This window comes from Pongo pygmaeus, chromosome 6 (genome assembly GCF_028885625.2).
Source record: "Pongo pygmaeus isolate AG05252 chromosome 6, NHGRI_mPonPyg2-v2.0_pri, whole genome shotgun sequence".
NCBI classification, from domain to species: domain Eukaryota; kingdom Metazoa; phylum Chordata; class Mammalia; order Primates; family Hominidae; genus Pongo; species Pongo pygmaeus.
Genome location: NC_072379.2, coordinates 32,103,284 through 32,175,372, shown reverse-complemented (window position 1 = coordinate 32,175,372; position 72,089 = coordinate 32,103,284). Strand labels below are relative to the sequence as shown.

The following is a 72,089-nucleotide window of genomic DNA, read 5'->3' as shown; positions in this document are numbered from 1 at the left end:
TCATTTAACATAATCCCAGACTTCTTGGAGGCTTTTTTCATATTTTCTTATTCTTTTTTCTTTGTCTTTGTTGGATCAGGTTAATTCACTTGTTCAATTCTATTACTGAGACTTTCCAGAGCATTTTGCATTTCTATAAGTGTGTTCATTGTTTCCTGAAGTTTTGAATGTTTTTTATTTATGCTATCTGTTTCTTTGAATATTTCTCCCTTCAATTCTTGTATTTTTTTTTTTTCTAATTTCCTTTCATTGGGCTTCACCTTTCTCTGGTGTCTCCCTGATAAGCTTAATAACTAACTTCCTGAATTTTTTTTCGGGTAAATCAGGGATTTCTTCTTGGTTTGGATCCACTGCTGGTGAGCTAATGTGATTTTTTGGAGGTGTTAAAGAAACTTCTTTTGTCATATTACCAGAGTTTGTTTTCTGGTTCTTTCTCATTTGAGTAGGTTCTGTCAGAGGGAAGGTCTAGGGCTGAAGGCTGTTGTTCAGATTCTTTTGTCTTACAGTTCCCTTGATGTAGTACTTGCCTCCCTTTTCCTATGGATGTGGCTTCCTGAGAGCCGAGCTGTAGTGATTGTTATCTCTCTTCTGGGTCTAGCCACCCAGCAAGTCTATCCAGCTCCAGGCCGGTACTGGGGGTTGTCTGCACAGAGTCCTGTGATGTGAACCATCTATGAGTCTCTCAGCATGGATACCAGCACCTGTTCCGGTGGAGGTGGCAGGGGGGTAAAATGGCCTCTAAGCTTTGGTGGTTTAATTCACTACTTTTGTGCTGGTTGGCCTCCTGCCAGAAGGTGGCGCTTTCCGGAAAGCATAAGCTGTGGTGATATGGGGAGGAACAGGTGATCAGCAGGGCCCTAGAACTCCCAAGATTATATGCCCTTTGTCTTCAGTTACCAGGGTGGGTAGGGAAGGATCATCAGGCAGGAGCAGGGTTAAGGCATGTCTGAGCTCTAACTCTCTTTGGGTGGGGCTTGCTACAGCTGCTGTCCGGGATGTGGGTGAGGTTCTCAGGTCACTGGAGTTATGCGCCTTGGAGGATTATGGCTGCCTCTACCGTGTCATGCAGGTTGTTCAGGGAAGTGGGGGACAGCTGGCAGTCACAGGCCTCACCTAGCTTTCACACAATCCAAAGGGTCGGTCTCACTCCCACCATGCTCCCCACAACAGCACCAAATCTGTTTCCAGGAAATGGGCGAGCAGGACTGAGAACTTGCCGAGGCCACCCACCTCCCAGCTGTGGCTTTCTTTCTTCCCCCACCTGTAGAGTCTGCACACCGGACTCACACCCTCACCCAAGTTCCAGCCAGTTCAAATTGTTACAATCAGTTCAAATTGTTACAAAGTTCAGCTGGAAATTCTCTTCTCCCTATGGTCTTTTCCCAGAGTCTCTGGCTGTCCTCACAAAGGACTCCTGTGAGGCCAGGCAAAAATGGCTGGCTAGGGATCCCAGCGAGCTCCCAGGGCTTTTCCCACTGCTTCCTCTACTCCTATATTTCACTCAGCTCTCTAAATTGACTCAGCTTCAGGTAAGGTCAGAATCTTCTCCCATAATCTAGGCAGTCAGTTTCCCCAGTGGGGGTCTATGTTCCAGGGCGGACGATCTCCCCTTCCTCCTTCCACAGTTTGGGCACTCACAGTATTTGGAGTGTCTCCCAGGTCCTGCAGAAACAATCCGCTTCCTTCAGGGGATCTGTGGTTCCTCTCAGGTTTCCTCATGTATTCCTGCAGTTGTTCTGGAGCAAAAGTTCATGATGGGAGCCTCCACACAGTGCTCTGTCCATCCAAGTCGGAGCTGCAATCTAGTCCTGCCTCCTGTATGCCATGATCTGCCAGAAGCCCTGCTTTGATCCTTTAGTGGTGTCATGTTTCCCTGTTTATTTATGATCCCTCATGTCTTTGTGCTATTTCCTGTATTTACAACTCTATTTTCAACTGTATTTACACCTCTTCCAGTATTTACAACTGAATTTGGCAGAGAAAACCCTCTAGTAGTCAGCCAATCCAGAGATTCCTGGCAGGCTGATTAGTGAGGCCTATGGTTGAGCTTGCTGCAGAAGATAGCCCTTGAATAAGTTTTCCTGACTCCTGGGTGGAGGGAAAGGAGGGCTTGGCCTGAGGGCAGACCTCGATCCTGAGTCTGTGGGTGCAGGCCTAGGTCCTGAGTCCATGAAGAAGTATCTGGTGCCAGAGTTCTCTGTGGTGGGCCTGGTACCTGGAACTGCAAAGGAAGTTCTGAACCCTAAGTCTGTGGGAGAGGAGTAGGGCCTGGATCTGTGGAACCAACCAGCCTGAAGCCTGGATCTATGAGAATTGACCTGGAGCTGGGGCAGTCCTTGAGTCTAGACTGGGGGCCAGCACGGTACAGGGTGTGCCTGAAGCATGGTTCTTTAGGGACTAGCCTGATGCTAGGGCAAGCCTAGAGCTTTGGTCTACAGGCACAGGCCTGGAACTTGGATCCACGGAGGCTGGCCTGGTGCCAGGGCCTACAGTGAAGCTGGGGGCTCACTTCATTATCCTTCTCAATCACAGAGGGATCTCTGTGCTGTGGCCTTGTGGTCTTAGGGGAGAGGTGACATGAATAATGTGAAACTGTGCTTCCTACCCTCTTCAGCGTGTCTCTTCTCATTTCTGTGCTCCACCCAGGTGCTGTAGTCACTCACAGGAATTCTTTTGCTCTGATGAAGATATTTTTATGCATAGATGGCTTTTCAAAATGATGTTACTTTGACGGGACAAGTGCAAGAAACTCCTGTTTCACCATCTTGCTTACATCACTCTTTGTGTATTTTTAAGTAAACAGATTTAGATTTACAGAAAAAATGCAGTTAGTGCAGAGAACTCATATATATACCCCACACCTAGTTATCTTACTATTAACATCTTACGTTAGTATAATTATTTGGTTATACTTCATAAACAAATGTTGATAAATTATCTTTCGGTAGAGTTTATATTTTATTCAGATTTCCTTGGTTTTTACCTAATTTTATTTTTCTTTCAGGATCCAATTCAGTATACTACAATGCATTTATTCATCATATTTTCTTAGGTTGTAATTTTTCACACTTTCCTTATTTTTTGTGACCTTCACAGTTTTGAATACTAATGTCAGGCAATTGTAAAATATCTCTCAGTAGACATTCATATGATAATTTTCTCATAATTAGACTTAGGTTGTGGACTTAGTGGAAGAAGACTGCAGAAGTATGAAAACATTCTCATCACACCATATCAAAGACCTATGCATGTATGGAATCAAATACATTTATTTTATGCTTAGGGTTATAACACAATACTACTTTGCTTAATTTTTGTTAAATTTTTTCAGTTTTGACAATTGAGAATTATTTCAGTTGGCACCTGCGTCTCTTTGGCATGTCTTCATCATTCTTACTGTTTTAAGCACTTCTTCGCTCTCTGCAGGTACTACAAGATGCTCCAGGCTTAACTTGTGTATTTTTTGCTCCAGTCCTAGAATTTCTCCAAGAGGCCCTTATTAATTTTATTGAAGAATGGTATTAGAAACTAACTTCTGAGAGATAACTGTGCACGTTGCTACAGTGTTACTTTTGCATCTAGGATTTCTCAACTGCAAAGACACATAAGTGTATACCAACAATTTCTACACACATATATATACTTATTTCTATGTGCAACCAACTGTTTTTATACTAATTTAAACAAATTCATTGGATGCCTCCAACTGTAATACATTATCACATGGATCATTCTAGCTTTCTCTCTTGCTTATTTGTAATCTTCCACTCTAATAGCGAGAAACCTATCTTCCAACCATCTTCTATCCATTTATTTGTTTAATTCCAGTATATATGCAGTGGTTTCAGAATTACTAACTCCCATGGAAACAACTTTTTCAAGTCTTTAGTTGAAAATAGTCCTTATGCATATTTCCTTTCCTTTTAATCATACAGACTACTTATTTCTAAATTAACTTAGTTCAGCACCTATTCCTCACCCCATTCAGTGAAGTTGTTTCCAATATTTGCAGTAAAGTTAGAATCTTTCTTCATATTCTGCATTCCATCCTGGGATCACTAAACTCATAATTAAATTTTTTAAATTTCCATAACCAAAGTTCAGTCTTTATGCTGTAAAGTTGGTTTTCAAAGGTATATTATTTTATGTATCCACCATTACAGTGTAATACAGAATAGTTTCACCACCCTAAATAATTTTTTTTTTTTTGAGCTAGAGTCTTGCTCCATTGCCCAGGCTGGAGTGTAGTGGCACAATCTCATGTCATTGCAACCTTTGTCTTCTGGTTTGGTTGATTCTCCTGCCTCAGCCCCCCGAGTAGCTAGGATTACAGGTGTGTGCCACGAGGCCCAGCTAATTTTTTTGTATTTTTAGTAGAGATAGGGTTTCACCATGTTGGCCGGGCTGGTCTTGAACTCATGACCTCAGGTGATTCACCCACCTTGGCTTCCCAAAGTGCTAAGATTACACGTGTGAGCCACCATGCCTGGCCCCTAAAACAATTCTCATGTTCACTTATTCCACCTTCCCACCCGCTTTGAACAACAGCAACCACTGTTATGTTTACAAAAAGTCATATAACTGAAATCATACAGTATGTACCCATATCAGGCTGACTTTTTATTTAATAATAGGCATTTAATATTCCTCCATGTTGTTGTTGAATTAATAAGTCATCCTTTTTTTCCACTGAGGAATATGCAATTTTCTGTCTGCTGCAGTTTGTTTATCCATTCAGCTATTAAAGGATATTTTAGTTGCTTCCAGCTACTATGAATAAAGTTTCTAATAGCACTTTTGCATACTGGTTTTGTGTGGGCATGCATTTTCAAATAAATTGGGTAAATACCTAAGAACACAGTTACTGGATCATAAGAAAGACAATATTTTAGCTCTAATACGCACTGTCAAACTGTCTTCCAATGGGCCTGTACCATATTGCAGTTCCAGAAGCAATGGATGAGGTTTTCTGTTTCCCTGCATCCACACCAGCAATTGGTATTGTCAGGTTTTTGGATTTTAGCCATTCTAATAGGTTTAGCAGTATCTCATTATTGTTTTAGTTTACATTTCCCAAATGGCAAATGTTTAGTATCTTTTCACATGCTTATTTGCAATATGTATACCTTCTTTAGTGTGAGTTGTCTGTTCAGATAAGAGTTTTCTGTATCTTTTGGATACAAGCTCTTTATTAAATATGTGTTTCTCAAATAGTGTCTCTCAGTCTGAAGCTTGCCTATCTATTCTCTTAACAATGTCTTTTACAGGAAAATTTTTTTTTATTTTAATAAAGTGTAAAAACTTTTTTTCTTTTATGAATTGTGCTTTTGGTATTGTATCTGAAAATTAATTCTAAAACCCAAGATCTCATTAATTTTCTTATGTTTTCTTCTAGAAGTTTTATAGTTTTGAATTTTACATTTATGTATATTACTCTTTTGAGATAATTTTTGTGAATAGTGTAATGCATATTTCTAGGTACATTATTGATCATATGGAGTTCTATATTGATCATATGAAGTTGAGAAAGAAACATTTGTTGAAAATACTATCCATTCTTAATTAGGTTGTGTTTGTGCCTTTGTCTCTTCATGTATTTTTAATCACAGATGTGAAAAATATTCTAAAGCTTTTTGATGTAAGAATAATAGATTTAGACCAGGTTTATTATTAAATAAGCAATTGTTCTTCTCACCAATGGTCTTGGCATTGAACAAAAGTACACACAGTTTCTAGGTATTCATTTTTTGTTGTGTTGTGTTCACTACTCCTCAGGGACAGATTTTTTTTTTCTGACAGACACTAAACTAAAGGAAAAATATTGAGCAAAGTAACTCAAATTATGAAAAAACAGAGCTAATAGTCTGTAATGAAAAATATAATATTAATAAGCAATTACCACAGAGTATGACAAGTTTTATAAAGAAATGCAGGTGATTGGAAGCACAGAATAGGTGTACTATAGCATAGAGTGATCAGAAAGAGTTTTTTGAAGTGATATTCAAGTGTTATCTTTATGTTGATTCAGAGTGATCCAGGTGAAAACTAGAAATGGGAGAGGTGGAGGTAGAAACATTGTTCTGGGAGAGAAACATCTTTTTTACTGACAAAGCATAGATTCTTTTTTACCAGATTAAAAAAAAAAGATAAAATTAAATGTGTCAATGGCAAGAGGTAAAGCTAAAGAGCTAGGCAGGAATGGCACCCCAAAATGTTACAGCAATTATTCCAGTGATGATGTTGAAAGAGAGACAATATTTAATTTGCAGTTTTGGAAGCTCCTTATTACTGCAGGGTGGAAAAGATATGAAGTAAAGCAACAGTAAAGATAGAAAATCACATTCAAAGATTGTGTGGTAATCTAGGTAGCCTGGTGATGATGTTAAGAGTTGAAATTCAAATAGTAATAACAGGATAAATCAACAAGACTTGTTGATTCATTGGAAATTGGGGAAAAAAAAGAAAAAAGCAAGATGACTTGAAGCTCTCTTAATTGCAGAATGATTGCAATATAGTGCCATTGCTGTGTTAGTAAACAGCAAAATAAGTACAGATTTGGGAAGATCACAAGATAAGTCCTGGCCATGTTGAGTTCGACGTGCCTGGGAAATATTAAAGTGAATATTTTCAATAGTCAGATGGTCCTAGATCTCAGAAGAGAAGTTTTGAATTAAAGATATAGGCCTGGAAATTCTCAATGATGTAACTGAAATTGAAATAGCTAAGATTGTTAAGGCTTGGGTAAAGAATGAAAAGAATATAGCATAGGACATAGTTCTTAGAAGTACTAGCATAGAATGAAGGGTTGAAACAGAGGGCCTTGGAAAAAGGTACTGGGGACAGCCAAGGAAATAGGAAGAGAAATAGAAGACTGTGATGTTTAAAAATCAAGAGAAAATAAAGTTTTAGATGCATGAGTTGACCATCAGAGTTAAATTATGTTGAGAGGTCCAACTAGATGAGACATGAAAAATGTCCACTGATTTATTCTGCAAGAACGTTTTTAGTCACCTTGGTGAAATAAGTTTCAGTGCATTTCTGTTGGCTCAACCCAGATTACACTGGATTAAGTCATGAATGGAAAATGGATATATTATAAAAGAGAAAGCCATCTGAGAACCAGCCTAAATCTGTCCGATAAGGACCATCTGGGGAATAAGGTGACACCAACAGAGTCTGTGTGGAGTGAGCCACAGAGCAACAGAACAGCTGGAAATCACCCCCTGGGGAACCTGCATCAGCTGCCTCGAGTCGTGTGACCATCGTCACGTTGGTCCTTTGCCCTCTCCCATCCCCGGGCTTGCTGTCTGGAATGTAGATGTGGCCACATTGAACCATAAAGATGAGGACCACATTCAGCCTGTCTCAGACTTCAAAGAGCAGAATGTCAGAAAAGCCTTGAATCTCTGACCTCCAGACATTGTTTGTGTGACAGGTAGATGAAGTTCAATCCTGCTTAAGGTGTTATTTGGGGGGTTTCGTCACTCTGAACATAATTTAATTCTTACTAAAAAACCTGCTGCCTTAACAATGCTAGCTTCACTCCTGCAGGTAAGTTGGTGTGTTTGGTGACAGAAAGCTGAAGGAGCTTTCCTCCCATAGCCTCTATTGAATATTTAGAGCAGCAATAGTGGGTGTCTTTTTATCACAAAAGGAGAGCTCTTGAGGCTGAAGGAAGGGGTAGCTGGCAATAGTGTGAAATAGTAACTGTGGAGAGTGTGGAGTGAACCAAGTAAGGGATTAATAGATGTATAATTATTACCTTGAAAATAATAGAGTTAATAGATTTATAATTATTGCTATGAAAATAATAGAGTTACAAGCAACACCAAGGGCCCATTTGAGACTACTGAGAATGAATGTTTCATGATATCAGTTTAATGGTAATGGTTTTGAATTTCTTGTTTTTTTAATTAAAGAAAACCGCAGAAAACATAAATGCCCAGATCAACAAATCAACACAGAGATCACCCATAGAACAAGTTCCCAAGTCAAGAAATAGAATATGATGAGACCCGCTGGGCCTCTGCCCACATGACACCCCTTTCACTTTTCCAGTATTTATTTCTATTACCATAGTATAGCTCTACCTGGTTTTAAGACTTTATTGAATGGTACCATAGAGTATGTGCTCTTCTGCATCTAACCTCCTGTGTTCGACACATTTATGAGATTTATCAATTTTGTTGTCTATACTTGTTGGTTTTCTTTAATGTCTGATATTTAATTATATGAATATGCCACAACTTCTTAAGCTGTAGATAGACATTAGGGGTATTTACAGTTTTGACCTCTTAAAGGTAACTATGATGGATTATGCCAGGTAATTATTGTGATATTATTGCATAAGTTTATTAGTGTACAGATACACAAATTCCTATTGCATATATACCTAGGAATGGAATTAGAGTTCATAGTGTAAGTACATCTTACACTTAGCGGACATGTTAAGCTGTGTTCCAAAGTGCTAGTACTAATTTGGTGGTATTCCCATCACATTGCATGAGCCTTCCTATATTGCTTCACATATTCCTTCACAGGTCAATACTTGAAATAATACTTGAAAATAACAATCTTCTAAATTTGGAGATTCTCATGGGAGCATACTATCTCACTGTGCTTTCATTTACATTCGAGTTGCTGCTAAAGAGATGAAATGTCTTCATGTATTTATTCACTTTTTAGATATTCTCTTTTGTGAAGTGAGTGTAAAGTGTTTTGCTGATTTTGAAAAATAGTATGCCTTTTCTTATTGATCTATGGAAATTTTTAATATATTCTGAATATGAGCTTTCCCATTCTACTCTACATCTTTCATTCTTAATTAATAGTGTCTTTTGGTGAACAGAACTTAATTTTAATGGAGTTCAATTTGTCCATTTTTTCCTTTATGGGTGGTATTTTTAACCCCATTTAAGCAATACTTCCCTATACCAAAATCAAGAGTATTTACCTCTATATTATTGTCTAGGAACTTTAATGTTTTGGTGTTCTAACTTCGATCATATTAAACCTAGATTTTTCCTGAACAGAGTTTGAAGTTAGGAATCATATTTTCCTTTGTTTCCATGCAGCCATCCAAATGACCGACCATCATTTATAGAAAATATCTTCCTTTGATTATTTACCTCAAATCTCAGCTTTATCATATATAAAAGTCCATATATACATATTCAGATGCCTAAATTCTCTCCTTTAATATCATTTATTCATTTCTCTAACCTCGTGCTAATACGACAATGTCCTAACAATTCTTTATATTGTCTTGATATCTAGTAGATCAAGCCTTCATAGCTGCTATAGTCTGAATATTTGTGTCCTCTACAAAATTCATATGTTACAAAATCTAATCCCCAATGCGATGGCATTTGGAGGTGGGGCTTTTAGAAGATGATTGGGTTATGAAAGTGAACACCTCATGAATGGAATTGGTGTCCTTATAAAAGAAACCCCAGACAGCTCTTTCACCATGTATATTCAGGTAAAGACACAGTGAGAAGACAATAATCTATAAACCGGGAAATGCACCCTCACCATCTGCCAGCGCCTTCGTCTTGGATTTCCCAGCCTCCAGAATTATGGGGAATAAATTTCTGTTATTTATAAGCCACCCAGCCTTATAGTATTCTGTTGTAGCAGCCCAAATTGACTATGGCAATTTCTCTTCTTTAAAAAAAAAAAAATCTTTGCTATTCTTTATCCTCAAAAATTTCCAGAAGAAATGTAAAATTGCTTGTCAATCACCACAAATTACCTTGTGAGATTTTTATTAGATTGCATAAATACATAAACTCATGTGTCTTCCAGTCAATGAAGATGAAAATACCCTCATTTTATTTAGATATTCTTACATTTCTCTCAACATATTAATAGTTTTCTATATAGAAATCCTGCACTTTTTCATTAGATTTATTCACAGGTGTTTGATAATTTTATTCTCTTGTAAATTTTATCTTTTTAAACTATTTTAATAGTCAATCTTTGTTGCTAGAATATGGAAACACAATTGATTTGATACATTGACCTTATATGCAACAATTTTTTCTAAATTTACGTATAAATTCTGACAATTTATCTTTAGATTTTGAATTTTCTACATATATAGTCATATCAACTGCAAATATTGTCAGTTTTATTTCAACCTTTTTGATTCTTATATATTTTATTCATTATTCTTGATTTAATGTGCTGTTAGCTAGTACCTCCAATACAATGTTGAATGGTTCTGAAGGTTGTGGACATTTTTTCTAAGTCCCAAACTCAGAGGCACACATCAATATTTTGCTGTTAAATATATTTGATTTTGATATGTAATAGATGTCCTTCTTAATATTAAGAAAGTTCTCATATTTTTGTGTTAAGAAATTTTTAAAATAATAATCACAAATTGATATTTAATTTTATTACATTTTCGTTAATTTCTTCAGTGGTCACTAAATGAGATCCAAGATTTACCATGCTAGCATTAGAAGTTGAAAGTGGTTCTAAGCATTTGCTTGGCTCGAAAACGTGGATTTAAAGATGGCTTACATTCAAGGAAGTTAAAATTATAAACGTCCATAGTATAATATGGAGAAAGATACCAAAGATTCAGGAAGATAGGAATGCTGTATGTATTTATTATGTGAAACACATTTACCTTCCCACTATTCCCTGGGAGGGCTCAGAAGACACCCTGTTCTCTAAGACATTACCAGTTATAAGTGAAGCATCACTAGCTTCCATAAAGCCAGCTCTGTGGTGTCAGCCTTCTGTAGTGCAACATTGTAATGGGCTCCTTTTTTGATGGGGATGACTTCTTCGTGGCAGCACTTAAACATTTAATTAAGCACAAAAGTGCAGTAATAAGCCAAATAATGCCATGGCCATCCAGGGGTTTTAATCGGGTATGGATCTTTGCTTGTGGCCCATTAATCATGATGGACCTAGAAACTAAATATGTAACTACTGATACATAGTATTACCCAACATATACAACTGGGAAAAAACATAAAAGACTTTAGATCTGGTCAACAGAAACATGACTAGGCATGTGGTATCATCCAGAGAGTAGATCCCTATTAAGAACTGAGTGTGTGTTTGTGTGTGTGTGTGTGTGTAAGAGAGAGAGAGAGAGAGAGAAGAGAAAGAGAGAGAGAAAGAGAGATAGAGAGAGAATATTTACTGAAGAGGGAGAAGACATAGAGAAGTTTCTCTATGTCTCTAATCTTAGAAGAGAGAACTCTAGGCTGGGCATGGTAGCTCAGGCCTGTAATCCCAGCACTTTGGGAGGCCAAGGCAGGTGGATCACCTGAGGTCGGGAGTTTGAGACCAACCTGGCCAGCATGGTGAAACTCCATCTCTACTAAAAGAAAAAAAAAAAAATTAGCTGGTCATGGTGGCACAGGCCTGTAGTCCCAGCTACTCAGGAGGCTGAGGCAGGAGAATCTCTTGAACCCAGGAGGCAGAGGTTGCTTTGAGCTGAAATCGTGCCACTGCACTCCAGCCTGGACCACAGAGTGAGACATCTCAAAAAAAATAATAAAAGAAGAAGAGAGAACTCTAAGATGCAATGGAGAGAACTGGAGAAGGTCTGGACCAGTATGGAAAAGAGAGGGTCCCATAGAGTACAGAAGGCTGGTACATCTTGCTTGGAGAATGAGGGTATCTAGCACATGTGATCCAGTCATGTTGTCTGGCTAAAAGACTGCAACAAAAAGAGTGCCAGCTACAGTTTTCCCTTTACTCTTACATTTACTCCCTTCTCTGCAGTTCTATCACACCCCTGAAATTCATTGTCACAGCACACCATTCCTGTGCACGTGCATGCAGGCACACAACACACATATCCACCCCTCTCAGTATGGAGTAGCAAACACAGTATTCACAATTATTAACCAAGCCCTCTGAATATAGCACAAATCCCAGGAAATTTTGAAGACTTGCTTTATCTTTTTCTTTTCTCCTTCTTAAATTGCAGTGCAGTTTCCAAAGTATAGTTTCCTGTACCCATGTTTCCTTAAATCTAAAGTGTCTTTGCCCAATCTTAGCAATTACCAAGACTAATTGATGATTCAGTCCAGCCATTGGGGTTACTCCCATAGGACATATAGGTCTCTCCAAAGAGAATGTAAGCCAACTCCTACTCCTGAATTTAGAACACTCTGACTTGGGATAAAAAATTACTTTTATCCGCCTCAAATAACCTCCCAACTAAATTCTGACTGTTTATAAGACTTTTTTTTTTCTTTCTTTTTTTTTTTTTTTTTGAGACGGAGTATCACTCTGTCACCCAGGCTGGAATGCAATGGCACGATCTCGGCTTACTGCAATCTCCACCTCCTGGGTTCAAGAAATTCTCCTGCCTCAGCCTCCTGAGTAGCTGGGATTACAGGCGCATACCACCACGTCCAGCTAATTTTTGTATTTTTAGTAAAGACAGGGTTTCGCCATGTTGGTCAGGCTGGTCTTGAACTCCTGACCTCATGATCCACCCACCTCGGCCTCCCAAAGTGTTGGGATTACAGGCGTGAGCTACCACGCCCAGCCTATAAGACTCTTAAATGATCTTTCATCTTGTACCTTGCCAGTTACCCAGTCATGATGCTTAACTTGATATCGGATCTAAGGTCTTCATATTACTCTTTAGCTAGGGTAGTCATATCATTTACCATCCAAAGGGCACAGCTTTTGACAGTATAATAAAAGTGTGTGCTATTAATAATTACAATGGGACAACTGACATAAATCAGTACCATTCTAGTGGTGTCACATTTTTAACCAACCTAGGATTTCCACGATGGTCCCCTAATTCTCAGGATTCTAAGAGTCCAGGGACTACACAGAGCTCTGTGATGACTAGGATCCCTTTCCTAAGTCACTGAGCCCTTCCTACTGTGACCCGAATAACTCCAATCAAGTTTATTATCATAAAGAATCACTTCATCGCCATTTAATAACATATCTGGCTCAGTTTACTTTAGGATGGGTGGAAGCTCCATACATACTGGAGTCATACCGAAACGCTTTTCTGAAAATAACTCTGCTAGAACACTGCTAAATCAAATATAGAACTGCAGACTGTTGCCCTGCCCCTCTTCTCACACATATCTCATAAATATAGTCTTAAGGCCCTAGTGTATTTTTTATGTAGTCTTGTTTTGAACTAATTTCAGTTTTCCTTTCAAATATTAGTTCTTAACTCCTCAATATCCACAGAGTATACTAACCACAGTTTGCCTCAGGAGAAGCTCAGAATATTCCCATGCATTCTCCTAAAAATATCACTATAAGGTTTAATGAGACTTCCCTTTTCATCCCATCTGAATTTTACAAAGCCTCAGGTTAATGCATCAAAGATAGGGATAAATGACGATAAAAATAAGTTAGCTTTTATTGAACACTACTGTATACCTGACACTGTGATTAAGCATTTGTATGCATTATCTCAATGGATCTGCACAAAATATGAAACAGGAACTACTATTTACAGAGAAAGTGGGTGAGGTCTAGGAAGGGTAAGCCACTTGCTTAAGAACATATAGACAATAAATACTGAGAGGAAATTTGACCCCAGGTTGGTAGAACTCAGAAACCACTTTTTTTTTAGAGATGGAATCTCGCTCTGTCACCTGGGCTGGAGTGCAATGGCATGCTCTTGGGTCACTGCAACCTCCGCCTCCCAGATTCAAGCAATTCTCCTGCCTCAGCCTCCTGAGTAGCTGGGATTACAAGCATGTGCCACAACACCTGGCTAAATTTTGTATTTTTAGTAAAGACGGGGTTTCTGCATGTTGGAAGACTGGTCTCGAACTCCTGACCTCGTGATCTGCCTGCCTCAGCCTCCCAAAGTGCTGAGATTACAGGCGTGAGCCACCGCACCTGGCCCAGAAACCACTTTTAACTGAGAATGTGTATACTTAAAAAATGTAAGGCTAGCTAAATGTTTATAACTTTTGTTTCTTGAAAGATTTTCAAAAGCATTGTTTTAAGTCATTATTTACATTCATTCAAACTGTAAATAGAGGTATAGAACCATAGACAAACTTAGAAATTATAGACTTTATCAAAAATTGCTGCTTTTCTCACAGTTTTGTTTTCTTTCTCTAAATAATTATCTGCTGCACAAAAATAGATACGGAAGGCGGTTACTTGGTTATTCGTGCTAAAAATCCATAAAAGAATTTTTAATGAGAAACACATATATTGAAATTATTAAATATCACAAATCCTGAGCTTTAACCGCAGCATAATTCTGAAGCAGGAAGGAGCATTCCTGAGACACTAGATTCAGCCACCACATCCTCAGCTTTTCTTACCTGGTGGCCTCTAGCTGAAGATTTTTTTCACAAAGGGATGGACACATAATATTGATGCTAACTGTGTTGCTAATGAAGAAATTGAGAGGCACAGCTTAGTTTTGATCAAGAGCCCATTTTAATTTCTCATAAGAGAAAAAAAATGAATGTAAGTGGCCATGAGTTTTGTAGAGGGCATCTAAGCTGATTGTGATATTGAGGCTTCCCTTTGCCTTTCCTGGATGTTGCCTCTAGGCCAGATATTACGATTTAAAATGACATAACATGACCTGAGGAATAATTTGAGGTCTAACTTCATGAACTCCAATTACAAAGTTACATAGAGTTCCATAGAATGAAAGCCAGATGTAAGTAATTTACATTTTAGTCATGTATAAAAGGAAGAGATAAAAGGAGAAATGCCATCTGGAAGATTAAAATCAACAGTAGCCATGTAATGGGCAGTTAGTGTCCACATAAGTCACCTGCCTCTTTAAAATGTTTGACACTTCCAGTGGCCAGCAGTTATTCTCTCTCTACCAATTGTTCACTTTATAAAACATAAGCTCTGAGAAAACAACAAGTTGTGTTGAGATGTGGGGACTATCTAGGATTCTGGAATCTTAAAAGACTTGTTTACCAGTGTCTAGAAAAGAGTTTCGGTGCAATTAATTTTGTTTTATGTGGTATTTTTCTTAGTAAACAACTTTTATTTGCTTGCCTCAAGACACTTAATGTTTTACCCTACCTTTAAAGCAATTTAGATCTTAGGATGCTGAAGAAATAAAGTATTGATTTGCTTCTGTGACACAAGTGACTAGTTATGGCAGGTTCCTTATATGTAGAATGAGTGGTTTGTATTAATTGCTTATTAAACTCTTTTCCAATTCTGAAATTCACACATGCTGTGAAGACATTGTATACATATGGAAAGAGGTATTATTCATGTTGCTTCTTCCATCATTATCACATGACAGACTCTCCTGTGTCTTTGAAATTGCAACAGGGAAAGACTGACATTCAGCAGGCCAAAGCATTGACTGATATAACTAAGTGGAAAGCAAATGTGAAAAGCTCATCTTTGGTTAGTATGAGTTAGCAGCTTTCTCCTGCACTCTTATTTTCTTCAAATGAAATAGAATTTCTTTGTGGATATTTTTTATATTGCTTCAACTTTTAAAGACTCTGTACTATTTCCTTTTATTTCCTGAAGTGAGAAAAGAATTTAATCCAGGAATGAGATTGTGAGTGAAAATGTTTCTCAATACCCTGAAATATTCTCTCTTACGCAGTTTTGATCGTCTCCAAAGAAAGTGTTCAAGAACACAGTAGGATGCACATCGAAGGGCATGGACAGGAACAGCTCATCTAACCCAGTGAGGATTGTCTTCCAGTTCTTTAGATGGCTATTTTAAAAGTTATTTCTAAAGGAAATATCTAATTTTGTATCTTCCATTTACTTATGAAAAACTTTTAAAGTTTACATTGGCTCTTAAGCCTCAACTTATGACAAATTTTGAAAGTGTGATAGGGAAAGCCATTCTATCATGAGCTTATGGGAGTGAAATACAGTGATCTCCCTCAACTTCAAGATGGAAAAATGTCTCCAAATCCTTAAAAGAAAAGGACAGAGCCACAAAATATAAAGACCCTCCCCCTCACCGGTTTAGCTCTTAGGTGGATTAATTGCTCTCAAAGTTTATGTAGAAGCCTACAGACATCACAAAGAAACAGTGTTTGAAAGAGTAAGTTAACCAAGTTTGAATATGTAAAAAAATGAATACATATAATCTAAATAAGATGCCAAAGGAACATAATGGAATGATCTCCAACAGATTTTATTATGCCCGAGGAAATCATATTCAGATAAACATTCCTATTTTAGGTTTTGGGGGGAAATGTCTGAATTTTTAAGAAGCAAAATAATGACCAAAAGCTCATTAAGAGGGCAACAAAGCAATCAAAAAGTGAGATGGTAGAATTTGATTTTTGGAGCACTATCAATAGGTATTTTTTAAGAAGAGATTTGCAGTTATTTTTATAGGATAAGGCATCAGCAATAATTTTGGCAAAGGAGAAATGGGCAGGAAATATTTCTCTTATATCTGGATGCAGACAAATTGTCTTTCCTGATAATTTACTTCCAATCTCGTAGGAGAGTACAGTGTTTTACAAGAACTTGTATAAAGAATTGGACCTAGTCTCAGAACTGTGATCATGTGATCTACTGAATATATTTACTTCTTAATTAAATTTTCTCATTTCAAATTGTTAACATAGAGACAGTTTGTCATTAACAAGGCAAATGACCTATAGAAGATAATGCATACATGTTTATTAGCACTATTTACAGTCCTTGAGATAATATAACACATATTTAAGAAAAAACGCTGGTCTACATTGGCAAAACTAAAATACCTATCAGGCACTTTTCATAAGGAGAACAAAAGACTTTTCCAATTTCATCTTTCTCCTTCCTTTTTTTCTTCCCTCCTTTCTTCTTTGTTTCCTTCATAGCTTAAATGCTTATAACTTTCTTTTAAAGTAATTCAATGGCTTAATTGTACTATAGAAGCTTTCTCACACTTTATTTTTCACACTCAAGCTTATTTTTATTGTACTTTTATTGTTACAGTGATCAAGTACTTCTTTTAAATCATTGAAATGCTTTGCTAAATTAATTTAGAACTCCTCTTACTTAAAATAAATGCCCTTTATATTGAGAACTGTTTTAACAGCAGATAACCTTGAAGTCATGTCATTTCCATGACATATTATACCCATGTTTATGCTAAAGGTTGAAATAAAGCCAAAATCATGTTAGCACATTGAAAACATTCTGTTAGGCATAACATTTAAAGCATATGCAAGGTTTTGTTGTTTACTTTCCAAGTAATGCTTAGTATGGTTCAGGTGTATTAACTTGGATTATGTTTCTATGTTCTGAACTCATTGTCCGTCAATGTTTGAACATAAAGAGATTTCTTTTCTTAGAACGATAAACTTCAAAATCCTTTGCTAAATACAAGGAGGATACAGAGTCTGGTTGGCCTAAACATGAACAGATATAAAATATCTCCCATGATTGTCTCCAAATCCCATATTCTGCCCCTACTCACAGTAAAAAATAAATATATTTTTGGAAAATAAATAATACTGTGATGACGTTTTCTTGTGTCTTTAGTTTTCTGAGCTTTAAGTTATTGCTGCGTTCAGCAATAGAAGATAAGTGATTTAAAATAGAAGATAAGTGATTTAAAATGCAACCGCTATGTTAAGGTTAATTTTTTTTTTCTGGCTAGTAAAGGCATTAGCCAACTACAAATTCTTTATCTGTAAAATGAAAATACATACCCTACATTGGCTTCCTGATAGCATTATTAAGACTAATTCATATTTCAAACTAATACTGAGAATTTGTGGCATAGTTGCATAGAAATAATAATGGGAATAAAAAATGTGTACTCTTCTTAGATGGCAAATGCTATTAATTTTGTTAAAAAGATTTAAATCCACTAATAGTTGGATTGCATAAGGACAGATAGAGTCTTTAACATAATATACATTGTTGTTTCAGTTCTTAATAAAAAATAGAATGTACATCTCAAATCTTCACCAAGGCAGATAAGTAGATTTGTTCCACATTCTGAAACTTATTGTGATTTTTTGTGTCTAAAATAAGATTCCTTATTCACTTAGTCCCAGGGAACATTACATAAGTATTGTGCTATGCAAAAGAAAAGCAAATAAACAAAACAAAATCACGTAATGAAGACCTTAATGGTATTTAAAACCCCTCCCCCCTCCAAAATACATGGAAGATGAAGGAAAAGAAGGCAGGAGGTATATAATTTTTTAAAAAGTAAACATAGTATGGTGGGCTTTTCTTTCGAGAAAATTCCCTCAATGCGTGACTTTTTGTACTTTTTCTCTTCTCCGTCTGCCAGCTGAAGCGATATGGCTCCCGCATGAGCTGCTTGTACTGAAGGCTGTTCAGCAAGAAATTCGTGTGAAATCGTAGCATGTGATGCTCCTGGTTGGAGCAGTTAATAACTGGTTAAGCGGCATTTCCCTAAATGGCTCTTTTCCTCGGCCCACCCGTCTCTCCCCCATCCCATTGCTCCCCGGTCCTCAGCAATGCCCCAACTGCCTCCCGGAACCTTTCGCTCCGAGCCCCCCGCCAGCGCCGCAATCCCGCCACTGTATTGTCCTCCTCGGCACCGAGCGATCTGATCCGCCGAGCCAGAAAGACACCCGATGGGGGAGAGAAGCAAAGTGGGAAAAAAACCGACGTCCCTGCTCTCCAGAAGGGAGACCCCGGCGGCGCCGCCGGGCCCTGCGCCCTCCGCGGCCGCCCGGCGCGAGCTCCCGGGCGGGGCGCTGTCCAGCGCGTACAGAGTTAAAGGCATCATCGCAGCCATTAGAGGGAAAAGTTGCGGCGCTGCGAGCCCGGCGAAGTCCTCAGCCCGCCCCACTTGCCCACTCCCCACTTCCCGAGCCGGCTCCGTGTTTGGGAGGGCAGTGATCACGCAAGCCGGAGCGGCGGGCTGACGTTGGACGAGCTGCCAGGTAGCTGGAAGCAGGCAGCCAGGCAGCCGAGACACTTCCCAGCGATTCCAGCCTGGGCTCCGCAGGAAGCCTCGCTGAATCCCCGCCAGCTGGTTCTAACCTTCCAGAATCGCAATCCCTTCTCCCCACAGCCAGCCCTCGCCGAGCAAGCAGCAGGATGTTTGCAGTGTCGCGCCCAGGGCTCTGAGACTGAGCCTGCCATCCACTCGCACGCCTTTCTTTCAGGGCTTTTCGGCTGTTGGCTACACTGATGTGACCCCCCCCTCCCTTTTTGGAATGATGGGGATCTTTTTGGTGTATGTTGGATTTGTTTTCTTTTCCGTTTTATATGTACAACAAGGGCTTTCTTCTCAAGGTAAGTCTTGCTCAATGGCAAATATACATTTGCTTGCGTGTGTGTGTGTGTGTGTTTCCTACACTCAAAAAGAATGGACAGGCAGATAGAATAAGCTTCCTAGCAAGTAACAGTGGGCTTAGACTGTATACATAGTGTTCTGTTTGACGATTTTCTTTAAAGTTTATTAAACTGTAGACAAGCTAGGCTGGAGAGAAAATCTAGCTGGTGCCTGACAATGAGGTGGGCTCCTCGGTGAGCACAAACACAGGGTCGTGTGGTGTGTGCGTGCTTTCTATCTGTGTGCATGCACAGGGTAGCCACTCATGCATACATAATCATCGCAAACATACACAGGGCTGGATATGGGGACTCTCCATTGCCAGTCCCTCTTCCTTGTGTAGTCAGACTAGGCTTAGAGTTTCCCTTTTCTAGGTCCGTGTGACTCCTTCTGTATGTGTGTTTATCAAAGGACAGACTCTTCTGAGGACCCATAAAAAGCCACAACTTGCATGACAAGCAGCAGCAGCCTGCTGAACCCGATTGTTCAGGACTTCGTAGGCTGCAGTGGTCGTTTCAGCACCATGAACAGATCACATCTCTGCTGCCAAAAGACTGCATCACTTCTGCAAGCAGAAATGCCATACTCCTTCTGTCAGCTAGAATAGAAAAGTCCTTTTCCAATCAGAATGTCTCCTTAATAGCTTCCCTGTTTTAGGTATAAATATAGTTTCATTTCACTAGAGATCATTTTTGGGATTTCATAAAACGTTGAAAAGAGACCGTGTCTCTCTTTAAACCGGGGGTGAGGTGAGGGGTGGGGGGAGGAGTGCATCCACCCCAAATCATTTCTGCAGTCCCCATAGCCCTCCTCTCCATAAGTGTGCATTGTGGTTGTGCATTTCCATTGGCCATACAAATCTTTCCAGGACTACTTTTAGGGAACCATCAGCTCTTTGCAAAGTGCCCCTTAGATAAGAACAACCATGTTGGTAACAAGATAAGAGCATTGCATGTTCAAGAAATGCCTTTAGGAGGAAGGAAACATTATATTTTTGTGAGTTTCACCAGGGTTCCATGAATCTTGCAAACTAGCAGTGTCAAGGTTGGTAATGAGAAGGCTGAGAAACATCTCCATAATGACTTCTAAATAATATTTAATCTGAACTAAGCCTGGATGTGTGATCATTACATCTTAAGATGTATGGCAATTCAAAATACAGTGACTTGATGGGAACAAATAAAGGTTAACATATACAGTTTATAAAGTGTGCAACTTGTTTCACTGCTGCAGGCGTGTTTCACTGGTGTTGCTAATAAGCGTTTTGATGTATCAGGAATGTGCATTTTGACAGATAATCATGATCTACTCTGTTACATGAAACATCCAGTTAGTGGTAGATTGTTTAGAAACTTAGAGGCAAGAGATTCTCCTCATATATCAACTTGACAGATTGCCTAAATTGTATCTCACTGACTCTCTCAGTAAATGTTGTGGAATACTGCAGTCTGACAAAAGGTATTTGGATCTACCTACGGGGATCTTGGCTAAGAGTTATTGGCAAGCTTGTTAACCTTTCCATTATCTGGATTTGATCAACAACATAGTGATTTAGGTATGATACCAGAAGTTAGACAGGAAAGAGGCAAAGGAAGGGGGCTGAGGAACCAGACGAAGCCGAGGATGTAAGAGAGGGGTTTTGTTGCTATTTAAGTCCAGGAAAAATGTAGCGAGCTCTCAAGGAAAGAGACTCTGGCAAGAGGGGTGTGGATATTCCAAAAGGATGCCTTTCTGTTTTGCAGCAAAATTTACCGAGTTTCCGCGGAACGTGACGGCGACCGAGGGGCAGAATGTGGAGATGTCCTGCGCCTTCCAGAGCGGCTCCGCCTCGGTGTATCTGGAGATCCAATGGTGGTTCCTGCGGGGGCCGGAGGACCTGGAGCCCGGGGCCGAGGGGGCCGGCGCGCAGGTAGCGGAGCCCGCCGACCCCGCGTCTCCCCTTCGCTCGCCCGGTCCTCAGGGTGTCCGGCCCGGGGCTGGGGGCCGAGGTGCTGCCTGGACACCCCTGGGGACCTGCCCGGTTCTGTGAAGCGAGTGACCCCCAGGGCTTCCAGGGAGGGAAAGGGAGTTTGTCCTGGGGACGCGAAGTTAAAACCCAGAAGGAAGTCCTGCTGCCCAGTTTCTTCCTGTTAAACCGGGAAGCTCCTCCTGCTGTAAGTTCTGGTACTTAGGCAGATGCCCGCCTTGCCCCTACCGCGCTGCCACATCCCGGGACATCCGCGAGCCCCTTTCCAGGACAAAAGGAGGGGGAGGGGAATCGGTGGGCGGCCTCCACCCCCCGCCCCACCCCCTCTCCCTTCTCGGGGCACCAGGCACCATCTGGGACCCCAGCCCCCGGGCTGAACAACCAGAGAACCAGGGCGGCCAGCTCCTCTCACCTCCACCTCTAACAGATACGTGGGGTGTCGGGGAGAGAGGGAGAGAGAAGGAAAGGGGGAAAGGGGAGGAGGGAGAGAAGGAGAGAAGAAAGGGGGAGACCGGGAGAGGCACAGAGAAGGAGAAAGAGACGGAGAGAGGGAAGGGGGAAAAAGGAGAGAGAGGGAAGGGAAAGAGAAGGGAGGGAGAAAGAAGGTAGAAGAGAAGGAGAGAGGGAAGGGGAAAAGAAGGAGAGAGGGAGTGAGGAGAGGGACAGAGAGAAGGGAAACGGGGAAGGAGGGAAGGGAGAATTGGAGTGGGGAGGGGAGAAGAAGAGGGGGAGAGGGAGAAAGAAGGGGGAGAGAGGGAGAGACGGAAGGGGGGTGAAGGGGCTGGGAAAGAGGGAAGGGAGAGACGGGAAGAGACAATGAAGGGGAAAGAGAGAGGGAAGGGGAAAAAGGGAGAGAGGGAAGGGAAAGAGAGAGAGGGAAGGGGGAAAAGGGAGAGAGGGAAGGGAACGAGAGAGAGAGGGAAGGGGAAAAAGGGAGAGAAGGAAGGGAAAGAGAGAGAGGGAAGGGGGAAAAGGGAGAGAGGGAAGGGAAAGAGAGGGCAGGGAGAGAGAAAGGAGAAGAGAGGGAGAGAGGGTAGGGGAAAAGGAGGGAGGGGCGAGAGGGAAAGAGAGAAGGGGAGGGGAAGGAAGGGAGGGGGAAGGAAGGGAGGGAGAATTGGAGTGGGAAACAGAGAAGGAGAAGGGTAGAGGGAGAAAGAATGGGGAGAGAGGCAGAGAGGTAAGAGAGGGGGAAGGGGTGGGAGAGGAGAATGAGAGGGGGAAGGGGTGGGAGAGGAGAATGAGAGGGGGAAGGGGTGGGAGAGGAGAGAGAATGAGAGGGAAGGGGGGAGGAAGACGAGGAGCAGGAGAGAGATGGGGAGAGAGGGCATAGAAGGGAGAGAGGGAAGGAGAGGAAAAGGAGAGAGGGAGGGAGAGGGAAGGGAGAGAGAGGGAAGGGAGAGGGAGGAAAGGAAGAGAGGGAGAGGAGAGAGGAGTAGAGAAGGGGCAGGGAGAGGAGAGAAGGAGAGTGGAGAAGGGAAGGAAGAGGAGAGAAGGAAGTAGGGGAACGGGGAGCGTGGAGGGGACGGAGGGTGACTTGGGAAGAGACAGGAGAGAGGGTGGTGAGGTGGGGAAGGAGAGGGAGAAAGGAGGAGATGAGGAAAAGGAAAATAGCGGGAGGAGGGGAGAGGGGAAGGGGGTCCGAGCGAAGGAGACCTAGTTGAGCGAAAGGCGGCGCCCCTGCAAGCCAGCAAGAGAATCTGGGGCCAGGAGCGCGGGGCGGGACGGCTGGCCGGATGGTAGCCGGAACAAAGGCGCGAAAACTCGTCCAGGGGCACTTCACCTTCACTCACGCCGGCCGCCCCACCCCCAGCTTCCGCGCCACCTCCGGGCGCGCGTCCGCACGGGTCAACCCGCGAAAAAGACCCGGCGGCTCCCGGCCCCGCCTCCAGAGCGCAGCCTCCGCGCGGCAGGGACAGCGCCCGGACGGCCCCGGGGATAGCGCGGGGACGGCGTGGGGGCGGTGCGGTCGGGGCCTGGACAGGGGTGGCCACGCCCCTGGTCGCTCCCCTGTCCCCAGGTCACCCTGACGGCCCTGCCCGGAGCCGCGAAGTCTGTGCTCGCGTGGGGGCCGGTGGTCGGGAGGGCCTGGCGCGGGACTGAGCGTTCGCTCCTTGCCCGCAGGTGGAGCTCTTGCCCGACAGAGACCCGGACAGCGACGGGACCAAGATCAGCGTGAGTGCGGGGGCGCGCCGAGGGCCGCGGGCCCAGGCCCGGGACGCACAGCCCTTCCCTGTCCCCGAGAAGGCGGCTTGCCAGCGCTGCAGGACAGCCGGACAGCCGGGTGCCCCTTGCTTGCCTCATTAGATACATACAAATGGAAGCACGTTTAGATTCCCTAAATAAAATTACATATTTTAGTCACGTAAATGTCTAAACATTCTAGAGAATGTTTGCTATCCAGAGAGGTCGTGTGACACTTTCTTTCCTTGCTTTTTGTAACTTACCTAACAGTAAGAGTAAATACATTGCTAATATCTATTCAAAATTATGGAAACAATTATATTTTAGTAGAAAATAAAACACTAAATAGGAAAATATTTTTAGGGAGAAAAATATAAAGCATCCAACAGGATACTGAAATTGTGATGAAATTAAGCAACTAAATTTTGAATGTCACTTTAATGCATGGAATGTATTTCCAGTGCATTAAATATTTGGCATATATAAATATAATGCCAAAAGCCAATATAAATGTAAAACCATTATAGGAGCTTGACCTATTGAAAATGTAAACTTATAGTTCCACTCTATTGCTTATCACTTTTAATAAGTGTGCGTAAAATTTAAAAAGTGAAAGTCTTATTTTTTTACTATACCTCAAATGAAGCCGCATAGCATCAGTTAATAATACTGCTTCATTTGATAAATAGAAACGATACAGGTATGTAATACAAAAGGAGGAAATCTGTTAAGCATAAACATATTGTTATTATTTGTTTTTAGAAATCTAAAATCCCAATGACCTACATTTTAAAAGAAAATGTATTTTAAGGCTCTTACAATAGCGTAAAGTGGTAGAAGATTGGAGTTACATCATAACTAAAAATGTACAAATATATTGTACACAGAATCTAGTTCTGTGATCTAAATGTGTAATCTCAACATGGAAGAAAAAATGACAAAGATGAAATATCAACCATAAACTCTGATTTAAAACTCATAAAATTACTGACTTTTTAGAATACTTCAATTATTCTTATATCACAGAAACTGTTGTTTTCCTACAATATTAGAAAAGCTTTATTGGTAAAATCTAGTTTTTTCTTAATTATTTTATTTTTCACATACATATATAACTAGATAGATTGCTTGGTGACTATTCTTCCTTCACCCTTCACTTGTCTGCCTATCATCTAAAGGCCAGTAACAAAAATAGTCTCATACATCCTGACCCCTGATGCATACATTGAGAAACATGATTACACACACAACTGTTGATAGTATTACCTATGCCAATAATGCATGAAAGTTAATGAGTAGAAGAGAGTTTTAGACACAAACTGAGGCAGAAAGTAGTTTGTTCCCTGTTTACCCACTGTGTGACTTTGACCATATGTTCTCAACCACTAGTTATTAACTTTGAATTCCCAGGAGAGTTGTTATAAACTACTGATATAAGCTCCACCCTCTAGAGATGCAGACTTAATATTTCTGCATTACTCCACATGCCAGTATTTTTAATAGCACCCCAGGTGATTCTAATGTACGCTCAGTGTTGAAAATCACTGACCCAAACACCCCAAGCCTCAGTTTACTCAACTATAAAATGGGATAATAATATAAATACTCTAGCTACCTCAAACTTTGTTAGGAGATTTAACCCAGAATAAATGTGGAAGTATTCATTTCCATTTTTATAGTATTAGTATATTTATATGTAATTTTATATACATATAAACCCATAGGGTTCAAATGTTGGAAATTATTTGTATATATACCTCTATATGTAAAAACAGATGAGTGCTTCCCAGGTTTTCCTACTGATTTATGGCCTTTTGAAAGCGTAGTGGCCATTAGCAGAAAAAATAACTTTCAGCCTCCTTCATTTCTTTTCTGTATCTTTCAAAATCGACCAAATTCTTGAATCCCGAATGTCTTATGAACCCTATCATTGTTTCAATTATGAGGAACATATGATTATGTACTAAACCTAACTGTTCTGATAAAGATGCTTATATATATATAATATAGGATATATAATATAAAATCATATATCTAATATATCTATCAGATATATGATCTTGCTATTAATCTGGAATAAAACTTATTAGAAGAAATAAGAAAGCCAATTTCAATTTTGAAAATCAAGCCGGTGTTTTATCAATGACATCCCAAGTCCCTGTAGCATAAAGTCCCTATAATGGCATGGGATACATACTTTGAGCAACAAGACTTCAGGTGATATGAAGCTGTACCTCAAGCCATGCCACCCCATGACTAGAGGCAAGACTGCATCTAAAATTTAAGAAGAAAAATGTTAATATCCAAGTTCATTAATAGCACCTTTAGTAGTCATCCCAGTGTGGGGATACAAGTGCATTCTCAATCAAACTCATGACCAACAAAATATTTTTGTGATGTCTCAGAGTTGAGGGGGTTAGTTTATAGCCCACAGGGAAGAAAAGAGGTTGTTTCACCTATAGAGTTGGCCTTATTGGTTTATGCTTCATTGAACTGAGTTAAGCAGGCAGAGGCCAATCCCGTGATGGAAAAATGACGGAGCTGCTACTGGCATTTAGACAATGAGGGGCATGTGGCTGACAGAATCTGGCACTGGCTGCATTGAACTAATTATCCCCTGAGTCTGCAAGTGCAGTGGTTGGTGGAATAGGATAGCCAAGGCCTTCAGATGTGACGTTAAGGAAATAAAAAGCTCCTTCACTATGGCTATGGGGCCATTAAGACCCTTTAGCTTTCCAATATTAGCAAGCTCAGGGTGAAAAATGGGAACAAAATCACTTGATGTAGCACTTTATTTTTTTTTTTACCTGCAATTTTTCAGACAGTGAAAGTCCAAGGCAATGACATCTCCCACAAGCTTCAGATTTCCAAAGTGAGGAAAAAGGATGAAGGCTTATACGAGTGCAGGGTGACTGATGCCAACTACGGGGAGCTTCAGGAACACAAGGCCCAGGCCTATCTGAAAGTCAATGCCAACAGCCATGCCCGCAGAATGCAGGCCTTCGAAGCCTCGCCCATGTGGCTGCAGGATATGAAGCCCCGCAAGAACGTCTCCGCAGCCGTCCCCAGCAGCATCCATGGCTCTGCCAACCAACGAACGCACTCCACCTCCAGCCCTCAAGCGGTAGCCAAAATCCCCAAACAAAGTCCACAATCAGGTATGGAAACCCATTTCGAGCCTTTTATTTTACCACTCACAAACCCTCCACAGCAAGGTCAGTCATATAGAGTAGACAGATTTATGAATGGTGGTTTTTAAAATTGGAGACCTAGTTCAGTGCAAATGATTATGAGAGGTGAGCGCCGAGCTTACACCGATTCACTCAGAGCTCAAAGCATGTGGGTGCGCCCCGTCAGTCCCCTAGTGGTGCTTCATTTCCAGGGCATCTGAGAGCTGGACTCTGGTTTTTATCTCTTCTGTATTTACACATTATAAGAACAATAAATCATGTAATGTTGGTTACATTACAAATGCATGTTCATTTTCTCTACAGATTTATGTATCGATAATGACCCAAATTAAGAGGCTTTCACTTAATCAAAATGTAAATGAGAGAGACATGCCATATCATGCATTTTCAGTGACCCATAGCTCTAAGCAGGACTATTCTCCAAGGGCTTTTGATTTTGAAGGAGAAACCTCAGCTGCCTGTGATGATGATAATGGAAGGACGGAGGGGGGGTTGAAGACAGTAAGTGGTGCAGAGATAAGGCAACTCCTCTGTGAATGTGCCTTCCAGGCCAATTTAGAAGCTTAGTCACAGGATTCTGAAGGCAGCTGTGCAAGTTAAAGCTGTTCTGAATGGCATTAACGTATGCAGTCATTCAGCCAATGGAAACGCGTGGAAGTTTTAACCTTGATGTGGGATAAAGGCTTCGTGGAACGAGCAGTACCCTGCGCAACCCCGCAGCCATCCCGATTTCCTCAAACACATGACATAGGATGAAGGCAGCACAAACATACCGACTTTATCCTTCTTTAGGTTTTTCCCTAAAGAAGTATTGATGCTACCATCAGTAATGGAAAATTATATTGCTAATATTTAAGGTTTCTTCAGCCATTAAATTAAAAAGTCTGATTACTTCACCAGGATGATTTCTGAGATCTCATCTCATATCGTCCTGAATACACACACACACACACATCTCAGAAATCATCCTAATCAAATATAGACTTTATATATATCAAATATATATATGCATGTAGAAATACATATAGGTATGTATCTTTAAGTCCTTGCTTGTGAACAGTGCTTTTAAATGTTTTTAAAATACTGTATGCCAAAATAGGTTTTCTCTTAATGCTTTACTTCCTAATGGATGTGATTTGCAGATTTGTAGGGCACTTGGATTAGGGTTCTCTGAGTTTGCCCTGCCTTATAATGTAGATGAGCAACTCTCCTGGCATGCCTTGGTCATTGCAATTTATGTCAGTCTGATGAATAGATGGCTTAGCCTCTCTGAAGCCCAATGTGTGTGGATTTGTCTAATTTTTTTCTTTATCATCTTTTCTGTTTTCCAAATTAAAGGACAAACTAATATAGCTGGAACATATATGTGTGTATCCATACACACTAAACACACAGGTATATGCTAAATTGTAATGATAATCAAATGATGGTTACAACTTTGTGACTATTATTTGAGGAAGATTTAATGTCTTTGGAGTGATTTTCCCCTCTTTCTTCACATTATCAAAAAAGAAGTTAGACACTACAGCAAGATTACAGAGTAGCCTAAGCAGACAATTTACAACCTAATTAGCAAGAACTCCAAATCATGGAAGTAAAATTGTTAATATTATCCTACATAGACTGTTCCAAGTTAGATGTCATCAATCTGTTCGGCAGAATAAAATCAAACAGATTACCTATTCCAAGTGAAGAATTCCAAGGATAGAATGAAATGCTTTATCTATTTCTAGAATATTTTCTTAGCTTTTGGGGTTTAATAATGCAATCTCAAAATATCTATTTATTTTATTTTAATATCTCTTAGTGCTGTGATTAGTGCTAAATGATAAACTCTAGATCTCTTCTAACAATTATCAAATAAAAATTACTGTTCTGTTTGCATCCCATTGCCAGCCTTGCTGTCAGATTCAAAATTGCTTTTTCTAGAGTTAAAGGTAGAAGGAGAGAAAAAAGTGACTCATGAAGTCTATATTCATTAAAAGTCCTGTTCACTAAACATATCTGCTTATATCAGAGTAACCTGAAATATCTCAAAATATTTAATTTCAATATTTCCAACCAGTGAATACTGGATAATATTTTTATATACTTCTATCGACATTTTCTAATTTCTATTTCAGAAGCTGGGGCAGTCCAGCCACTCACTTTACTTATGTGTAAGTTCCTATACTTGCACAATTATTATATATGATTCAGTATCTGGGGTGGATATTTATATATTATATTCACTGTAATACCCACATCCTGATTTATGATTTTTGCTTTACAATTTTCAGATTATATTCAAATAAAGCTTATTTCAATACCCATGCTTCATTTATTCATTCATTTACTCACCTTCCATCCCTCCCAGGAACTCACATACCAGGCACAGGGACACAAACATGGAAGACACACTTCTTCTCCTCAAAGAGTTTGTATTTTAGTTTGCAAGAAAACAAAATATTTGTACATTCCATTTATCATCCATCTTTATTTCATTATTCTATGAAAGGCAAGATGTGGTGAAAGCACAAAAATCAAAATCTTGCTTTTGGAAGCCAATAGCTATATTGTACTAGCCTTTTATCTTTTATTGTTTGATACAAAGAGGCATCCTTCATCTATGGTATATGGGACACTGTCATCTCTGTCACAAAAAGCTGGCCTGTTTGGCCCTTTATTTTCATCATAATCTTTGACTTAGTTGACTAAATTATTTAAACTGAAACACTCACCTCTTAATTGATACTATTTTTCTTTCAAAGAATTTCTGTTTTTATGAAGGAAAACATATTAGCTGAAAATAATTTTATATAAAATCTTCAAATTTTCATACAATTAATTTAACCAGTTTTTCTAGAGCAGAGATTTACATGATAGAAGAAGATGGAAAAGATAGTCTATGACCATCTACCTATCACAAGATAAAGCTAACTGTTATTTAATATGGCTAGTCCCATACCTTTTCCAGATATTTTCCAAAAGTTTTTGAGCATGTGACTTTCCCCTCCCACTTAAAATTCTTTTTTATCTTTGTGAATTCTTCACTTGTAAAATTATTTGAATTCTACCTCCATTTCGTAATCAGCAATTAAAACAAAATAATGAAGCAAAACGATTAGGCAAACAGATAAACAAAACTTGGCTTTTACAATCCCTTTGAAGTCTGCCATCTTCAATTGTTCTGAACACTCTCCAGTTTTGTGTACCAGGACCAACTTAGATCATATCAAACCCACTCCCTTTTGCCCACTTTTTTTGGCTCTATTTACAAGAAGCTTTTCAAGAGAAGATGCCAATAAATATGATGTTATCAGGAAAGCAATACATAGAGTTAGAAGCAGAAGAAATGTTCTATAGATGTTCTGAAAAGGTGAATTCCTGCTTCTTGCTGGAGAAATCAGGGAGGGAAACCTGGAAGAAGGGACTTGGAGGATAGGGAGAGTTCATACAAGCAAATATGGAGAAGAAAGACCTTTTGGAGAGGAGGGTGGCACCAAGCACAACTGACTGTGGAAGTCCCAGGATCTTGACCAGGATGGAGCGGTTTAGATCCCTCTTCGCAGAGAACACAGGACTCAATGCCCCTCCACCATGCGCCCAAATACCCCTATATACTAAGCCATTCTCTACTTGTTTCTTCCTGTCTCATCCAGTATCTTCAATCCTTCCAGAAGTCAAACATCTCCACAGACCACCTCTACTAGTCCTTCCTTTCTTCTCTCTGTCTTCACTTTTTTCTACTGACCCCCTTCCCACCTTCCTAACGTCACACAGAACTGTGAAGCAGCTTCCTGCTCCTCTTCCCCAACCTGGCCATGGATCAACCCCTGGTGTGTAGAGCTGTGTGCTGGCTCCTCCAGGTAAATTGCCCAGGTCGCTTGCACTCCAAAAACTGTCATGCAAGTCACTGGTGTCTCCTGCTTCCAATTCCCCACCCTCTCACATCTCGTCCTTCCCAGTCTCTAGGCAGCCTTTCTCCCTCGATCACTCCTTCCTGACACTCTTACCTCTCTTCTCTTTGCAGGCTGGTCCCCTATTTACTGGCTTCTAGCATTCTCCTCTCTCCTTTATTGGCCTCCTCCCTGACTAAATTCCTCTCTTAAATATAGTTCTTTTCCCATTGTCAACTCCCTGATCTTCTCATCCACTTCCACGGTTTTGACTGCTAAATTTTCTTAGAAAATTGTTCCAGTCAGCTTTGTACTTCTGACTCATTTCTGTAGATCCAGACTCATGTTCACTTTTGTCCCCAAAGCATCTACATATATATCCTGCAAGAACTGTGGCAGAGTAAGGATGTCTGCACACTTTTCTCCATCCCACCCATTGAAGCCTATTTTCCTTCCCCTGAGCATAGGCTGGCCTGTGACCACTCGCCCAATAAAGTATGAAGAAGGGAGCTGTGCCAATTCTAGACCTATCCTTTACAGGGGCTGGCAGCACCTGCTGAGCCCTCCTGGAAGCCAGCCACTGTGGAAGCAGTGCAGCCACCTTACTGAGTGAAGCCCAGCCAAGGCCCTTGGTGTGCGAGCCTGGAAGCAGCCTCGGGCATCCAGTCACTCCAGCCTTCCTCCAGCCACAGCTCCAGCGGCTGTCTCATTGCAGCATGAGGGAGCCCAAGCAAACACTGCCCAGCTAAGTACAGACAACACGCAGAACAGAGGCAGATGATGATCTCCTGTCATTTTAAGGCACTAGGTTGTAGTGAGGTTTGTTTCATGATGGATACCCAGATCAGACATCTAAAACTCAAATATTCAAGACTGAATTTATCTTAGCTTTCTCACCAAAAAGAAATGTCTTCCTCCTATGATCCCAAACTCTTTTAATAGCATTCATCACAGTCATTGGTCTTGAGGAAGCCTTGAAAATGTTATCTCTTCTGTCATCTGCCACACTGAATTGTCCTAGTAATTGTCTCCCTAAAACATCCTTGAGAAACTGCATCTTTTCTGTTCTAACCAATACTGGTTTCATTGTCAACACAGGCCCTCTTCACTTTCCTCATCTAATCCAATGTATTCCAATAAGAATTTCTTGTTTTAACTCTAACACAAGGGACGTATCACAACAGAGCATGTGTGAAATGATTATTATTTTCAAAGTGCCAACATTAGTTTTTGTAGTCTAACTCCAGCCTTGTTTCTTCTGAGTTCCTAATCTCATTCAGTCTTTCCATTTGGTATTGCCTGAATGTTTTCAGATATTTTGTTACCTCTATGGCTTTGCAAATGCCGTTTCCTTTGGATGAGTCTTTCCCTATTTGCTGAGTTCCTACAAAAATGCAAACTCCTTTGTTAAAGCTTTCTCCTTTTCTCTTAGTCAGAATTGGTTACTCATCAAGTTCTCAGCAATTTGTTTATACTTACTTTGAAGCCCTCACTGTGCCTTGTATTGTTGAACCCTCAGTGCTCAAAGTTACACATTCTGGAAAACCTCTTAGTTTTAAGCAAACTAGGACAGTTGATCACCCTAACTATAACTTCTTGGCTACAAGTATCATAGCTTGTTTTTGCCATTCCTCTATGTGCCCTGAACAAGTGGGGCTCATTTTCTTATTTTTTTGTATAATTATGTTTTCATAATTAGATAATTTTGCCACTACTCTAGAACTGATCAAGACTCCCAAACAGTGTTTCTCAAAGTGAGTTGTGCAGCCTACCTATGCCAGACTCATCAGGGAGCTTATTAAAAATTCATATTCCAGGACTCCACCCAGTGCCTACTGAATCAGCATCTCTGAGTGTAGAACCAGAAATAAGTATGCTATGTTCCAAAAGTTAAAAGAATCATTAGCTTTTTGAAGTTTTTCGGGGTAAAAAAATTTTCTTCTTATCATTTACTATGAGATATATATCTATATGTGTATCTGTGTCATGCTACAAAATACTTTTTTTAGAGGCTCCGTTCTGTTGCTCTTATTGTTTCCAGTGTTGGGATGGACTTTTGTGAAGCTGTTCACTCCTGTGATCAACAGCTGGTATTTGTAAGGAAACTGGCTACGGTGAAGGTGGTACTTGTGTCTCCACGTGTGGAGTCTGTAGTAGCTCAGAAGGAATGCTGATTCTCTGAACTATGAAATACAATTATTGTGTGTTCACCATGATGTGAACCTGACTGTTAAGAGGCAGATGCTGCAACAGCTGCCAGGAGCCCAGAGTGGCCACTTTCAGCAGGATTGATCTTAACACGGGATGTCAAAGCCGTTGGGAGGAGGGAGGTGAGGGACTCAGGGTCTTTGCAGGGAGAGTGCTTGTCTCATTTAATATGTGAGTAAATGGTGCACTGCTTTGAGGTAGAGTCAGTCATATAATTCAGCCCTTACTGCTGATTTTTGTTTAAATGATCCAACTTGGCTGCTTACACAGGTTAAACTAATTTGATCATTGTAATTCTATCATATAAATGGCAACTATGTAAATCAAGTGTCTATGAATAAGACGAAAAATAGATATAAGGGAATGATTTGGATAATACAGGCCAAGGAATCTGCTAGGGCTATATTTGAATTATGTAGATTAAGAGTCTATACTGGTTAAATTCTCCTGCAAACCATATTTAATTTTACTCATTGAAGTTCAGAACTATTTGGGCCTATAATATCAAGGTTGGATGGGTTTTTCCATTCATAACTGGCCACACGAAGGCTTGCTTGTGACTACTAGTTCCTCTGTAATTAAGGAGACATGAAACGGAATTTGCCAGTGTTCTAAGTTCTTGACTCAAGTGATTCCATGATGTCTGCCACTTCAGGAAGCCACCAGAGGAGCAGCTTCCTGGCTAGATGGCCAAAGTGTTGAGAACTTGCTAGAAAGGTTTCACTCTGTTGGTCACAATAACACACACCTTAAAAGAGCAAGAAAGGTCAAGAGATCCTTCTTTCAAGGACCACTTTTGCCACTGATAGGCTGAACCAGTGCCTTCATCTGAGCAGCGAAGGGGCGTAAATGAGCAGGGACACACTCCTCAGACCTTCTGCCTCTTGGCTCTGCCTACTCATTGGTAGAGGCACTAGTGCACAGCGGTTAAAGAGGAAGGCTGCTTCACATCTCAGCTCCATCACTCACAGCGCTGTATGTCTGTTTCCTCATTTCTTTCTTTTTTTTTTTTTTTTTGTCGTTGTTGTTGTTTTGAGATGGAGTTTTGCTCTGTCTGTCACCCAGGCTAGAGTGCAGTGGTGTGATCGTGGCCCACTACAGCCTCCACCTCTCGGGTTCAAGCAGTTCTCCTGCCTCAGCCTCCTGAGTAGCTTGGATTACAGGTGCGCACCATCACGCCCAGCTAATTTTTGTATTTTCAGTAGAGGTGGGGTTTCACCATGTTGGCCAGGCTGGTCTCAAACTCCTGACCTCAAGTGATCCACCCTCTTTGGCTTCCCAAAGTGCTGGGATTGCAGGCGTGAGCCACTGTCCCCGGCCTGTTTCCTCATTTCTTAAATGAGAACTGTACTATAATCCTCACAGGGTTTTGACAATTAAAGGAAATGATGTACATATGAAGATTGACACTTAATAATCCCTGAATGAATGGTGACTAGTTGCTGTAATAATATGACTATTATTGCATATGCTTATATACAATTATCAGCAATGAAATGAGTAGAGTTAATGGTCTTTACCACCTGGTTCTTCTAGGCAAATATCTTCCTTGCTGGTTGTGTGGAAGTGATGGGTTAAGGAAGGAAGACTAGATCTCCATTTCCGGCTTATGTTTTATGATTTATAATTTCAGAGCTTGCTTTTTTTTCTTCTGTCACTGTGCCATTAATTGATGATAAATTTTCCTCTAAATAAGCACAACATATTGCCACCAGCTGTCTTGTCCAAAGTTGTAACTAGATCTTTATTGTAAAACGTAATAAAATTCCAAAGGATTTTTAAGCATTTAAACTGCAACCTGAATAAATAACAGGTGTTCTAAAGCCACAATTATACAAACTGGTGTTCATCTTAATTAAATTCAAGCTTTCAGAAAAATTTTCTGAGTTTTTAAAATTACAAAGTAATTAGCAATACATCTGAAAACATAAACAAGTTAGAATATTATGTAAAGCCTTAAAAAGAGACAAAAATAAAATAGGAATATAAATTAATAATGAAAATTTCATAGTTTATGGTACCAGGTAGATATAGATTTGATTCCTAGATTTGCTATCTACCAGCTTGTTACTTTGAGTGAGCTGCTCACAAAATCTCTCTGAACCTTAAAGTCTTATATGTAAAACTGATATGGTAATACTTATCTGCCAAGGGTCATTTTCAGCATTAAATGAGATAATGGATTTTAAAAATCTAGGAGAGTAAACCTAGCATGTGAGTGAGCTCAGCAATGCCTAGTTCTCTACCTCTTTACCTACCAGATAGGAAAATATGCTACAAAATAACTATTATTTAAGAGGACAATAAAGAAACAGAAATATGAATAGAGATTAAAGAAAATAAAAACAAGCCTGGAAAGCTTGAAAATTATACAAAATAATATCTAATTTTAAAATGTAACAATTAAAGAAGGATTTATTTAATTAGTAATGCCAAAAGGAGACATATGATCACAGTTTACAATATATATCCAAATGAACGCCAGTTAAAGAACCAAGCAGAAAAGAAAAATCAAATATAGGAAGATTAGCATAAAATAAGATACTTGTGGCTTTGAAGGTTAAAAGTTACAAAATAATTTGCAAGTGAAAATATTTTGCTATAACTTTAAAATTTTATTTAACTAAATAATATGTAACTAAAAAGTAAAGCATCAAACAAGGAAATATTCGTGTCTAATACTTAGGAAAATAATAAATGTCAATATTATGGACGCTATGATTATGTAACCCACTCCTATTCACTCCTAATCAATCCTAATAGAGATATTAAAAGTGATCATATAATATGAATAAAATTAAGATAAAAGTATAAACTTAGGTCAACCTTCTACATAACTCCAATACCAAAATAGAAAATATTTTAGGAATAATATTGAATCCTCAATAGTAGCAACAAGTAAAAGATATAAAATATATAATCTTTTTTTAAAAAGTATGGTTGCAAATAAGTAGTATGAATATGAAGACCACTAAAACACTTCATTGAGAGAGTTTAGGTTTGAATAAATGAGTTACAATGCTATGTTTGTGGATGGCCCATCTCAGAATTGCAAATATGTCAGGTTTTTCAGAAGTATTTATAGATTTGATGCAGTCCCAGTCAAAACCCCTCATCATTAAAAAAAAATTGACAGATATAATCTTGGCAAAAGTTTTCTGGATCAACAAGCATCATAAAGGTTACATTGAATCAGACATTCTGCTACATTGCCACTGGCATGGTGAATCAGTACTTCCCTTGTGAAGGAAAATTTGTCAGGGAAGAGTAGTCACAAGGCTTTAGATTGTACAGCCCATATGTCCCTGAAATTATACTTCTGAGAGGAAATTCCAAGGATATCATAGTGAGTCATGAATTGCAATACTTACCATGGAGTTTTTCATACACCTGGAAATACACAGATGACCAAAAGGAAAGTTAGCTAGTGAATGTGTTAAAGCATGCAGTGAACATTAAGCAGCCTCTAGAATCATATTCTCAAAGAATGTTTAGAGACATTAGAAAGGATTCAGTACATAACATCACATGAAAAAACATAGGATACAAAACTTTAAACTGAAAAAATATATAGCATACAAAACTTTAAATCAGTCTGAGCCACGTGCATAGAAAAATTAAAGAAAAAAATGTACAGCAGTCAATGTAAGTTATGATTTTTAATTTTTTATTGTTTTGCTTATTTATAACATTTGTACAATGATAATGTATTACTTTGTTATAAGCAGAAAAAGAAAATTTAAATTTTTTCCAATTAAAAAATTAAAAAATGGTAAACGGTTGTCTCATGAGAGAGAAAATAAATTAGCAAACACATAAAATATTTCAACAAATAAAGAGAAGCAAAGTAAAATAATGGTGTATAATTATAGAGTTCATGACAAAATCTTAAAAATATCTACACATGTACATATATGTACCTAAAGTACTGTTATGAAAATGGTCGGTACTCAGAAATTGCTAGTAGCATTGAAATTAGGAACTTTGTATTTTATTATATCTTGTTTCCTGGAGGCTGGGTGAAGAATCTGACCATCAAGTTAGTCTTGTTTTTCTAAGCAAATAGGTGTGATCTTGATGAATTCATATTGATTAAATAAATCAAACACATACAAGTAAATAAAATATCATGCAATCATTTTTCCTGTCAGTGAGATGACTCACACAACCCCCAATTCCAAGGGAGATCAAAGTGAGGAGCAATGCATTGTCATTAGGAGTATCAAGGGAAATCGGACACAGGAAGATTTATAAATGAGAATTATGTTTTACTTAATGCAACTGCTTCACAACAGACTCTGAGAGAGCATTTTTGCATGAATTCAGAATCCTATAGGTATAAAACATACCTGATATAGGTGAAACAGTGCTTGAATTAAAGCAAATAGTAAAATCTAGGAATTGTGATTTCTTATTCCATGAAGCTGACAAATATGAAGCTGTAGAGAAAATTTTAAAGATGAAATTAAGTTAAGCAGTTTTATTATCTTCACAGACAAACATTTTAATGAAGTTAAATAATGCAGTGAAATACTTCAAATTTTAAAATGTAAAGGTATCAAGCACTGTGCAGTGAAGGGCTCTGTTATGAGATCAGTGTTTTTCTTGCTTCATTTTGATGGCTTCTGTTACAGACACACCGTGAGGAGCCTGTTCTTCAGCCATGTATATAATCTTTTATCTTTAGTTTTTCTGATTAAACAAATTCATATGCTATGAAGGCAATTTTCTAACTTCTAGCATTGTGAATAGTTAATTTGAAAAATCCTACATTTAGGGATTAAGCAGTAGAATCACAACCACTAAACAGAAAAAAAAACTTTAGAATTTAAAACCTCACTCTATTTCAAACTATCTGAAAATATTATAAGGGTTGTGAAGATACGAACTGTGTCTTGAACTTTGGGTGTTATTGCAGCACCTAGCATTGTGTTTAGCATGTACTTAGAGTTAAATGTTTAGGGATAGAAAATTACATTTTGGTTTATGTATAGTGCAAAACACTTCTGAAGATAATACCACTGCTAAGAATATACATGAAGTTTAATGTAATTTGGTGAATGTTTAAGAAAACAACTCCAGACTGCCTATGTAGCAATGATCAGAAAAGATTTAAAAACAGCCCTTGGACCATCCTTCATTACATATTCGTGATGATAATATTAATTTATTTAAAATGATATTTAAAGGCAAATTATGTCTGGGAAGTTTGATGAACAAATTCCAGGCAATGGCTTACTTCTGTCCTTTTATTTGTATATCTTGATAAATGAGATGTGAATTTTAAAAATCTTGCTTCAAATATTTGTAGTTACTTAATGCTGGTAGCCAAGAAGATAACTTCTACTAATGAAGATAATTAATAAAGCATTCTAATTAAGAAAACTTGAAATAGCTAAATTAAGGAAAAGGGTAAGGCCACTGGCTCAAACTTGGAAAATATATGGGTAAAATCTTAAGACATTTCCTTGTGTTAAAACAGGTGTGTTTTCTGAAGCCATATAATTTATGCTTTTGTAGGTCCTATTGACATTAGGTCCTCCAATAATTCCTTCCTCAAAGTCAGACATTAATAAACCATAAAAATTAGTTTTTTAGTTTTTTGTTTGTTTTTTGTTTTTGAGACAGAGTCTCACTCTGTCACCCAGACTGGAGTGCAGTGGCATGATCTCGGCTAACTGCAAGCTTCACCTCCCGGGTTCAAACAATTCTCTGCATCAGCCTCCCAAGTAGCTGGGACTACAGGCACGCACCACCACGCCCAGCTAATTTTTATATTTTTAGTAGAAACAGGGTTTCACCATGTTGGCCAGGATGGTCTTGATCTCTCGACCTCGTGATCTGCCTGCCTCGGCCTCCCAAAGTGCTGGGATTACAGGCGTGAGCCACCACTCCCAGCCTTTAGTTTTTATATTTATAAATCATGGCTATATCTTTATTTTTCAATTTACATAAGAAGATATGCGGAAAATGAAATCACATGTTTGCAGCTATGTTTCTTTCCTTCTTTCTTTTTCTTCTATTTTTTTCACTCTGAGTTCCTCAGTTGCCATTTCTTTAAAAATATGAGTTGTTTTACCTGCTTTGATGAGAGATTTTTCTCTGACAGTATTGGTGATGGAGGTCTATAGCAACATTCAAAGAGGGCATGGATAAGGAGAGGTATTCTTTATGTCACCAACTGATGAGCGATTTTTCAGATATTTAGCCAAACTGACCTCTGTTTCCTCAACTCACGAAGTTATTCTTTTCTCTGCCCTTTTCAGTTAGTAGTCAATAATGCTAGCTGTGAGGCACTTCTGTTGGCTTCCTAATTCAGGGCAAGCTGTCCTCACTGAGCCAGGCAAGGGCTCTGGGTGCATGATCGCTGAAAGGACACCAGTGCACATGGATGCCATTTGTCTCCATTGCATTCCCCAACTTCAATACACTTTCTGAAACCCTTAGTCAAATTTAGCACCATTCATGATCAGGGCAACAAAACCACATATGGAATTCCTAATATGGAATTTGTGATTATTCAAATAAATTAAAACTACCTATGTGTGATTAATAAAGAGAATGCTAATGAATAATGAAAGCAGACAGTCAGGAAGCATTTTTAAACTCTGCGACTAAATAGTTTCAAACATTTTAGCAACACTTGTCTATATACCAGTAAATGTAGTACTAATTATAAATCATTCTTATTTATGCATTTAAGCCATTATTAAATATATGTGGTATTAGAATTTCATTCTTGGAAAGGTTTCTGTTTGTTTTTCCACCAATTTATATTGTTCTCCTTTGCATTTTGCCAAAGCCATTCATATCTCTATATATTTTTAATAGGCAGAATTGAGAAAGTATAAAGTTTTCAGATATGAGGAATTGCCAGATGAAATTATGATGCAAATATTTGTACCATCTTAGCTCTAGAGTCAAACAGAAACCGGATTTGAGTCTCACCTGTACCACCTACTAGTTGAATAAACTCCAATAAGTTACATAATCCCCTTCAGCTTCAGTTCCCTATCAGTAAAATGATTATGGTTACCTCCTGGGATCACAGCCAGAGGTAAAGAAATCATAAGTGTTCAAAATTATTAGCAGCTTCTATCATAACCATCATCCCATCTGCACAAAATCAGTTCTTGCTTGAATGGGTGTGCTACCATGAAAATGTGCTGTTTTCAGATGTGCCGCGTCCCCAGCAGGAGGAAGGCAGCGTGGCTTGCACGCATCCACTCTTCAGTAGCTGCAGGAGGTAGAAAGGCCTGACAGCTGCAGAGCAGGGTTCTAAGCAACAGGAGAGAATGGTCTCTGGTGAATAGAGTGGCACCCATGCACCCTGTCCTGTAGACCTGCGTTCATGTTCAACTTCATTCTCCCTCAGCTACAGTAAGAGCCCTCATAACTAGAACAGAGCTGTAAATTTGCTGACTAAAGGAAAGCAAGAAAGGGAATTTAAACAGCTGCTACCAGCATGCCAGGGCACACTAAATAGGCAATTTATGTATTAGGTCAAAGTGAAGCACATTTCTTTTAAAAAACAGATTTCTGGAAGAAATTGGCACCGGACATGTAAGCATTCTAATAAAAAGATATTCTTCTCAAAAAATTATGGGGTAAAATCATTCTATTATTTGACCTTTCCCCTTAAACGGTGATTTAGTATGTGCAAACCTGAATAAAAATTTTATTAGAAGCTAGCTCAGTTTTTCTCACACAGCGATTTTCATTTCTGAAGCTGGCACCTGTAATGAAAGAGAAATACGTAGAAGGGCCCCGTCTACTCGAAGAGCTGTAATGGACACTCAGTTCTTCATAAGCTGGCCTTCTTCGCAGACAGAAAAGTGTTTGACTGTTGCTACTTTTACTGTTGGAGGATTTCCATTTTTAGGTTTGTTATGAGCCTCACTAATATTCACTTTTACAAAACAAAGATTCTGGAGTCAGACCATGCAGCCACAGTGGGGTGACGAGTGGGGGTAGAAAATGTTTTCTTTCTTTTTTCTTGCTCCTTTTGATTACATTAGATACCCAAACAAGAAGAGAAAGAATAGAAAAGCCGATCAGGAATCACGCTTAATGCTGCAGAACGATGCCCTGAAAATGCTGAATGTGCCCCATATCTAAACCAATTAAACTTGTATTTACACAGAAAATTAATCCATCAGAAAATATTCAAAGCCAAGAGAAAGTGGATATTTGGAGAACTGATCAAATGTACATGGAATAAGTTGTTTACTTAGTTTTCGCCACTCAGCGCCTTGAATTAAATACCCACATCCTCTTCTGGGATCTTTCCTAGAGCCCAGAGCTCTGGTTCTCATTCTCTCCTTGTCACTAACTAATGATGGCACTTTGACCCATCAATGTAACCTTTCCTGGGCCCAGACTACCAAAATTGAATAAAAAGCTTGGAAAAGAGGTTTTTGGAAAGAAGAAGGAATGCTAGAATAATAGTGGAGCCAGGTATTAAATGAATATTTAAAATAATTCAGAGGAACCTTTGTAAGCTGTAAAAGTCTATGCTATAAAAAGTTCAAAACATTGTTATATCATAAGAAATTTGGTACATTACAAAGAACAAAGAAGCTTTACATTTTATTAATGCGTTGAAAAACCGAGAGGCTTCCACAATGGTTGAACTAGTTTACAGTCCCACCAACAGTGTAAAAGTGTTCCCATTTCTCCACATCCTCTCCAGCACCTGTTGTTTCCTGACTTTTTAATGATTGCCATTCTAACTGGTGTGAGATGGTATCTCATTGTGGTTTTGATTTGCATTTCTCTGATGGCCAGTGATGATGAGCATTTTTTCATGTGTCTTTTGGCTGCATAAATGTCTTCTTTTGAGAAGTGTCTGTTCATATCCTTTGCCCACTTTTTGATGGGGTTGTTTGTTTTTTTCTTGTAAATTTGTTTGAGTTCATTGTAGATTCTGGATATTAGCCCTCTGTCAGATGAGTAGGTTGCAAAAATTTTCTCCCATTTTGTAGGTTGCCTGTTCACTCTGATGGTAGTTTCTTTTGCTGTGCAGAAGCTCTTTAGTTTAATTAGATCCCATTTGTCAATTTTGTCTTTTGTTGCCATTGCTTTTGGTGTTTTAGACATGAAGTCCTTGCCCATGCCTATGTCCTGAATGGTAATGCCTAGGTTTTCTTCTAGGGTTTTTATGGTTTTAGGTCTAACGTTTAAGTCTTTAATCCATCTTGAATTAATTTTTGTATAAGGTGTAAGGAAGGGATCCAGTTTCAGCTTTCTACATATGGCTAGCCAGTTTTCCCAGCACCATTGATTAAATAGGGAATCCTTTCCCCATTGCTTGTTTTTCTCGGGTTTGTCAAAGATCAGATAGTTGTAGATATGCGGCGTTATTTCTGACGGCTCTGTTCTGTTCCATTGATCTATATCTCTGTTTTGGTACCAGTACCATGCTGTTTTGGTGACTGTAGCCTTGTAGTATAGTTTGAAGTCAGGTAGTGTGATGCCTCCAGCTTTGTTCTTTTGGCTTAGGATTGACTTGGCAATGCGGGCTCTTTTTTGGTTCCATATGAACTTTAAAGTAGTTTTTTCCAATTCTGTGAAGAAAGCCATTGGTAGCTTGATGGGGATGGCATTGAATCTATAAATTACCTTGGGCATTATGGCCGTTTTCACGATATTGATTCTTCCTACCTATGAACATGGAATGTTCTTCCATTTGTTTGTATCCTCTTTTATTTCTTTGAGCAGTGGTTTGTAGTTCTCCTTGAAGAGGTCCTTCACGTCCCACGAAGTCAGTGTGGTGATTCCTCAGGGATCTAGAACTAGAAATACCATTTGACCCAGCCATCCCATTACTGGGTATATACCCAAAGGACTATAAATCATGCTGCTATAAAGACACATGCACACGTATGTTTATTGCGGCACTATTCACAATAGCAAAGACTTGGAACCAACCCAAATGTCCAACAATGATAGACTGGATTAAGAAAATGTGGCACATATACACCATGGAATACTATGCAGCCATAAAAAATGATGAGTTCATGTCCTTTGTAGGGACATGGATGAAATTGGAAATCATCATTCTCAGTAAACTATCGCAAGGACAAAAAACCAAACACTGCATGTTCTCACTCATAGATGGGAATTGAACAATGAGAACACATGGACACAGGAAGGGGAACATCACACTCTGGAGACTGTTGTGGGGTGGGGGGAGGGATAGCAGTAGGAGATATACCTAATGCTAAATGACGAGTTAATGGGTGCGGCACACCAGCATGGCACACGTATACATATGTAACTAACCTGCACGTTGTGCACATGGACCCTAAAACTTGAAGTATAATAATAATAATTTAAAAAAAGAAAATAAATAAATAAATAAATAAAAACCAAGAGGCTGATAATGTTTTCATATCCAATATTTATCAGTTCAGAGTTGGGGAAAAGTTAAGTTTTATATCAAGTATGAAGTATGTTGTATGTGAACTATGGTATATGTGGTACATTTCCTCTGAAAAGATGAGTATACATTGAAATGATAGCTGCACATCTCAGTTTAACAAATGTGGGGTATTGCAGCAAGGTTGCTTGCCTCATGTGGTTTCCGAAAATGGCAGATTTCTGCTCTGTGCTGATGGACCACATTGCTCTTTCTTCACTTCTGTGTCTTTGCATCACTCCCTGCTAGGATGAGTTATTTCACTTTGCTGGGTTACATATTCCTGATCTGCATATTTGCCACACAGGATTGTTGTGAGGATTAACCATTATGATGGAGGCACAGTGCCTACTGCATGTTGCCTGGCACCTACAGGTCCCCAATAGTTTCAGCCGTTTTGGAGGGCAAGGTGTGGGCACGCGGAGGGATGCAGCACTGTTCAGCATGCCCACTGTCTCCCAGCCTGATGACTGCAGATGCAGGGAAAAAATGGTAGCACAGACGGAGGTCTAAACTAAAAAGGAAGGTGCTGAAAGGCAGCTGAGCACTTCTACCTGGCGGACATATGAGAGGGGCATGGAGGGGCAAGAGGCACGAGAACAGGAGCTGGTGGCACTCAGGCAGTGACGCAGAAGCAGGCCCTGACCTCTCCAGGCAGTGGCCCTCTCTGGCTGGCAACAGGCAGTCCACTGGAGGGAGGGGCAGCCTCACACCATTTCCGCCAGACTGCTGAGGCTGCCAAGGTCTCAACTACTATGTTTTGATTGTTTTTAATTTTGCTTTCTTTTTGTAATGAAATATATGGAATTTCTGTTATTCTCTGAAATCATACGATAGTGAAATTAATATCTGGAAGGCTTTTTCCATGTTTCTCCTTGGCCGGGCTTTCATTTGTCACACTCTCTTGAGAAATGCTTGCCTGATGCATCTCCGGGGAGGTGTGGCCCACACCACTCTTGCATGAGGAAGAGAAAAGGGTGAGAAATGGAAGCCAAGTTTCTGCCCTGCTTAGACTTCTAAGACTTCTCAGACTCTTCCATTTACAAAATGGAGAAAACACCTCCTCTGCCTTACAAAGACGGGGGAATTACACTCGCGAGAGCACTATGAAAATCTTCAAGCATAAAAACAAAGCAAATGAAAGGCATCATGATTAAATAGATGTCGAAGGACGTTATGGAATGGCATTCTGTGTCCAAGAGAAACCTCTAGGTCCTATTAGGCCTCTCTTCATCTAGGCCTGCTGCCTGTAAATTTTCTTCACATAATTTAGATAATAGCATCTTCCTTTCTTCTTCACAGAGCATTTTATGTTGGGGGTAAAGTTTGAAAACTCTAGAGGCCTTGTTTTACACATTGAAAGTAATTTTTAAACTTGCAAAAAATTTTACTCCTTGCTTTTAATGAGCTAATAGCATAATCAGTGAGGAAAGATACAAATATGATTAATTACACACAATGTAGGCCTGGTAAAGAACCTAGCAAAAGAAAATACTGCTGAAGTTCAGAGGAGAGAGAGATTACAACTAGCTATTAGGAACAGATAAATGGACAGGCAATTATCTGAGGGCAATAGTTGCTTAAATGTGTGACTGTATTAAGGGAATAACAGATTATCCTGCTTGGCCTCAGCAGAGAGCAAAAGAAACCAAATAAAACAAAATAGGCAATCCTATCACAATGCAATAGCTGGCATACTAATATGACAAGAATAAAACAATTCTACACAGTTATTATGCTCACTTTAGGAAACATGTGGAAATAGTGTCTCATTTAAGATCTCAAAAGTGAGTGGCAGCAGAGGAAATCAGAACTCAGCGGTCCTGACGGCAATCCTGGCTCTGCGTATTTCACAAAAGTAAAGCATTTCTATCTTTAAAATGAGCACAGAGTGGCCGAAGTTTACTTGTATAAAAGTTAATATTTCCATACAATAAACCATAACATATTTGATAAGAAGTAATGGCATTATGTAATTAGTATAAATCTGAATGAAAATGACTATGATGATTATTTGTTAAAATTACACAGGACAAATTATAGCATTTTAGATCCTCAGATTTCACTTCTAAAAGTCTCTGGGCCTACAAAGATAAAGAAGTACATATCTTTTCATTCAAGACATAAATAAAAAACAGAAAGGAGAGAAACACAATCAGTGGTTTGATGACAATACAGCTTTGCTTTAGAATTTATTATATAGGAAAAAATCTTTGTAATTTTCCTGGCGAAAATGAATTGTATTTAATTAAAAACATGCTAATAAATGCATGCACCTAGAGTGGTTGAATGATTACAATCTGAAAACAAAAGTACCATGCTTCAATAGTATATTACATATCTGATGGAAGTTCAAAATTTTAGTAGCCTCAAAATATTCTTTACACTGCATGATTGGGTTTCTTTTTAGTTATAATACTCATGTAAATTACGCTTTAACTTGCACATGCTGGATATAGTATGATAGGAAATGCTGGGTCAAAATGAAGCAGCTGTTTCCATAATATCTCAATGGGCTAATGGGGTCGGGCATGTCCTATGAAGGGTTGATTAATTAAGAAAGGGATGACATAAATTATGGTGCAGTTTCAACAAATTCAAGCCAATCTGCCATGCCCATGCTGAAAAGAAAACCATTATTTTACAAAATACATTTTAAATAGTGAATTATTTTACCAAGTTGTATTTGCTTTCAGCATTTTAAAACTTGTATTCAATACCAGACATACTTTGTGTGAAATCAAGGACTGTTGCCTATTTGGGGAAGCATTTAATAATTTATTTTTCTTTCTTTTTTTTTTTTCATTAAATGAATCCCTGTCAAAGAGTTTCTCTTCAAAAGATAATGAGAATACGTGTTTAATTTTTGAAAGCTCTGATGTTATTGGTTCTACATAGATTGTGTGCATTTTCCTTGCAAAATCTCTGTACTTAGAACTGCACATGAACTGAGCTATCACTGTTGCATTTTTTGAAACTTGTCACCCAGCTTGAATAGAGGACCACTCTGCAGAGCCCCATTACTAACCTCTGGGTCTTCCTCCAGTCACTAGGTTTCTGTGAGGAGATACTGTATACTGGTAAATATATAGCCCACCTACCAGTAAGGCAAATCAATGACAACACTAAAGTAACCTAGCAGAAATACAGTAATGTGAGTTTACTAAGTGGCTACTTTGGAAGCCCCAAATATTTATTCTACATACAGTGACTTTTAGAGAACAAGGGGTTCTGCCACAATTTTTATCATTGTCAATGTGGACCCAAACATTATTTAGATGAAGTATTCAAAAGATTGCATTTCCCCACGCTTACCCCCTTCAAACACATTTAATCTTTCTCCAGTTAAAAATGAAAGACGGTAATGCTTTGATCCTCATCACATTTTTGTTTTTTACTAATAAAGGTATTCAATATGTCATTTGTAGCTAGAAGCTTATTGAATAAAATATATGAAGAAAAGAATGCAAAACTACTATTTCTTCCCTGAGATAGTCTTGAAGCTCTTTCAGGAGTTTCCAATTCTTGATAGCACTAACTTTCTCCAAGATTTCAAGGATTAAAAAAAAAAAAAAAAAAAAAAAAACTCACTATAAAAGTAAATGCCCAAATGCACCCACCCTAGAACAAGTTTGCCCCTCGTTGAGGAGCCTGCTGTTCTCGGGTTGTGTCATATCCCCTGTGGATTTATGCTCATGCAGTAGGAAAAAAAAAAGGATATGTTTTTAGGTACCAGTATAGGAAGAACCAGATGACTTTAGGGAATGATCCTCAAGGAATTACTCGAGGGAAAAGTATCTGGATTTGCCCCTCTCAGTGTTCCCAGCCATGGGATGGCATTGTTTGAAAACAGACAGAACAAACAACACCAACTTCCTGGGACTGAAATCCTTTGTATGTGTTGTTGTTTGCAGTGCATGCCAAGACATTCATGAGCACCAGAGCCAAGCTGGCGAGCTAATTAAATATATATATGTATGTGTTTAAAACAGCCTAATAAGGAGCGTTGGAAATCTTCAAGATGAGCGAATATCTTATAACTTCTTCCGCAGGTGCGAGGATAGCTACAAGCCATGGACTTTCTGTCCTGCTTCTTGTTTGTGGCTTTGTGAAGGGTGCTTTGCTTTAATCTAAAGTGCTGACTTTTTTCCAATATCACTTTCTCTTCTTAAAGCAAAGAGCAAATCGCCTGTAAAATCTACGGAGCGGACAGCAAAGTTGACCCTAAACTCCAAGCACCACCCTGCACCCACTGTACTCTAATTCACTACACAAGGAGCGCCTGCTTCTGGAAGCATAAATGAAGAGGCTATCACATGCTTTGTTGATCATATTTTCTTTGGCAAAACACTGATCTTTTATTTTAAGAGAATTAGTGTGAAGTTTTCTAATAGCAAGATCTATTTTTTTCCCTTTTCTTTCGGCGACTAAAATCATCTCACTGACTGCTCAAGGGTTGGCCTGAATGTCATCAGGATAGGGAATATTCACTATGGATACCACTAATTTCCTACTAAAGGACCCAGCATCTTCAGGAAGCAAACAGAGATCAAAAGGCTACAGAACAGAAGCTATCATCAGACAAAACCCCCTTTTTAGGGCAAGAACAAAACTATCAACACTGCAAGTCAACAAGGAGGACATTACTTTAAATAAGGAATAACATGAGAAAGAATTTTTTTTTATTTTCCCCTTTTTTCTTGGATTTTTCTTCTTTTCTTGATTTCAGTTCTTGTTCAATGGTGGCAAGTGCTGGTTATGGCCAATCTCCGTCAATCCTAGGAGGTTTATAGAACTACATTTTGAGTGTTCTATATTTCAATGTATTTTAATTCATTTTGCAATACCTGTATATGCAAACCTGACAAATTCTGTAAATTGCTTATAGTATGTGTGCTATAACTTCAAAGTAGATGTACTGCGACCCTCATGCAAGCTGATTTTTATCATTATATATATAAATATATACTTAAGAATATCTATGTGTTGGGCCACTGACCAACTTTTTTTGACCAAGCATTTGTTTTTCGTTGATAATTCATACACTGCGTGAATTTTGTAATTCATCGTTTCACTTCCACAGGTTTGACAGTTGCAGATGGTCTCTATTGTCCTCTGCTTCATTCTGGAAAGTGCATATTCAAAATTGTATCAGTCTCTGATCGATGAATTAATTTTGTTACGTCTGTGCTAAGTTGGAATTTGCTATGTTCCTTTATATATGGTGTTTATTGAGGTTTGAGAGTCTCTTGACTCTGAAGAATGTACACTCTCTGGTTTTGACAGCTATTTCTGTATTATTATCATTATACTCTTGTCAAATAGAAATGTTGCTTCTAGAAAATTTGCCTTGGAGGCGAATATGGGGAAGGTGAAGCACTCACCATAATTCCCTAAATTCATGTTAGAACATTTCTTGCTATGGTTAAAAATGCCGCTTCCTTTGACCTTTATGAATTTCTGTACCTTTGTCATTCTGTTATTTGCTGCTAATTATATTTTAATGTCTCCTAATTAAAAATTAAAATTTGGTTGTTGGCTAAATACAATATGCAAAAGATGATGGCAGGTCCCTGACTAAAGAAGATTAATGTGTTCAGTTTCACTGGTTAAGTGAATTATAATTTTAAATATTCCATTCTTATTTTTGGCTTTATGATAATTCAGACTATTTTATTTTGAACTTGTTTTCTACTCTGGCAAAGAAAGATAGGCAGAACTATTAAAGTGTTCCATATACATTATGGAATAGATACAGCTTGAGAGATAAATGACCTAAGTTTTCCTTCCAGAGAGATTCTTCCATTTTCTCTCATTACAAAACCAGAAGATCAGCTATGTGGGGCCATCAGCTCCCAGCCTAAGGTCCTATAACCCGAAGCTTGAAGGCAATCAGTACCTCTGCTTTTCAAAGGTAAATGCATTCATTTTCTTTGATTCAGTTATAAGCAAGTATATATTTTCATAATATTCTTGACATTACCTGAGAAATAATATTTCATGCTAAATCTTTTACTGCCACTTTTCTCATTTGGTTTATCATTTCAGTTTAATGAGAAAAATTAATAAAGGTTTTGATTGCACTATTTTATTAACCTAGAAATGTATTTTCTTTCAAAGTTTAATACTTAAAAATGCATAAAATAATGGTAAGATAAACACCATCTATTAAGTTTATCTGGGCCTTAAAGATTGCATACATTAAAGCATAAGTAAGCATACTGTTTCAAATTTGGTCAAGTTAGGAAAAATCTACATGTAATGTACTTTTACTCAAAATTTAGGTCATGAGATTGGTCATTTCTAAAGCAACACAGACTTGTACCTGTATCAGCAGTGTTTACCACGCTCATAATCAAAGATGTATGCTAGTTTGGAATGAGCTACTAGGCTCATTGTATCAGTGTCCAAAATAATGAAGATTTATCTGTCACTGTGCCACCAAGAGTCCAATTCACTGGCTACTTTGAGAAAGAACATGGTGCACTATTTGCTTTACACTCAAGAAGTTAATATGGAACCTTAAAAATTGGAACAGAAACTAAAACAAATTAAGGAGATCTTTCAGAGATTTTAACCTTATATTTTGTCTCTGCAACTATAACTTTGTAAATAACCATAACTTTGAATATGAATAAAGATTTAAAAATAAGTTATCAGACATTCTCAACCTTGTTTCCAAGTTTATGTAATGTTTATCATAAGAGAGAATCCTAAAATATTAAAATTGCTTACTTGAATTTAAGTTGAATGCTTTTGTTCTTTCTTAAAGACTTATAAATTGCTTGCAATAAAATAATGCAAATGAAAACACATGAGGGTAAAATAATAAAATAAGATAAAAATTATTTAAAGCAGAAGCCACTAGTTGGGGTTAGTAAATAAGCTTAGTGGAGTTCATGAACCCAATGGAATTCCATGTATATTTTTGCATATCTGTTTTATGGAGGTGGTCCTTCATACGGCCAATCAATTCATTGATTCTGAGTGATTTGATTATGATTTGCTGGCCTAAAAGAAGAATGTTTAGATGATTTTGAGCATCTAAGAAAACCTGATAGTTATAATTTTGAACTGGTTTGCCTTAAAGTTCTTGAATATAATTTAGGAAAGTATGTTAAGACACACATATGTGTGGGTGTGTGCCGGTGGGGGTACAAAAGAACACATTTTTAAGTTCAGAAAAAAAATCATCGCAATTTGTTATAAACAGCATGGACTAATGATACAGGATGATGTTGGTTGAATTTTCAGGACTAGCAATGTAACTTTGCAATGGATACGTAGATGCCATTCAAATAAGTGGTTCTGTTATTTATCCTATATTTTTTTAAAGTAAAAATATTAAACATAGTTTGTATAAGAAAAAATAATTGCAGGAGGTAAGTGTAACCTGTCTGAGATAACACATAAAACTCTGATGATTGTATTTTGGAGTTAAGACTATGAAGCTAAAAAATATGTGTGCACATAATTTCAAATATTAGGCCCAAGTAATTTTATTTTCAGAACTGCTCATTAATTACGGGAGCACTCAGTGTTTCAGGAAGTGTTAAGACGTCAGGGTTTCAGCAACGAAATTGATAAGGCTCTTCCCTAGATCTAGGAAGAGACAGACAATAAACATTCAAAAGCAAGAACATAAGATACTGATAAATTCTAAGAAGAAAACCCAATAGGATAATATACAGGGGTGTGACTAGGAGGTCAGAGGAGGCTGCTCTGAGGAGGTGACATTTCTGCAAATCTGAATGATAGGAAGCCTGGCAAGAGATCTGGGAGCAGAGCCTTCCAGGGAAAGGGAAGGACTTGTGCAAAACCCCAGAGGCGAAGTCCATCTAGGCTTGCTCAAAGACAAGAAAGAGGACAAGAGCATTAAGTGTGGGGAGAGTGGCGAGAGGCAAGATCATCAGGCAAGGCGCCTCAGACAAGACCACACCAAGGGGAGAACACAGGGCAGAGCAGGACTGTGTGGAAATTCCAAAGTGAATGACTTCCAAAATCAGGACACAGGCTCTCTCCCCAGCCTGACCTCTTCTGGTGCTTAACTAAATTGTTAGCAAAACTCCTTGGGGCACAGCACTGAGTCTTCCAGCCAAGCTGCCCCTTTGTATTGACATGGCAGAGATGCAGGAGGCACGAGAGACTGTAACTTTCTAGAGTTAGAATGTCTCTAGTAACTCTAGAGACATTTTAGTGCTAATTTACAATTGATCTGGCAAAGAAAGATAGGCAGAACTATTAAAGAGTTCAATTTCCTTCCAGAGAGAGTCTTCCATTTTCTCTCATTACAAAACCAGAAGATCAGCTATGTGGGGCCATCAGCTCCCAGCCTAAGGTCCTATAACCCGAAGCTTGAAGGCAATCAGTACCTCTGCTTTACAGTTGATCACTTTGAGGAGCCAAAGGAAAGAGTGAAAGATTGGGACCGCTTTGAGTGGAGATGGCACTGAACTCATTGTAATAACTACAAATGCAATTTAAAATAAAAGCATGAGTATATAAATTGAAAGGGCAGGTGGACAGAAAGAAGAGACTGACTCTTAGACAGGTGCTGAGAAAGCAGTGTAATTAAAAAGATAAGGAAGGGAAAGGAGCTACAACATATACACCACACACACACACACACACACACACACACACGTTATCAGACATTCAAAAAATTAGATCTTAGACTCCACAATACAAACCCCAGAGGACAATGGATTACAGTGTTGTCAGGGGAGAAACATTGTGATAAAATCATTGTATATTTAGTTATGTTTTCATTGTTAAAGAAATAAACAAACCATTTTGAGGTAGTTAAAGCTCAGAGAAGAATAACATGTATTTACTCTTCTTGAAATCTATGTTGGCTTTATGCCCCAGCTGAGATAGGAATCAAAGGTGAGGTTGAAAATAAATAGGGATAATATAAACTGTCCACCAGATTGTGTTAAATCTAAAGAATGATTCAGTATTTTATTGTATCTCACTGTATGTGAAAAGAAACAAAAGTTTCACAAAACAATACTTACCCTTATTTTGTATATGCAGTGCATTATAATAATTTCTATTTTGTTCTGTCTCTTTTTTTGTTCATGCTTGACACAAAACATTAAATTGGTTTTGCAACCTACAATTTGAAATAAAAATCACAGATGTATTTATTCCAAAATAGAATACCAATAGCAAACATAATTAAATGAGGATATATCATAGAAAATGATAAGTTGAGTTTTACACTCTTATTATGTTATTAAAAGCCAGGAAGTCAGAAATGATTCAAAGAAGAAAAAAATGCATTATTTGTCCCCTGCTAAAAGTAGTTGTGACTCTTGTTGGCATTGGGAGGCAATGGGGCTGCTTTTCATGTCTGTGATCTTTGCGTGTTGTTTTGGGTTTCTGTCCTTCTTTTCTGGCTTATCATCCTCTGAACCCCTTCCTATTTTGAGTTATCCTCAACCCCTAGTGACAAGTCATGGGGTCTTCCAGAAGACATTTCCTTCTTCAAAGCTTGAGGAATGCATTGGAGAGTAGCATGCCAGCCTGTGAGTCCACCTGTGCTATCCCGAGTACCCAGAGAGCGAGCAGAAGACTTTGAAGAAGTTCTGGGTAATCACTAGTCTGACCAACTTTGAATGGTACATGGCCCATGGGGCTACTAGGGAGGAAAGAGAAGGATAACCTTCTTGAAGACACACTTGACTTGTATAACCTCATAAGAATGGTTCTTCAGTTCTTGAAAGCAGAGTTTTGGGCCACCACAATAAAGTCACAGCCCCTGATCCAAACCCACCAGCAGAGTTTATAAGCCTAGAGCACCATCACTGAAGAGCCCACTGGCCCCAACGATAATATTTCCTGTGTGTACTGGGAGTATTACTCTCAGCCTCCCACAGAGAGAGGCCTTTGGAGAATATTAGAGAAAAAGAAATACACCTCATTGTGCGATCAGACAATGGCTCAGAACTAATACTATATCTTGGGGTCACTAGAGTGCCTTAGTCAAAATTTAGGGGGCAAGTGATTAATAGAATACTTGGACCCCCTTAAGCCCTAGGAGACCACTATACCCACATGTAATATTTCTGCAGCTTCTAAAAATACAGTTGAAGGGTATACCTTAAAGATGGAAGAAAGTCTGCATTGGTTCTCTGTCCTGTAAAGGCTGTAATTTTATGAAGGGACCGGGAATGTCTCCTCTTTACCAAAATAGTCAGTAAAAAGCAATGTCTTGTCCCTGGAGGAAATGTGGATCTCCCTCTTTCTTTGGCAGTACCCGGGGCGCGGAGTCCTCACTCTGGGCCATCACAGGCTTGCTTCCGTGCTGAGCACAGTGGTTGCTGCTGGTCCTCATGTGGGCTCCTTACTGGAGCAAATTAGCAGAGTTCCTGGCTCCTGTCCTGTAGTCTATAATTTGGTAATTTTCTACCTTACTGCAGTTAGAATTTTAAAAAGAGGTGTCTGGCTTGTTTTTTTTGTTGTTGTTGTTTTCTTTTTGTTTTTTTACCTGGAAGGGATGGAAGTACCTTTACATTATAATTTTGCCTCCAAGTTGCATTGATTTTCCAGGTCTAAGCCATAATTTAGTCAGCCTGACCGTCCCCTAGGATGTCCTATTGATGAGATCTGCAGATCAGGAAGAAGCAGCACCTTAGAGGCCTTTATGTATTTATATACACACTCTACAGGATGGAAAACCTTTATAAAATATGTGAAGCCATGGATGGCTCCAAACATATCTTTAAACATTCAAGGAAGTAAAAATTCCAGTCTTTCACCAACTATTGCAGTGAATAAAAGACAAGGAATGCTCTCCAATACATTTTATAAGGCAAGCATTATCTTGCTAGAGGGTCTGACCATGACAGTGTGAGAGAAAAGGCCATTACAGGTTAATCTAACTCATGGATGTAGGTGCAAAAATCATCCACAGAATAATGGCAGAACAAACCCAGCAATATATAATATATCACTTGAAATAAACATGGTTTATTCCAGGAATGCAAAGTTGGAAAAACCAACAATAAAATGCTCAACAGTCTTAGATTGGATTTCCCCCAGAAGCAGACACAAGACAAGAATTTGAGTCTAATCAATTTATATAAAGAGTTTCAGGAACCACCAGTAGAGGAGGAGGAAATAAGATAAAAAAAATTTAGGCAGAATGTGTTATCAAACTCATTACCACTGCGTGCAACAGGAGTTTAATCCCACAGGGGTTTCAGATAGCATGAAACACACACCTCAGGGTTGTCCCCAGCCAAAGGAGAATCTGGAATATAGAAATACCAGCTCCTATCAGTCACTGGTTGAGGGTGCTGGCTCTGGGAGGGAAAAAAGAAAGTTAGAGGTTGATACCCAGGCACTTCAAGCCTGCCTTATGAGGAGAGAGAACAGTTTTCTGCAGCTTCCAGGACAGTCTTCAGGAGGAGAACTGCAGATGGTGGCAGCTGGAGACTTGCTTACATATTGACGTGCTCAATTCACAGAATAAAAGGAAAAAGCATACATAGATCTCCTTAGATGAGGGGGAAAGGCATTTGATGAAATTCAATATCCATTCATGATTAGAAAACTATAGGAACAGAAAAATACCCATCTTTACCCTGGTAAAGGGTATTTTTTAAAAATGTTAGCAAACATTGTTCTTAATTATGACACATGGAATATTTTTCCTTTTATAATCAGAAATGAGGAACAAAACAATGATGCCCATTACCCCACATCTATCTCCCATGCAAAACTCTTCTTAGAAACATTTTACTAACCCACAATTGGGAAGAACATAAATGACAATCATTAACAGTAGAATATATAAGCAAGTCGTATATTCACCAAAAGGAAGACTGGGCAGTAAAGAAAATAAATAAATTAGGGCTACTTACAGCATTACGAATGAATAATTGATGGACTCTTTGAAAAAAATCTAGCAAAGTAAAATCTAAATGAGAAAAGAGTAAATGACAGTACAGCACCTAAATTTTAAGTAGGTAAAGATTCAACCTCAAAAGATATAAAACTAAGGGAAAAAAACCAACATACATGATAGACAAAAATCAGTATCCTCACATATTAATTTTAAAAATCTTATTTCAATAAACACAGAAAAATACCTCAGTAATTTAAAATTTGGGCAAATCATAATTTTTCTGGAAAAAAATAGCCAGTACATGAAAATTTTCAGTCTCGCTGAAAATAAAAGAAAGCAATTACACCATGACCATGATGGACTAAATATTTGTGAACCATCAATTCATAAATTGAAATTCTAATTCTAAAGTGAGGGTATTTAGAGCTGAGGCCTTTGCGAAATAATTAGGTCATGAGAGTGAAGTCTATGAAATGGGATTAGTGCTCTTATAAAAGAGAATCAGAGACCTGCCTCTTCCTTTTTCACCATGTGAGGACACAGTGAGAAGACAGCTGACTATGAACCTATGAGCTGGAAGCAAACCCTCAGCAAATCTGCGAACTTCCCAGCCTGCAGAACCATAGGAAGTCAGTGTTTGATTAAGTCATCCAGCCTATGTTATTCTTATTTTCACAGCCTGAATAAACTAAAACAAAGAGTAATTAATGCTTTGTATATATAATTCTGAATTTTAGAAAAACGGATGTTCTTAAATATTTTATTTCCAAACAAGAAAGAAATTGTATAAATTATATTCTCAACTTGAGAAGGTAACAATTACCATTCAAATGAACCACAGGATAAGAAGAAATAATAAAGATAAAAATAATAAACTATATAATGGAAAAACTTTAAAGAACAGATATGAGAAAGTTGTTGGACAAATAATAGCAAAATAAGTAAAACTCTGGGTAATAAAGTCAAGAAAAAAGTGGAAGAAATAAATTTTTAAGACTTATAAGAAGAGATGAGCCAAGCGTGGTGGCTCATGCCTGTAATCCATGCACTTTAGGAGGCTGAGGCAGGTGGATCACGAGGTCAGGAGATCGAGACCATCCTGGCCAGCATAGTGAAACCCTGTCTCTACTAAAAATACAAAAATTAGCTGGATGTGGTGGTGTGTGCCTGTAATTCCAGCTACTTGGGAGGCTGAAGCTGGAGAATCACTTGAACCCAGAGGTGGAGGTTGCAGTGAGCCAAGATCGCACCACTTCACTCCAGCCTGGTGACAGAGCAAGACTCCATCTCAAACAAAAAAAAAAAAAAAAGAGAGAGAGAGAGATGAAACATGAAAAAACTACAGAAGAATATAAGTTACATGTCATGATACTCTACAGCATATTCAGTGGCATATAAAGCTTAAAATTGCAGGGATTAATCTCCATTTTCAGTTAAATGAAACTAGTGTTTTCACCTGGTAGAGGCATGCTTCCGTTGGAACCAAAGGTAGTAGAGCTTGATAGAAGAAGAATATAAAAATTCTGTGAGTGAGAAATCTTGCGTAATAGTGGAGAAAACATTCCCACTTGGTCTTCGATTCCTGGACCCATATATTCAAGCTTTGGAAAAATCAGCACCCCATATCACATGCTGATTCAAATCATCTACTATCTTTAGGACAGTGCTTCTTTTTTTCTGGGTGTTGGTTCCAATTAGGATATAGCTAAGTCTTCCCGAGGCCAGGCCATTTGTTTCATCAGATTAGCTGCTTCTGGGTGAGAGGGAGGCTAGGTGTAGTATGGTGAGTCCTCTGGGCCTGAGTCCTTCAACACGTGTCCTCTGTGCAATAAGCACATTAATCAGAGGCAATGTTGGGATAATAGTGCCCGCAAAAGCACGATCATAGAGAGGAAAACCCACATGCAGAAAGCCTGTGTTTTCCCAAGCAAAGGCTCACCTCCTCCATGATGGAGAGAATCCAGTGTCACCAACTGAATATCAGAGCATCCTGGGAATGTGGGGGTCTCAGCACCAGTTTCTACTATCAGCAAGTTGGTCACTCAACAGTTGTAGCAACCAAAACAGCCCCTGTGTGGCGGAGCTCCAGGCCTTGAGCCCAAGCAAGCATATGTATGCACTTAAGATGAAGTTAGGCAAGATAGTACAAGACTGCAATACACTAGAAAAATAGTAATCACCTCCATAGACAATAAATAGTATTCGATAACATTTAAAATATTTTAAAAATAACCTTATAAACTTGAATTTGAAAGATACTTTCTCAATAAAAGAAATTAAATCTACTTAAAACTAACAACAGATCACCTTTTTAACTTTTAAATGCTACAAACACTTCTATTAAGCTTAGAAACAACCAGAATCTCTGCTATTAATGTTTAATATTTAATATTGATCTAATAATCTAGTGAGCACAAAAGAGAGAAATAAGAAACAAAAACTGGAAAGAGTATGATCATTACAATTGGAATGTAATATAATTATCTGCTAAAAAGCACAACAGAATAAACTGACTTTTTTAGGGCTAGTAATTGACTCTAGTATGATAAAAGATAAAATATTAATATACAAAACAGCATTTTCCTCTGTGTTAGTTAGAAAAAACATAATGGAAATGGAAATGCATTCGCAATGAGAACACACACACATAAATTTAGCAAGAATAACAGTGTCAAGAAATATGCCATACCTAAGTGAAGAAAACAAAACAAAGCAAAATACTGAGGGCGCAAAGGAAGATTAATTATTGGAAAATTATACACTGTTTCAGAATGAGTCTCTATAAAGATAACAATTCTTCCTAAAGTCATGCATCTCCAAATATATCCTAGATAGTTTTTGTGGATTTTTTCTTTTTTGGAATTTTGCCAGATTACTTTAAACTTGATCTTAGAGAAGAAATGAAGGAAAATAACCAAAGAAGATTTTTAAAGATAAATGAATGGAGAGTTAACCACCAAGATAATGAAAGTACAATAATTAAAAGATTGTGGTGCAGGTCCAAAAATTGACAGGAAGATGAATGAAACACAACAAATGGTCCAGAAAGTGCTTGATTGTATTTAAATAACAATACATGATAAAGGTGAGATGGACAGGAACTGGGAAGGTGGGATATTCAATCAGTAATTATGATTTGATTAAAAAGGCAGTTGAATAGTCCCTATTCACCACAAACCCATGAACATTCTAGAGGATTAGACAATTACATGGAAAAATCAAGACATTCGAAACTGGTGGCAAGAAAACTTCTAAGCATGAAGCACTGGAAATAAGCAATTACAAGGGAAAGTAATAAACTGTGTTGAAACATAAAATTTCTATAAGTAAACAAAAAATTGAAAGACAACAACTTGAAAAAAGGAAAAAAAACACACAGATAAGTGAATTATACCCTTAATATTAAGGAGATTATAAATAAGAAAAGAACTGACTAATTGGAAAATGGGCTAAAGACACATACAGCTACCAGACAAAACAAAAAAATATATTTAAAATAGGAAGAAAGGGACACAGAAGTGATATAGAGGAAATTAAAATTATAAGAGAATATTTTATATAAATCTAAGCAAATATATTTGAAAATATAAATGTAGTGAGGATATAGGCATTAAATGCTTTTTCATCCACTCAATACTCTGCAGACATTCATTGCCTAGGTGATCTCTGGTATTTGTCATTATAAAGAAAATGCCTGAAGACAGTCTGAATTTTATCTTAGGGTTGGTCCAATTTTTTTTTTCTAAAAGCTTTTAGGGTTTTTAATTTTATTCCTTAATGTTAAAAATTGTTGTGAAAATATTTTTTCTCTCACTCAAATTATCTGTTTAACCTTTATCTAAATATTAGCACTCTCTGCCATTTTTGTTGCTGTAAGATGTGATGGTAGTTTTTTGGCAGCAAAAACTGCCTCCAGGAGCCTATATACACATACGGCAAAACTATCAAGGACCTGCCTGAGAATGAACTGTTTAAACATTCGCTTTAATCTGTTTTTGCTCAAGTTTCCCAAAGTGATTTGCTCAGCATCCAGTGCAAAGCAGATGAAAATAAATATTTCCTTCTGTAGTTTCTCTTGATGACAAGATCACTTCATGGAATAGTCCAGACTTCCATTTTGGTTTAATCAGCATGCAGTTTCTCTTCTGATATGGTGGGCAAATCCACAATGGGAAAATGTAATGCAAATTATGAAAGAATGACTCAAGTTAATGCAGCACTGAAGCAGGGCACGGGTGAAGGACTGACACTTCCTAACTCCAAGACTCACTATAAAGCTATTAACAAAATAGACAAATCGATCAATGGAGTGAAAAAGAGAACTCAGAAATAGAGCCACACATTCATAGCCAATTGACCTCTGACAAAAGAGCAAAGGCAATGCTTTGGAGCAACTATAGTTTTTTACCCATGGTGCTGGAATAACCAGACACTCAAATGTCAAAAAAAAAAAAGAATCTAGACCTTACACCTTTCACAAAAATTAACTCAAAATGGATCACAATGTAAGACTTGTAAAGCTATAACTATAAAACTCTTAGAAGAAAACTTAGGGAAAATTGCCCTAGATTTGGCAATTTGTTTTTAGATACAATACCAAAAGCATACTCCTTGAAAGAAAAAAAATTGATGTTGAACTTCATTAAAATTAAAAACTTCTGTTCTGTGAAAGAACAGAAAAAAAAAGGTAAATACAAGCCACATACTAAGAGAAAATATTTTCAAAACACATATCTGATAAAAGAGTTGCATCCCAAATATACAAAAAACAATTTAAAATGACTCATTTTAAAAATGGTTAAAGCATCTGAAAAGTCATCTTACCAAAGAAAATATGGCGTCTTTCCAAAAGAAAGTATGATGCCAATGGCAACAAAACCTATGAAAACATGCTCAGCACATATACCACTGAGGAATTCCAAATTAAAACAATGGGATCCACTACATAACTGTGAGAATATCTAAACCCAAAACACTGACACCACCATGCTAGTGAAGATGTGGAGCAACAGGAATTTTCATTCAATGCCAGTAGGAATGCAACATGGTACAACCTCTTGGGAAGACAATTTGGCAGTTTCTTACAAAACTAACATACTTGTCCCATATGATCCAATAATTATTCTCCTTAGTATTTACCCAAAAGAGTTGACAACTTCATCTACACAAAACTCTGCACAAAGATGTTTATAGCAGCTTTATTAATAATTACCCAAATTAGAAACAATCAAGATGTCCTTCAGTAGGTGAATAAACTGTGGTTTGCCAACAATCAAATATTGTTCAGCACTAAAAAAGAAATGAGCTATCATGTCATGAAAAGACATGGAAGAAACTTAAATGCATATTACTAAGTGAAAGACACCAATCTAAAAAGGCCACATACTGTATGATTCCAAATATAAGATATGCTGGCAAAAGCAAAACTATGGAGACAATAAAAAGATCAGTTGTTGCCAAGTGTTGGGGGGAGGGTGGGGTAAGTAAGTGAAACACTGGGGATTTTAGCACAGTAAAACTACTCTGTAGGACAGTATAATGGTGGACAGATAGCATTCTGGCTTTCTCAATACCCACAGAATGGACAACACCAAGTGTGAACCCTAATGTAAAGCATGGCCTTTAGTTGATAATGGTGTGTCAATGTTGGTTCATCAACTTAGTAGGGGATGTTAATAGTGTGGGAGGCTATGCATGCATGGGGCAGGTGGCATATGGAAACTCTCTGTACTTTCTGCTCAGTTTTACCGTGAACCTAGAAATCAGTATATAAAAGGGATACTTGCACTCACATGCTTATTGCAGCACTATTCAAAATTGCAAAGATAAGGAATCTTAAGTGTCCATCGACAGAAAAGTGGACAAAGAAAATGTGGTCTGTATACACAAGAGAATAGTATTCTGCCATAAAAAAAGAAGGAAATCATGTCATTTGCAGCAACATAGATGGAATTGGAGGTCGTTACGTTAAATGAAATAAGCTAGAAAGTTATATTCTCAGATGTGGGCACTAAAAAAGATGATCTCATGCAGATGCAGAGAATGATGGATACCAGAGGTTGAGAAGGGTGTGTGGGTTGGGGGAATGAAGAGACGTTGATCAGTGGATACAAACATATAATTAGATAGGCGATATGAGTTCTAATGTTCCATAGCAGAGTAGGATCACCATAGTTAGCAGGAATGTATTGCATATTTCAAAGTAGCTAGAAGAGAGGACTTGAAATATGTCCAATGCGTAGAAATGATAACTACTCAAGGTGCTGGACACCTCAGATATCCTGACTTGATCATTACACATTATATGCATGTAACAAATACTCACATGTACCCCATATATATGGAAAATATTATATATGAATTTTTAAAAAGCCTATTAGCAAAAAGAAATGTGTTATCAAGTCACAAAAAAGACATAGGGGAACCTTAAATGCATATTACTTAGTGAAATAAGTCAATCTGAAAAGGGTGCGTACTGTATTATTCCAACTATATGACATTCTGGAAAAGCAAAACTATAGGGACTTAAAAGGAGTAATACTTGCCAGGAATTCATGGGTTCAGGGGAAATATGAAGAGATGAAGCACAGGGGTTTTGGTGCAGTGGAACTATTCTGTGTGATACTATAATAGTACATGAAGTACATTTTTAGAACTACACAAGACAAAGTGTGAATGCTAATGTAAACTACAGACTTTAGTTAATAATTACATATCAATATTAGTTCATCAATATTTACAAATGTACACCAGTACATGATGGTAATAATAGGAGAAAACAGTAGAGGAGAGAGAGTGTATATTAGAGCTGTCTGTACTATCGGCTCAATTTTCTGTAAACCTAAAACTGCTCTAAAAAACAAAAGCTATTAATCTTTTTTTAAAAGGTGACTCTGATGCTGTAAAATATGTCAACACACTTTACTGTGTTTCAAAAAAATTTGAGACACTCTCACCACTCAGCATGATTGAGGTCAAGGATTTGGACAGGGTTGCAGCAATCACTTTGCTATTACTCTTATGTCTTTAATGTCAAATGCCAATGTCACTAAGTAATTATGAAGTCAATATCTTCCACTAAAAATCAAGACAAACAATAATTACATCTTCACACACCGAGATGCAAAATATACACTAATCCTTATGCTACTAAAAATGTTATGATTATGTTGATTATGCAAAGAAAACTATAACACAAGCAATGAGCCCTTAAAGTATATCATACACACTTTCTACATGATGCCAAGCTAGGAATTTTTGCTACAAGATTTCATTCTGCCTGCATGTCAAATTCAAAGGTTTGAAAATGTGAATCACAGACCTGTGGGTGGATGCCAGTGGTCCATTTCATAAGTCTCTCTAAAATATATCTATCTTTAGCAGTAGTGTAGGCTCTTGGAGTTGAAATGGAGTAGAAATACAATGCATGCATATAAAGAAAGAAAGAGGAAACAAGGGAGGAGGAAAGCAAAAGAAAATAAATATAAAGGAAAGAATGAAGATTCCTTGATTGAGCTGTATGTGAAAATGCCTAAATTCATTGTTTAAGCCTGAGAGAGTTCTGAGTGTTCTCCATCCTACAGAATTTCAGGAATCAGAAAGACAGTCAAACTCTTTTGTATCTGACTTGTATTTCAAATTTCTGAGAATATCAGAAAGTGTTAGATACAGCACTGGTTGCCTTGAAACTAAGCTCATTTTCCCCCGAACCTCTTGCAGATTTTTCTTAAAGAATCTGTTTTGTATGTATTTGCTTCAATGACAGTTATGGATAAGGCTGATGTGCCTAAAATATTTTAATGTTCCAAGACAGGAATGCGTCAAATGTTTAACAAGAGCCTCACTTCATTTTTAAATTGGCAGCGACAGCACACATTCTCATATTCCCCAGCATTAACACATACCTGTTCCCTTTATTATAGCAACAGCATGGTTGGAATGAACAGCACTGTCACATCATTTTAGATGTTTATTGTGGTGCAGCGTTGCATTTTATTACCACAGTTTCAGGTAGTGAATGAAAATGATTTATACAAGCTTCTTAAATTATACCTATCTGTAGAAACATGACTAGGCTTTTAGATGACAAAGATGCTTCTTTTTGTTACATATTAATTTGATCGCCTTCCTTCTTTCTCTTTTATCTTCCTTTTATGCTCCTTTAGGGAGTGAGAGGGTAGAAAGGAGAAACTCATAAATTTGAGAAGAGTGGGTATGGGCATTGGGAAAGAACAGATAAAATTGCAAAAATAGGGGATCCTCTTGGTACTAGACAACAATAAAGATGGCCCCAGGAGACCAATCTTAAAGCATGATAGGGAAGAATTCCATCGAAAATCTCTAAAATCAAAATACTAATTATATTGACAGGAAAACTAGAAGAGGTGAAGTTACTGATGTCACCATTAAACTCAGCAAAATTAGAATCCTAAATGAATGCTGATGCAGTCTAATTCATCTTAGGTCCTGTATTGTTTTCCCACAATATACAGTAGAGAATGTACATATTGAATGGTTTCAGGAACTATGGCCACAAGGTATTAACCTATATATTCTTTATAATATTTATCATATTTATAATAAGCATCTAACAAAGTAAGAAATATGTACACAATTATAATAATATGCAAACCACATAATGTAAATAGTTTCCAATTTTAAAGTCACTTAGCTTGTTAAATCCAGTTGGTAACCAATGAACCCATCCAATGAATGCATAGTATAATTTTGCTCAAAACTTTTCAATAGCTCCCATGTGTCCATAAAACATAAATTATGTTAAGTCGGCAATTAGAAGTCTTCATGGCCTGGGCTCACCCTATGGTCTTGGCCCCATCCCATACTGATTCTTCCCAGATACTCTCTGGTTCAACGAAAACCCTATTTACCACACCCCAATGCACTGCAAGTTGTCATTAGTGACACAACCCAAGCCTCAGGATGATACATCTCAGACTGTTTTTTAAATGTCTCTTCACACACACACAAAAAAAAAACCACCTGTTCATCCAATTATTTTCATGAAGTAGCAGATACTATGGGAAAAGGTTATAATGTCCAAAACAGTAAGGTCCACGTATTCTTCAGCACAAAAAACATTATGGGTCTTCATCAATTATATATACAGATAAGTGTTTCAACAGAGGAAATAATCACAACTACAGTCATGCGTCACTTAAATGGGTATATATTCTGAGAAATACATCCTCGGGTGATTTCATCATTGTATGAACATCATAGAGTGTACTTAACAGAAACCTAGCTGGTAGAGCCCACTACACACCCAGGCTATATGGTATGGCCTATTGCTCCTAGGCTACAAACCTGCACAGCACGCCACTGTCCTGAATACTGTAGGCAGTTGTAACATAATAGTAGGTATTTTTGTATATAAACATATCTAAACATAGAAAAGGTACATAAAAATATAGTATAAAAGACAAAACATGGTACACCAACATAGGGCACTTACCACTTGAAGGACTGGAAGTTGCTCTGGGCGAATCAATGAGTGAGTGATGAGTGAATGGAAAGGCCTTGGACATTACTGTGCACTGCTGTAGGCTTTATGAACACTATACAATTAGGCTACATTCAATTTATAAAGAAATATTTTTTCAATAATAATGTTAGTTTACTTTTTCTTTACAAACTTAAATTTTTTAACCCTTTTGTAATAACACATTGCTTAAAATACACATTATGTAGGTTTTATATGTACATATATGTATATATATATAAAAGATTTTGTTTATATCCTTATTCTATAAGCTTTTTCTATTTAATTTTTTTTTAATTTTTACTTCTTAATTTTTTTTAATGTCTTACAAACACACACATTAGCTTAGGCCTACACGGGGTCAGGATGATCAATATCATTGTCTTCCACTTACACATCTTGTCCCACTGGAGAGTCTTCAGGGCCAATTTGCTTTCTTCTAGATACCTCCTGGAGGACCTGCCTGAGGCCGCTTTACAGCTAACTTTTTTTAATAAGTAGAAGTATACTCTACTCTAAAATAACAGTAGCCGGGTGCAGTGGCCCAAGCCTGTAATCCTAGCACTTTGGGAGGCAGAGGCGGGTGGATCACCTGAAGTCAGGAGTTAGAGACCAGCCTGGCCAGCGTGATGAAACCCCATCTCTACTAAAAATACAAAAATTAGCCAGGCGTGGTGGTGGGCGCCTGTAATCCCAGCTGCTTGGGAGGCTGAGGCTGGAGAATTGCTTGAACTTGGGAGGTGGAGGTTGCAATGAGCGGAGATCACACCACTGCACTACAGCCTGAGTGACAAAGTGAGAATGTCTCAAAAAAAAAAAAAAACAATAACAATAAAAGTATAGTATATAAACATATAAACCAGTAACATAGTCATTTATTATGATCAAGTATTAGGTACTGTACATCATTGTATTGCTAGACTTTCCTATGACCGGCAGCACAGCGATTCATTTATACCAGTGTCACCACAAATGCCTGAGGAATGCGTGTGCTGCAACACTGGGAAGGCTAAGCCACTAGGAGATAGGGATTTTTTCAGCTCCACTATAATCTTCAGGGACCACCATCATATTTGTGGGCCATCATTGACCAAAACTTGTGTGGGACATGGCTGTAATAGTCACAAAAGCTACCTTTCCATGTCATTGCCAGCATTTTACCCCTCCCTGCCTTGTCACCTGACCTCTTTGATGGCCTGGTCCACCCTGCGTGACTTTACCCACTCTAGGCTCATCACATTCATTATCTGAAGCTTCCAGTTCACCTTAGGGGTTTGCAGTTAAGGTGTTTCTGTAATTTGGTGTGTTTCATTTTAGGTGTCTCATTTAAAAACACAGATTTCAGGGAATTTAAATGACATGGCTAAGCCAGTTACAGAAGACAGGAAAAGACAGGATTCACAGATACTGTTTTCTAAGCCAGTGTCTTCCTCCTCCTCCACGCTCCCTTCCATAAAAATGATGCCTTTTACCAGAGAAGTGTCGTGGCCATGATGAGCCACTTAACCTCCCTGAGCCCCAATTTCCTCATCTGTCAGGGGGAATTATGAGTTCTGCCCTGCCTATCTCATATGGCAGCTGCAAGAAGCAAATAAGATAATGTATGTGAAGAGTTTCTGAAGTGCTAATAAAAAATTAAAAGTGTCATTTTATTATCTGCACATGAAAGACAACTCATGAGCACTGGGATTAAAAATACCAGATTTAACCTCTTACTGTGTTGCCATGGCAAATAATGAAAGCTGTTTGGGCTTTATGTTTTTCCAAACTATGAAATAACAATGTTAAACAAAATGTTCGCACAGTCCCTACTAGGGATGGAACCAAGGTTTGTGGGAAACTGATGGTGACTCACGCCTTCCCACCTACCAATTAAAATAGCCTTCAAGACATCAGAAGAAGTAACAAACTTGCAAAAGATTAAGAGTGTTTAAGAATTCTTAGAAACGTTCTTCTTTAAAGTACAATGCCTTTGGGTTTTCAGTAAGATTACCGATTGTGCTTCGATTAAACTGAAGTCTCATTAGAAAATTCCAAAATAAGGCCTAGGAAGACTAATGAAAATTCATTCCATATTTAAAAGCTAAGATTGACAGTAAGTGTATTGCTAGAATTTGCAAGGGTTTTATATTAATTACAACATCAAGGAAGCTGGATTTAGAATTGTCCCTGAGAGTCTACCACACTCAAAATCCATCACACAGGGCTGCTGCTCACAGATTACAATGGTTCTTCCCCGGGAGGAAGGAGCGGCCATCCTTGGCTGAGCTGTAGCTGCTGTGAGGCAGCAGAGAAATGTATGCTCCCAATCAGAGGATGAGGTCAGAGAAGACAGGAAGAGGTCCGATGTCCAAGCAATCTGGGAATTGGGGTTTTTCATGGATGCCACCGTCTCTTCAACATCAATAAACAAGCCAGATCGCTTCACGATCTGATTTTAGTACAGCAGAACCACATGAAGTGAATCGCTGGACATTTACTCCGAGGCTTTGCTTGTTCAGCAGTTACAGATTGGAGATGGGAACTCACAAAGGACCAGGGTGGATGTTAGAAGTGCTGAGACCAATACTCCTACCCTGAAAGCAGACAACAGGTCTTGATATAGCCCTCTCTTTTAGTTCTTATTTTGCAAAAAGAGAAAACTCATGCATAAATACATTGAAAAATAAATGAACCCAAAACAGTGGGATGTAATGAAAAGGGTACATGTTGATCACAAAACCAATCAGATATAAGTGCTACTACTATGTTTTAAATAAATGTAATAATATATAAAGCCTTAAATTATTTGTAACCACTTTTCATAGTCTATTCCAAGACAAATGGATCCAAACATGGAAACAATAATCAATATATCAATTCAAAGGTTTTATAATCAAGGCATTATGGGGGTGGGTAAAAGGATATGTGTTTACAACATTATAAAAATGTTTTTGAAAAATATCAAAACATGAAATTTTACACAAAATATGATAATAACTAATATTACCAAGTACTCACAATGTGCCAACCACATTTCTGATATTTACACATATTAACTTATTTCATTCTCATAAACATGTGAAGTAGACACTGCAATTTTCTCTCTTGAAGGAAGAAACTTGATTCAAGTAATGTGAATCTGTGACACAATGTCACCAAGACAGTATGGTAGAATCTCAATGACTCAATGTCACCAAGATGGTATGGTAGAATCAGAATTTAAAATACATCACTCTCTGGTTTCAGATTCCTCACTTATAATGACTGTGCTACATTAACAACAGCAACAACACATACGTACCATATACACACATACAGTATACACATATACACACACATACAGTACACAACATATACATATAGTGTACACACACATACAGTATACACACACATATGGTATACACGTATACAACATATGCATACAGTATACACACAGTATACACACACATATAGTATACACACATACAGTATACACATATACCTGCAGTATACACATACATAGTATACACACATACAGTATACACATATACACAGTATACACATATACACACATACAGTATATAACATATACACACAGTATACACACAGTATACACACATACAGTATACACATATACACACATACAGTATACAACATATGCATGCAGTATACACACAGTATACACACATACACTATACACATGGGCAGTATACACATATGCATACACATGCAGTATACAACATGCATACAGTATACACACAGTATACACACATATACAGTATACACTTATACACACAGTGTACAGCATATACATACAGTATACACACATACATAGAGTATACACATGCATATATACTATACACATATACACACACATACAGAATAAACATACATACAGTATACACACATATGCAGTATACACATATATACACACATACATCATACAACATATACATACAGTATGCACACAGTATACACACACATATAATTAATGCTAGAAGGCTATACACAGGAACACTATTGATTGTTGTATTAAGCTATAGGATTCAAGGATATTTACAGTCCTGTACTACTTAATAATTTTTATTATGAAAGTCCCTCTATTAATACTTCTAAAATGTTAAAGTACTTTATCTAAAAAAATAACTTTACCATCCATCAACGCAGACATGAGCAACAGGATAAACATAAACAGTACAAAATACACCATCTGTACAATTGTGTAGACAAATCCAAGTGGATTTTATTCTTGTTAAAGTAAGCATGTTGATTCAGTGATGTATTGTTTCCAAGTTGACTTAATTTAGGTGGCCTATTCCATTCTTTCTATTTAGGGCTTCTTTATTTCTTTAATTGTATTTATACATTGTTTAAAACAATGCTTTTAATTCAGATAGTGTAAAAAGGTAAAATCATTGATAATATCCAAATAAGTGGACCAGACCCTAGAACCTGAAAGGAAGTAAACTGTGCACAACACATTCAAGATGATGCAGTGAGTGTGAGTTTAAACTACCTGTTGCTCAGGCCATGTTGAACAGGAACTAGTGCAATGAGCACAAGTCAGGCAGCCACATTTTGGGATCATTTCAGATCTTAAACCCTGTGTCTCAATTTCTCCTTCCATAAACTAGGGATAATAATAGAACCTGTATCATAAGGTTGTTGGGAAAATTAAATAAAATGTTGTCATAAAATGTAATGTGGGTGTGAGGTTCTTTTTTTTGTTTGTTTGCTTGTTTTGATATGGGGTCTCACTGTGCTGCCCAGGCTGGAGTACAGTGGTGCGACCATGTCTCACTGCAGCCTCAACCTCCTGGGCCCAGGCCATCCTCCCACCTCAGCCGCTGGAGTAGCTGGGACTACAAGCACACAGATTCATGCCCGGCTAATTTTTTTCAGTTTTTATGTAGAGACAGAGTCTCATTAGCTTGCCTAGGCTGATTTTTAATTAGAACAGTGCTTGCTATATAGTAAGTGTTCAAAAGATGTTAACTACTATTCTTATTTAGGAAATAAGGTAACAGGCAATGGAAATAAGCAGCACCATGCCTTCCTATGTTCCCTCATAGAAAGGTAATTCCTGTGGGTAGTGGGTGGATAAGGCTGCCTTGGATGAAAATGAATAGACTAGAGCCTTTCTACCCTGTGTGTTTCTGAGATTAGCAGCACCTTCATCACCAGCAAGTTTGTTAGAAATGAAGAATCTCAGCGCCCTCCCACATGCCTGAATCAAAATCTGCATTTCAGCAAGACCTCCCGGGAGATGCTGTTCAAGAAACCCTGATCCAGAGCACAGACGTGGCTTGTTATTGTGTGGCTGTCCTCACACCTGAGGACAGAGGCTTGGCTGCATGCCACCCCTCCAGCCTCCTTCCTGAGGTCTCTGGGTTCGGGAGTTCCAGCTTCATTTGGCGAAGCACTCCTTCAACCAAACTCGGCCCGGCCAAGACAATCACCTGTCACTAATTTTCCTGCCATTCGGTTTAAAGTCTATGATAAAGAAAATATCTAAAAAGAAATTGCTATCTGAAATTTTGATTCTATTTTATTTCTATTGCAAATTGCTTCTAGCAGAACCTGACAAAAATAACCCCTGCTCTTTCTGAAAATGATCACTAGTCACCATAAGGGCACAGTATGCCTTACTAAATTACGCTGTCAACTGGAAATTAGCAATTGACCTGTGCATCCCTTTTTAATAAGAACATCCCTACTGGTATTGATTTATAGGGAGCATTATTTCCTATTGCAGTATGAGTAGTAATAATTTTTCCTTGGAGGCACCTTAAGTTTTTAAGAGTTCCTATAACAAATGAGATTTTAACAAGGCAGGAGTAATTTTATGTGATTGTAGGCTTTTGTTATGCACTGGTGATTTATTTAGTTGAACACAATACAGAAGACTCCAGTATTACAAATACACATCACCAACAACTGCTTTACACGCATCTGAAAATAGAAAGGGAACACGAGATGATGAAAGCATTGAGGCATTTTTAAACTCATGAAGAGAAAAGGCACTCAAGAAGAGAAAAGTGGACATCTAGAATGTCCACTTGTCTAGTTGGTATTTAATTTGTCTACACACTGAGCATTCTATATTGACATTAGTAGGTGTTAAGCTCCTGGGCTCATATCCTGTGTCCTAACATGACTGTAATTATCTGCTCTTATTCAATGAACCAGCTTTTTGGTGTCACTCTGGTTTTCTTGACTGCTTTGCCCACCTGTAAGAGAGAGTGTCATTGAAATGGAGGAAGGTATATCTCCATTTGGGCAGGTGCCTTGGTAATCTCAAGCTTTCAAAAGAGAATATCAACACTACCTCAAGTGATTATTTGTTAAGTCATGTGGCTTGGTCCCCATTAGGAAGCAGATTCAGTGCAGTCAAGCTACTCATCTGGGGCACACAGTCTTGAGCTCATTGCTACTCAGAACTTATTAAAATTCTATTGAGCTAATCCACACTTCAGGGGAAAGACTGCTATCTTTCCCTGCCTGAAGATACTTCCTCATCTCTAAGTTAAAAGAAATCAGAGATCTAGGTAGCTAGGCCTTGTCACACTGACCATGAGAATTCTTACTCTCATTCTAGTTCACTTTAGCGTGATAGCACATACATCTAATGAGTACCATATGAAAAATAAAAAAGCTGTGAACACATTAACGGAGCTTATGTAAATGATGCTGTCAAGGATAATTTTATGTACCGCATGCAGTGATTACTTCTGAGAGGAAGTCCTCTTTGGTGCTCATAAGAAATTAATTGTATGTCTTCTGAAAATTTAGTTTATTTTCATCTTGTGGACAATGATTTATATAACTAAAAGGCTTTCCTTTCTGCTTTCTCTGCTGGAAAGCTTCTGGCTGACCCAGTTCTTTCAACTTTGTCTGATTTCTGGCACCATTTTTTTGTCTCCATCTTTAGTCTATTTTCTGATGCTTCCACTTTTATTATCTGCTTGGATTTTAATTTTCTTTGTAAACTACCATAAATCTTTAATAAGAAGTAGGTAAGTTAACAGCAGAGACAGGTGACTGCCATCAGAAGACCACGTGCCCACCCAAAACCATGCACACATGAAGGACACATCCTTCTGAACAATGCATCTAGAAACCACCGTGGGCATCCTATTGTGCACTTTAATTTCTTATCAAACAAAACAACAAAATGAAATTGCATTGATAAAACAAGGCGAAACTTTGCTGACCATGAAATTCTTATTCCTGAGATAAACAGGCAAATGGGAGAAAAGGAGTTTTAAATGAAAAATAACTGATGCTTACTCACCTCCTCCATTTACATGAATAAAGATAATTTCTATTTATGAAAACGGTCCCTCTTTAATAATTCTCTAGAGGTTCTTGACTTCTGAAGAATTTTCCTCTGAGAGATTTTACATTAGCAGAAATACCTTGAGATGGAGGATTAATTTAAACTATTCCCCGAAGCCAAGTGAAGAAACTTTTTAAAGCAAGAACAGAAGAGCAAGTTGTTTAACTGCTGCTGTCACATGGGAAAAAATGAGGACTGAGAAATAATAGTCACTGGAATTGAAAACATAAAGATCACAAATGACCTTGAGTGAGGATTCTGTAGAATGGTAGGGGTGGAGGCTTGTTGCACGGGTCCAAGAGGGAATGAGAGAATGTAAAATGAAGAAAAGAAGTGTAGAAAATGTTTTCAA

The 72,089-nt window shown here is 38.2% G+C and overlaps 1 protein-coding gene across 5 annotated transcripts; it reads left to right on the top strand.

Moving 5' to 3' along the window:
• Positions 1 to 18,703: 18,703 nt before the first annotated feature.
• On the top strand, positions 18,704 to 52,197 carry VSTM2A (V-set and transmembrane domain containing 2A). Of its 5 annotated transcripts, none has more exons than XM_054496476.2 (5): positions 18,706 to 19,200; positions 20,983 to 21,149; positions 23,328 to 23,378; positions 26,209 to 26,545; positions 47,137 to 52,197. In XM_054496476.2, the coding sequence occupies exons 1-5, from the start codon at positions 19,122 to 19,124 to the stop codon at positions 47,211 to 47,213; spliced, it is 711 nt and encodes a 236-aa protein (XP_054352451.1). In that variant the 5' UTR covers positions 18,706 to 19,121; the 3' UTR covers positions 47,214 to 52,197. The 5 variants fall into 5 exon arrangements, with proteins under 5 accessions (XP_054352449.1, XP_054352451.1, XP_054352452.1 ...); XM_054496477.2 differs by lacking the exon at positions 47,137 to 52,197 and adding an exon at positions 46,999 to 47,124; XM_054496478.2 differs by having other exon boundaries at positions 18,709 to 19,200; positions 47,539 to 52,197.
• The last annotated feature ends 19,892 nt before the right edge of the window (positions 52,198 to 72,089 follow it).

Bases quoted from the DNA above. Each gene is read 5' to 3' on its own strand.
- VSTM2A (XM_054496474.2), top strand. From the start codon at position 19,122: ATGATGGGGATCTTTTTGGTGTATGTTGGATTTGTTTTCTTTTCCGTT. The intron at 21,150-23,327 runs GTAGCGGAGCCC...CCTTGCCCGCAG, and splicing joins CCGAGGGGGCCGGCGCGCAG to GTGGAGCTCTTGCCCGACAG. The intron at 23,379-26,208 runs GTGAGTGCGGGG...GCAATTTTTCAG, and splicing joins GCGACGGGACCAAGATCAGC to ACAGTGAAAGTCCAAGGCAA.